Here is a 72089-nt window from a genome sequence, read left to right as displayed (position 1 = left end):
GCCCTGGGCCTACACAAAGTGCGTTCCCTCAAGACTTCACGCCCCCCACACCGACAGTAGTGAGACACATCACAAAATCAACACACATGTGACGATTTAAACCTAACCTGGGTTCCCCAGTGTGCCGTAGACGTTGTACTCATGTGTGTCAGCTACTGTGATCACTTGTTATGGGTTTGTGAACTGTTGGCTTTGACAGCTCTGATGTTTTTTTTTCATTTCTTCTGTTAAATGCACTTTCTGCCGTAATTGGGACATATACATTGTGACGGGCGGCCTCGGCCATTACCCAGTCGGGACGCCAATAGAATAGAAGGACCAGAGGAGAGAGCATTGCTGAGGAAATACCTCAGCTGGGATGCTACCACAGATTCCCACAGGGCACGCTAGGAATTGGAGTTTGGTGCAGCCTTGCTGGGTCCCTTGGGGGCCACCAGGGGGAGTTGCAAAGCCCTACAGAGGATTTCCACCACACCTGGGAGTGGTTCCAGCTAATCATGGTAAGCCACCTGGAGCACTCCCAAGTGCTGAATAAAAGGAGCCGGCTCCCACCATTCGAGGGCCAGAGTCAGAAGGAAGAGGACAAAGCCTAAGGAGGAGTGGAGGCGAAAGCACTGGAAGCAAAAAGGGACTGTGTTCGGCTCTGTGAGCATTGTGTGCTGGATTGGACTGTAAATAAACTGTGTGTTGTGTGCTAAACCTGTGTCCTGCCAGTCTGTTTCGAGGAGAGGGTGGCTGTACACACCCTTGGGCATCACAACGTATAGATATATATGCAGTGGTGTAATCGCAGCACTGCTGTCTGCCATTAAAAAGTTCATGGGTTCACATCCCATGTGGGGCACAAAGTGCTTTAAGTACAGTCGACTTCATTTAAGTGCACGGCCTCTAGACAAGATCACCACATGCGCTTAAGCCGAGCGTACAATTAATAGGAGTGCAACATGTCAATCTGGGCTGTGGAGTCGGTAGATAAATGCTCCGACTCCGACTCCTCAGTTTCTAAATCTTACGACTCCGACTCCTCTGTATGTATATACTATGCTAATGTATTTTCTACATCCATTGAAGGAAAGGAAGGCAACATACAAGTCATTTCACCACAGAACTACTGGCTAGGAAGCCAACACTCTACTATAATGCCAGATTAAAGACAAACACAATTGATTGGCGGCCGCAGATTGCGGGTGTCCACATGGACGGGCAGATCCAGCTTGCCGAAAATCTCGACCACCGCCCCCATCCAAAGTAATGTGATGCCTCTGTCTGCTGCAGTGGCTGTCTCCTCTGTCAGCCAGCCGGAAGTTTAGTGCATTGTGTCACTCACCGGCCAGCTGATCAGCAGAACGAGCCTCTGCTGGAGACAGGTAGGGAGATCTGTGTTCTCGGCTCCTTCGGCCCCCTTCACTAGCGCATAGCGAAGGGGAGCCGACGGAGCTGAGAACACACCAGACGATTTTTCAGGCGTTTGACGCGTGATGACTTGTTGAACGGCTGAAAAATCGGCAGTGCATCTGTAAATGTATGGGGGGCTTTAGGCTAGGTTCACAGTTCCCTGTAACAGTGGAACACGACACAATGGAAAGCGGTGCCGCACCTTACCTGTGCATTACATCCCATATAGTGACGCATACAGTCAATGAAAAGCATGCTTCATAGTTACTTGACATGTTCGTTTTGTGGTAACATTATGCACTGCATGCATTGGGCGTTATTCTTACAGCAGAGAAGTAGTTCATTATGACTGTTTGTGAATTGGGACATTTCAACTTACTTTTTTAATTCCCATTTAAATTTAGTAGGAGTCGGAGTCGGTTAACTTTTTGCCGACTCCGACTCCAGGTACCCAAAATTGTCTCCGACTCCGACTCCTCGACTCCGACTCCACAGCCCTGATGTCAATCCTGAAAGTTGACTATTCAGTTACCCTACCTACTAGCCTAGTCAAACATAATAAACTATTCATTAAAATAGACTACGGTGAAGAATATAGTGGATACATGTATAGTACATACATACACATTACTGTACCTGTATTGTACTGGCAATTCATAATCCATGTAGTTGCACGTGTCCAAGTGTCAATCAATCGGGCCTACAATTTACGAAAATAATCAGTCATTGTTTTATGCACGCTGTTCACACGATTCAGGCTGTTTATCTGATTACTGAGGTCGTAAAACCATCCAACCGTCCATAGTCCTGACAGCCATTTATCACCAGATAACAACACAGCATGTGTAGGGACTTCAGCACCTCCGTGAAGGAAACAGTCTCTGCAGGTGGTTCATTGATCCCGTTGGCAGCAGCAGTAGCTTCGTCTCCGTCGGAGTCTCGGTTTTTGGCAGTGTCCTTAATGACTGTAGAGATCTTGGCATCAGTACTTTCATCTGAATGGTCCACCTCCAGCCGGTCACAAGAGCTGGGCTACTTATGTCGTCACACGCCGATTATGTCATTTGAGCATGTCAATCAATATTGTTGTTTGAGTAGTGCATGTGAAGAGGCTGTGCAGTTAACCGGAGTGAATTTGGCTGGAGGGAATCGCAATGGGATCAATAATGTACAAGCACTTAAGCGAATTATGGGCGTATCGCTAGCGAGCTTAACCGAAGTTATTGGCCGTTTACTTGACTTTATACAAATAGGAACCGTACAAGTCACATGCAGCTAAGCGGAACGTGTGCTTAACCGGCGTGCACTTAAGTGGAGTCGACTGTAGAGAGAAAAATGGCATGTAAATATAAAGAATTTCTATTATTATATGACAAAACTATTTATTTTATTTCAAACGGAAAACAAGTATTATTGCTAATACTGCTCACTTTTTGATTTTCTGCACTTTGAGATGTGTCTGTATGGGTCAGATATGACCAAAATGTTTTGTTTTTTTTTTTATTTCAAATGCGGAAAAAAGGTATTACTATTACCTGTTCAGTTAGAGCTTTTTCATTGTTTTTATGTACTTTTTGACATGCCCGTGTCAGATGTGACCAAATTTAAAAGGGAAACAATGCCTAAACTTTACTTTTTTTCCGAATCATTTGTGTTGGTTTAAAATTTAGCATTACCTGCCATTTACCGGCCACTGGAAATGTCTGGCCCGACTAAATTTCTTGGTTTGAAAATCCGGCCCCAGTGAATTTGCAATTGAATAGCCCTTCTCTACACGATTATCACAAACAGTGCTTCAAATCGAGAGTTAGGCCAGCTTACATGCCACATCCATGATTCGATTATTTAACAAGCCATCCAGTTTATTAATGTGGGATTAAAGTTCTAATCATGAGACCCTAGGAAACCAAGAAATACAAAGAAGCAGCGTTTATGGTGCCAGCCTAGCAAGAAGTTACTGCAAATATGGCAACCAATTGGACACAAAAAGAGAACATTCTCAACTCATGAGAACAGAGGAATTGATAGGGGGTGGTGGAGATGACAAATGGGATAGCCAGCAAAGACAAAAGGGTCAACATTTGGGATCACATAAATAATTTGCTTTCTTACCTCAACCCATTACACAAATACTAGCTGTGCTACCTGTCTAAGGCAGGTTAAAATGTAAGTAATCAACGCAGACCTCAGCGTACTCAGTGTTAATGTTTGCAGTGCACAATTTAGTGGAATGTGTTTTGTAATGCAAGCACTAATTAAAACGCATTGCGTTTACAATTCCAACAGATGGTCCTTCAGAAACATTTGCAGTAATAAAATGCATTACTACAAATGTTTGCAAACCTGCCTCTTCTTTTCCTTTTCACTTAATCTTTCTTTTTAGGTTTTTCTGTCTCTGTCCCATTTCTCTTATCTCAGGCTCCTTTATAACTTCAGCGGGCACGGGGGGCCTTCATTATGAGCCCCAGGGCGCTACTGAAGAAACCGGCTAAACTGACCACATCCGCACTTGAACGTATGCTTCAGCCACTTCTCTCAACACTACCACATGCACTTACACCTGCCCCGAGTGCACTGTTTTAAATAAAAACACACACACAGCCACCAACCGCTAAACACTCCCCAGCAGTTTTACTTTAGTTGTGAACTTGGAGAGGTGTCTGCAAACTCTTAAGAATTACCACCCAGGGCAGAGAAGGTGGACCCACCTGTGCTTGCTGCCCCACTGGCTTTCATAAGAAGACACTGGTGATGCCATATCTTATCTTATCTTATACCATATCACGTTTAAGTTCTCCCGTGGATAAGTCGGGGCTTGATTTTACCATATAATTTCTAGTATTTTATAATGTTGGTCGTATAAGTCGAATGTGGAAAACTCACGCTATTGGTCCAAGAGATTATGATATGTGTGATGGGCAGCTGGGGCCGACGCCCAGCCGGGACGCCCCTGCTGCATATGTTCCGGTAGAGCAACCAAGGGCAGCTCAATACCTCCCCCGGGACACTTGGTGGCAGCGTCCCTGGCCGATGGTGATTCCCCAACCTCCCGCAAAGCCTGGTTGGGAGCCGAGGTGGCCGCTAGGGGGTGCTGCCTGGAATCAACAGCCCGGCTGGATGAGTATTCAGCCCCAATCAGAAGGGCAATTGGGACCAGGTGGTCAAGCACCTGGAACACTTCTGGGTGGACTATAAAAGGGGCCAGCCACCACCACTCGTGAGCCAGAGTCAGGAGGAGGAGGACTAAGCTTGAGGAGGAGTGGTGAAAAAAAAGAGAGAACTGTTGTGGGTCTTGTTGTGCTTTGGGACTGTGTATTACCTGTGGGGTTCAAGGGGAAGACGTGCCCCTGTACAGTAATCCCTCGCTATATCGCGCTTCGGCTTTCGCGGCTTCACTCTATCGCGGATTTTAAATGTAAGCACATCTAAATATATATCATGGATTTTTGCTGGTTCGCTTTCTGGACAATGGGTCTTTTAATTTAGGTTACATGCTTCCTCAGTTTGATTGCCCAGTTGATTTCATACAAGGGACGCTATTGGCGGATGGCTTAGAAGCTACCCAATCAGAGCATGTATTACATATTAACTAAAACTCCTCAATGATATAAGATATGCTTCCCGCGCTGTGCTTGTTTGCTTCTCTCTATCTTTCTCACTCTCTCTGCCTGACGGAGGGGCTGTGAGCAGAGGGGCTGTTTGCACAGAGGACACGGAGGCTCCTCTACAAAATGCAGGTTTATCGCGGTGCTTCTGCATACTTAAAAGCACGTATTGATTTTTTGATTGTTTGCTTTTCTTAGTGAGCGCTCTCTCTGACATTCTCTGCTCCTGACGGCGCTCTTTTGAAGATAAGATATGTTTGCATTCTTTTAATTGTGAGAAAGAACTGTCATCTCTGTCTTGTCATGGAGCACAGTTTAAACATTTGGCTAAAGGGTGTTATGTCATGTCTAGAGGGCTCTAATAATGTTAACAGGGTGGAAGAGTTTATAAGGGCTTAAAATATATAAAAATAACAATTACAAACATATGGTTTCTACTTCGCGGATTTTTACCTATCGCGGGGGGGTCTGGAACGCAACCCCCGCGATCGAGGAGGGATTACTGTATATGTCTAATGGTGACTCTAGAAATCATATGCAAGAAAAAAATATAACATACATACAGAAGTACTGCACCATAGTGTTTCTGGAGTAACATGAGACCAAAATTAGTGTGAGGTAAAACAACGGACCATTCTTTTACAATTGAATGTCAGCATTTTCCTTTGAAAAAATTTTTTTTCATATGCAAGATAGCCCATATTTATTTATATGACATTTCACATGCTGTAGCATTTAAACTACTGCACTAAAAGTATTGAACGTGGCATCACTGTGTAGCCCGAGGATGGGAGTTAACGATGTGCTGGACAGGGCAAACCCTGCTGTGCTCGAATACAGAATGGAAGCAAATCGATTGTCACTAAAGCAGCGCGTACGTTGTGTGCATTTATACTCGGCAAAAAACAACTATGTGGTGGTGAAATGGAGGATAGCAGTTGAGTCTGGAGGCAGTGGCCCTAGTGTGCTAACCATCATAAGAATGAACACAAATTTCGATATCAGCTGTACTGTTTTGTAAGCGAAGGGAGCAAGTAAGCTCAATCATATACATAAATATGGGCCACCCTGTAGATTCAAATTATAAATAATTTTATAATTATAAAGACCATAAACTCGAGTGCAAAAGACTTTCAAATTCAACGATTCAGATCTTTATAAATTCACTGCGTTAAAGGAGATCGGAATTTCTTAAACTATGTGTCGCCACCACTGGGTCACACGTCAGCATTGTATTTAAATGGAATGGGTTGCGGATGGTTTGCAAAGCGGGCCACGGTGATTGCCTCGAGTTTATTAAGGAATTACCATTAATGTGACAGTCATTCTTGATTTCACCCACCTTCCATTCCGATTATCACCCTCTGAAACACGGCAGAGATTCTTCAAGGGGTCCTCTGATGACATCAGTTTTCTAAAGGGGATGTTCACGTGTGGGCATTCAACAACAGGAATGAGTCTCAAAAAACACTAAGAAGGGAAAAACTGGGGCGCGTCAATAAAAGGTAGTAAAATCCCTAATCGACTTATTTCCATACGTGGTAATGTCCAAATAATTGCTAAGAAACAGTTTCATGTCAGCCTTTATTTACTATATCAGGTTTTTCAGCTGGTCACAGGTTTCCAAACTCCAAGCTGAATGTCTATTTAAAGAGCCTGGAAGATCCCAGAAATTGACGTCATGACTTTTAGAAGCTTCTGATTGGCTGACTGTCCTAACTGAGATCACTGGGAGAGCACCGTATTTTAAGGGACTACTTTTATAGGCAGTATCTCGTTGCCTTTGGGAAAATCCAGGCAACTCAACCAAGACATCAAAAAGAAAGCTCTGGACCTTCACAAGTCGGGTTCCTTCTTAGGAGCAATTTCCAAAAAATTGCCAGGACCATAAGCTTGTGTACAAACAACTGTACGTAAACACAATATCTACGGGCCACAAAGACATTACTCTGTTCAGAAAATTAACTCCCAGGGATGAATGAACTTTGTTTGCAAAAGGTTCAACTGAAATCCAAGACAACAACAAGGAGTTGGTGACATCAGAATGTGCCTATGTAACTACAGCTGCCATTAAGCTCCTACTCCAAGACAAATAACTGGCCTGATGGGGTGTTCTGAGTTCAGATGAAATTTGAATTATATGGCCATAATGACCACCGCTACGTATGGAGGAAGAGTCCTAACTGTGACGCATGGGGGTGGCCGCATGATGCTGTTGGGGTAATGAAATTGGAGCACTTCAGAAAATATAAGACATCATGAAAAAGGAAGATGACCTAAAAAGTATGAAGCAACATCTCAAGACATCAGTCAGAAAGTTAAAAACTTGGTCAAAAATGTGTCTTCTAGCAGGATAGGACAGTGAGCCTATGCATACCTCCAAAGTTTTAACAAAACCACCAAGATCCGAATCACATAGATAATTTGTAGGCTGAACTGAAAATGTGTGTCTGAATCCGGTGACCCACAAGGCTGACTTACACCCAATCTGCCAAAAGGAATGGGCAAAAATTCCTGCCACGTAATGTGACAAGCTTGTGGAAGGTGACCCTAGACGTTTGATTAGGTTAACAAAGGCTGGAAATAAACTTGTGCTTAGCTATTATTTTGACACTACAACTTATTGAAATTACGAAAATATCACAACTGACTTTACAGAGGAACTGTTTGTAGACACAGCAAGCTGGACCTGCTGTGTCAGATGTTAATGCCTTTAAATGTTAAACCTATACAGTATATTACATTCTTAATTCTGAATCGCAATCTGATTTTTTAGGTGGTTATCTACCAGGTAGCGCTTGTGGTTGGTCGGCCATTCGGCATACATCCGCCATGTTCTCTCAGTTGCGAGAAACGGCTCATAGATATATGATACAGTATCTGCCAAACAATACAAAGAGCAACCGACATGTGTTTTGCCCCAATTGGGGCTCGGCAGGCATACACACATATGATGATCGAACCTCAGACATCTGCACCTGAGGCTGAGTCTCCGACATTGTGCAATGGTGGCTGCTTCGTTTATTCGACGGGGTGAAGATCGGAGTACAGCAGTACAGTCTTAGTTCTGAATCACAATTGGTTATTTACATACACACACACTCATATATATATATATATATATATATATATATATATATATATATATACACACACTAGGGGGGCCAAACCCTCTGGTGGTGCCTTCAGCGTCCAACCCCCAGTTGCGGTTAAAATCACGAAATTCTATAAATATGTAAAAGAAAAATTCATTATTATTTAACGGAGCAAAAATCATGAAATGAGAAAACAAAATATTTACTCTCTTACCGATTGGATTATTCCCGTCCACTATGCTCGATGAGTATTTATAAGAGACTAAATAAATTATCCATTTGTTTTAACTGACATTCTTATAGATAAAAAAAACTTAAAAAAAAAAAAATGACTCATTTAAATAACAGGAAAAATCACATGAAAACTAAAGTGGTATGCAATGGGTCAACTCGACCGTCAGCTAACTAAATCACCTAAATACAAACGACTTTCTTGACATTTTAGTTTATAATTTAAAAGCAGAAAAAAAATCTGAAAATCAGATCAAAAACATCAAATTAAAGTTAGATAAATTGTGAAAAGAATGATACCAAACATATCTATTTAGGTTTTAAAATAAGCCCAATTTAAAACGTGACACAAAAGTCACATAAAATCATTTCACTTTTTAGGCTTAGGATTTTATATATATATATATATACACACTCAAACTGAATGTCAGAATGGCAAAGAAAGGTGATTTAAGCAATTTGGAGCGTGGCATGGTTGTTGGTGCCAGACGGGCCGGTCTGAGTATTTCACAATCTGCTCAGTTACTGGGATTTTCACGCACAATCATTTCTAGGGTTTACAAAGAATGGTGTGAAAAGGGAAAAACATCCAGTATGCGGCAGTCCTGTGGGCGAAAATGCCTTGTTGATGCTAGAGGTCAGAGGAGAATGAATGGGCCGACTGATTCAAGCTGATAGAAGAGCAACTTTGACTGAAATAACCACTCGTTACAACCGAGGTATGCAGCAAAGCATTTGTGAAGCCACAACACGCACAACCTTGAGGCGGATGGGCTACAACAGCAGAAGACCCCACCGGGTACCACTCATCTCCACTACAAATAGGAAGAAGAGGCTACAATTTGCACAAGCTCACCAAAATTGGACAGTTGAAGACTGGAAAAATGTTGCCTGGTCTGATGAGTCTCGATTTCTGTTGAGTCATTCAAATGGTGGAGTCAGAATTTGGCGTAAACAGAATGAGAACATGGATCCATCATGCCTTGTTACCACTGTGCAGGCTGGTGGTGGTGGTGTAATGGTGTGGGGGATGTTTTCTTGGCACACATTAGGCCCCTTAGTGCCAATTGGGCATCGTTTAAATGCCACGGGCTACCTGAGCATTGTTTCTGACCATGTCCATCCCTTCATGACGACCATGTACCCATCCTCTGATGGCTACTTCCAGCAGGATAATGCACCATGTCACAAAGCTCGAATCATTTCAAATTGGTTTCTTGAACATGACAATGAGTTCACTGTACTAAAATGGCCCCACAGTCACCAGATCTCAACCCAATAGAGCATCTTTGGGATGTGGTGGAACGGGAGCTTCATGCCCTGGATGTGCATCCCACAAATCTCCATCAACTGCAAGATGCTATCCTATCAATATGGGCCAACATTTCTAAGCTTTCAGCACCTTGTTGAATCAATGCCACGTAGAATTAAGGCAGTTCTGAAGGCGAAAGGGGGTCAAACACCGTATTAGTATGGTGGTCCTAATAATCCTTTAGGTGAGTGTGTATATATATATATATATATATATATATATATATACACACACACACAGAGAGAGATAGAGAGAGAGAGTATATATATCTATGTATAGAGAGAGATTATATATATATTTCTATGTATAGAGTATAAATATATATATATATTTATATAAAGATAACAGAATATATATATATATATATATATATATATATATATACATAAATATGAACACACAGAGAAACAAAGATTAGACGCTACATGTAAAATAAACATATAAAAAACACAATTTGTATACTATTATATTTAAAGTATGGGCATACAAATACATATTAAGCATATAAACATACATCTGCATAAAAACAAAAATGTATATTCATCAACAAATATGTAAAACATCTATAAAGTATACACATTGCACTGTACACATTTAAATATAAACATATATAGGGCCAAACATACATACTGCACAGATACAGCACTTGTAAAGTTCAACCACATATGTTACAAATATAATACATGTAAAATTTTAAACAAGCATACAAACTTATTCTTTTATTTGTAAAATATGCAAATTATATACTGTACATGTAAAGTATAGAAACATATTATGTGAGTGCTCTTTTTTATCTTTAGCCAAGTCAGAATTTTTTTTCTTTTTATTTTTCTTTTCTTTTAGTCAGCCTAGTGGGTATTTGACAGAGGGGTTGTTGTTTATTATAATATGGCATTTCTTTATAAATGTATTTATTTATTGAGCTTCTGTAACAAGCCAAATATCCCCTGGTGCTGTCTATTCATTATATAGTGCTTTTCATAGCCACTACCGATCTATCTATGCAGCTACGTATAAAATGTATATACTGTACAGTACATACAAATCCACAATTTCCCTTCACATACACATATCAGGCACACAAAGACACGCTGTATATTGATGCATGGAAGATGTGCGCGTAAATTCCTCAACACTGCTACTCCAAACACAAGCATATGCAAGTACTGAAGCACAAACATACAGCTACATGTAAGCTGTACACACACTGTGAACTTCACATGTAAAATATGAACATAACGCTCCATACAAAACATTAAACACATACTAAAAATGTTTTTATTACGTATACAGTTAGTTAATTCACAGATATATGTAGTCAAATTTTCCAAGCGTACAGTATATAAATGTAGTTAAGTACATGGACAGTATATGGAGGCACACTTTCATGAAGTGAAAGTCCACACAAACCCTCCGATCCACACTGCGTGCCCTTATTTGTGTTCAGCTGCGTCTGCCTGCTCGTCCGCGCCTTTGCTTTTGTATCAGGCGGACAGAAGGACTGGCTGACACTCGGAGCCGGGGCGCCTGATGAGGCCAGCTCTGGTGCCGCTCCAGCTCGTTCCTTGGCAGCCCCGCGCACGCTGCTGTGGAATTTCACGCAAGGCGGCTGGCGCCACGCTGTTTTCGTGTTGTTGTTGTTTTCTCTTTCTGCCTCTCGCTTTTCTCTTTTCGTTTCTGACTGATTGCCCGCGACGCAATCCCGTCCTCCGCTATTCATGGGACGCACGAAGCTCGTGTCATTTCTCTTGGCACGTGTGACGTAATATTTATTGGGGTTCCGCGCGTGCGTGACGTCACATGCCTCAGCGGCTCCCCAGTTTCTGCCCGAGCGGCCAAACGGACTCGTGTCCTCATCTTTCTTAATTTTATTTTGTCCTCCGTGTTCTGTACAGACTAAAGGCCCCGCTGCTGAGCCCAGGCGAACCCCAGAACGGCGCGCCTCCGCTCCACTCACCGTTAGCTCGGGGTCAATCTCCACCTTGAAGGTCTGCTGCTGCAGAGTTTTCAGGGTGATGGTCAGCATTGTGGGGCCGAACGAGCCAAGCCAAGCCGAGCCGAGCCAAGCCGCGCCGAACTCCGGTGCTGTCAGGACGGGCCGCTCTGTGACTCAGCTCTCGCTCTCTTTCTCTCTCTCTCTCTTGCTAGCTCTACCTCTAACTACCAGCAGACGGGCGCCACCTACCGTCTCGTCGACTTCACACGGCCTGAAAAAAATGCAAATTCGAAGCCTTAATCCCCGCCCCAAATTTCAAGCCCGGCACGCCCGACAATAAACTTGGCGGTGGGCTTTCTGCACCCCTGCGACATAAAACTTAAAATATAACGAGCATTCGGGCTTCAGTCCGGTTACCTTTCCCCCCATATATCTTTGTTATATAGCTCCTTTCACATTTTTAATCTAGCCCTTATATCTCTATTCATTTAGATATTTCACCTTTCACATCTATCTTGAGCATGGGAAAGGTGCTATATAAATAAAAAGTATTATTATTATTATTATTATTATTATTATTATTATTATTATCTGTCTCTTTTATATAGTGTCTTTCATATCTTACTATATGAAATAGAATCTTATATGTACTGTATATCTACTGTTTATATAAAAATATATATATATATACACAATATATATGTATGTATATACTCACTGGCCACTTTATTAGGTACACCTTGCTAGAGCCGGGTTGGGCCCCCTTTCGCCTTCAGAACTGCCATAATTCTTCGTAGCATCAATTGAACAAGGTGCTGAAAACATTCCTCATATTGACATGACAGCATCACACAGTTGCTGCAGATTTGTTTGCTGCACATCCATGATGCGAATCTCCCATTCCACCACATTCCAAAGGTGCTCTACTGGACTGGGATCTGGGGGACTATGGGGGCCATCTGAGTACAATGAGCTCATTGTCATGTTCAAGGAACCAGTTTTAGATGATTTGAGCTTTGTGACATGGTGTGTTATCATGCTGGAAGTGGCCATTGGAAGATCATAAAGGGATGGACATGGTCAGCAGCAATACTCAGGTAGGCTATGGCATTTAAATTGATGCTCAGTTGGTACTAAGGGGCCCAAAGTGTGGCATGAACATATCACATATGCTATTACACCACCACCAGTACCAGCCGTTGATACAAGGCAGGATGGATCCCTGCTTTCATGTTGTTGACCCCAAATTCTGACCTCATCGTCCGAATATCAGAGCAGAAATTGAGACTCATCACACCGGGCAATTTTCTCCAGTCTTCTGTTGTTCAATATTGGTGAGCCATTTGAATTGTACGTGCTTCAAGGTTTGACGTGTTGTGTGTTCAGAGATGTTCTTCTGCATACCTCAGTTGTAACGAGTGCTTATTTGAGTTACTGTTGCCTTTCTATCAGCTTCAACCAGTCTGGCCATTCTCTTTTGACTTCTGGCATCAACAAGACCTTTTTGCCCAGAGGACTGTTGTTCACTGGATATTTTCCCTTTTTTGGACCGTTCTCTATAAACCCTAGAAATGGTTGCATGTGAAAATCTCAGTAGATCAGCAGTTTAGTCAGACCTGCTCACCTGGCACCAACAACCATGCCACGTTCAAAGTCACTTCAGTCACCTTTCTTCCCCATTCTGATGCTCGGTTTGAACTTCAGCAGGTCATCTTGACAAGTTCTACAGGCCAAAATGCATTGAATTGCTGCCATGTGATTGGCTGATTAGATATTTATGTTAACAAGCAGTTGTACCTAATAAAGTGGCCAGTGAGTGTATATGGACAAAAGTATTGAGACGCCTGACCATTACACCAATAGTGACTTCAATAACATTGCATTCAAATACATAGACTTTAATGTGAAGTTGGTCCCCACTTTGCAGCCTTAACAGCTTCCACTCTTTTTGAAAGGCTTTCCACAAGATTATGTGTTTCTGTGGGATTCTGTAGAGCATTTATAAGGTCAGGCATTGATGTTGGACAAGAAGGCCAGGTTCGCCATCTCTGTTCCAGCTCATACCAATAGTGTTTGATGGGGTTGAGGTCAGGGTCCTGTGCGGGCCAGTCAAACTCTTCCACATCAAACTCATCCCACCATGTCTTTATGGATCTTGTTTTGTGCACTGGAGGACAGTCATGCTGGAATAGAAAAGGGCCTTTCTCAAACTGTTTCCATAGCTTTGTCCCAAATATTTTGGGATGTTGAAGTATTAAGATTGCTCTTCACTGGAAGTAAGGGGCTGAGCCCAAACCCTGAAAAACAGCCCCACACCATTATCTCTCCTCCACCAAACTTCACAGTTGGCACAATGCAGTCAGGCAGGTAACGTTGTCCTGGCAAATGGCAAACCTAGACTAGTATACTAACCCCTACTTTCTCTGCTGTTTTTTTTCAGTTTTTCTGGGGCGGTGATCTGCGCCCCCCACCACCTGATCAGGGCACCATGCAGTCCCTATATTGATGGATTGGAGGCAAGATGTCCACATGACCATGTGAAAGCCATGAGGACTGATTGAGATCATTTGTTAGGTAGAATGCGCAGTGGGGCTTGGGTGGTCTTGTGCCCTCGGAACCCCTGCAGATTTTTTTTTTTCTCCAACCTTCTGGAATAATTTTTTTTTGTTTTCCTGGCCATTACTTTATTCTTTGTTATTTAGTATTACCTAATCTTATTTTTTTTTATATTTTATAAACTTTTCTTTCTTCATCTTATAAAGCTAAGTTGTTTGTATGAAAATGGGCTATAGAAACGCTTGCCTTTACACAGACATAAACTTTAATGACATCCATCCATCCATTTTCCAACCCGGTGAATCCGAACACAGGGTCACGGGGGTCTGCTGGAGCCAATCGCAGCCAGCACAGGAACCAATCCCAGGCAGGGTGCCAACCCATCGCAGGACACACACAAACACACACTAAGGGCTCGCCAGTCCACCTAACCTGCATGTCTTTGGACTGGGGGAGGAAACCTACGCAGACACGGGGAGAACATGCAAACTCCACGCAGGGAGGACCCAGGAAGTGAACCCGGGTCTCCTAACTGCGAGGCAGCAGCGCTACCACTGCGCCACCCACTTTAATGACATCCCATTCTTAATACAGAGGCTATAATATGGAGTTGTCCCACCCTTTGCAGCCATAACAGCTTCAACTCTTCTGGGGAGGCTTTCCTCAAGGTGTAGGAGTGTGTGTGTTTATGGGAATTTTGGATCTGGAGAGCATTTGTGAGCTCAGGCACTAATGTTGGACGAGAAGGCCTGGCTCATTCGCAGTCTCCGCTGTAATTCATCCCAAAGGTGTTCTGTCAGGTTGAGGTCAAAGCTTTGTGCAGGCCAGTCAAGTTCTTCCACACCAAACTCGCTGCTCCATTTCTTTATAGACCTTGCTTTGTGCACTGGTGCGTGCGCAGTCATGTTGCCATCCCCAAACTGTTCCCACAAAGTTGGGAGCATGAAATTGTCCAAAATGGCTTCGTATGCTGAAGCATTAAAAGTTCCTTTCACTGGAACTAAGGGGCCAAGCCCAACCCCAAAAAAACAACCCCACACTGTAATGCCCCCTTCACCAAAATTTACACTTGGCACAATGCAGTCAGGGAAGTACTGTTCTCCTGGCAATTGTCAAACCGGACTCGTCCATCGGATTGCGTGATTCATCACTCCAGAGGACACGTCTCCACTGCTGTACAGTCCAGTGGCGGTGGGCTTTACACCACCGGCTCAGAAGCTTTGCATTGCACTTGGTGATGCGGCTGCTCAGCCATGGAAACCCATTCCATGAAGCTCTCTCTCTACGCTGCACTGTTGTTGAGCTTTTGGGGGTCTGTAGCTATTGACTCTGCAGAAAGTTGGTGACTTCTGCACACCTCAGCTCTGTGATTTTACGTGGCCTACCACTTCGTGGCTGAGTTGCAGTTGTTCCCAATTGCTTCCACTTTGTTATAATACCACTCACAGGTAACCGTGGAATATTTAGTAGTGAGAAAAAATTTCACCCTCTGCCGGGGTTAAATGGGGTTTTAACCAAAGGCATCTGCTGTAAATATACATAGTTGTGGAAAGACACTATCCATAGATAGAAAAACACATGTATAAATATGAGGAAGGTGCTATGTAACCTTTCAGCAGCATCATGAACCACTCCTTGCTTATCTCTTCCCTTAATTAACTCTTAATCTGTGGTTCTGCTCCAAGTCCAGCCTTTCCAATCAATTCTTTTTGTGTCTCCTGGTCTAACTCCTTGTCTTCTCCACATAACTCTTCAAAAGTGTGCCTCAAGGATCAGCGTGGGGTCCAACGTGGGGTCCACTTCTACATTTGCTCCTTAGGCAATGTTATTTCTTCTCATGGCTTCTCCTACCACCTCCATGCTGATGATGCACAGATCTTCCTCTCATTTCCTACTTACAGCCCACAGGTTTCATCCCACACTTCCAGCTGTCTCTCAGTCACATCTTTATGGATGTGATGTCCCAGGTGCTTACAGATTTGGGCTCATATTCCATGTCCCTGGACATCGCTAGTCATAACCGAGGTGGACTAAGACAATGAGGACACAAACAATAAGTTATGGTGGGCTCCTGTCCAAAAGTCTGGTGTAGTTCAATAAAATCTTCAATAAATAGTCCATACAGTATTGAGGTGTAGAAAGTAACATCAATAAATAGGTTCAATAATTAGGTAAAAACCAGGAACGAAAACTACAGTCAGGGTCATCTTAGCTCAGCGTGTCTCCAGGGCTTCACTCTGTTGTCTCCCCTGCTCACCCACATGGATCCTCTCAGCAGGGCTGAGGCGCCAACACATGCAGTTAACCTGTTGTTCCGCTTGAAAGTTCCCAAGTATTTAACTCTCCAACAGTCTGAAAAATATCCACTAGAGGGAGAAAATCCCATCAAAAACCCTGGCTAGACACCCAGAGGGGCAAGCAGAATATTAATTAATTAAGAAACAGGTATTACTAGCTAAGCCGAGGCAAGGTTTACTATTTACTATTTAAATTAAATTTACTATCTTACTCTTCTTCATTTATTCATATGGTTTAGTACAATGCTATATACTGTATACCCTGCCATTCTTTCTGAAACTCTGTGAAGTGCCTTGAGCATGGAAAAGGCGCTATATAAATAAAATGTATTATTATTATTATTATTATTTTTGTTAAGGTATGCTCCAAAACATGGCTGGAGGTAGAGCGATTCAAACAGAGGCTGGCATGTGAGTGAGTAGGGTACTGCCCGGCTTCCCACTCCAGATGTCCCAGTTCCCCCTACCCTCGGCCTGCAGCCTCTCCCTCGGATTTGCGCGGAATAAATCGCTCCTGCAAGCGGACTATGATATGTAGTGCAACGAAAAAAGTCGCAAAATCAACCTGAATGTTCAAGCAAATTATAGAAAAAAATATTTGAAAAGCGACCAGACAGACAGCGATTGGATTTCTTATATATAGAGATTATTATTGGGTCACTGGAGCTTCTTACTCTTGAACACGCTCTACACAATTGTCCAGGAGAAAAACAATCCTGCATTAGATCAATTCCTGCTTTTCGTAGTGACTTGATTTTTCTTGACAGAATCATAATCTTACAGGAAAGTGTATTCTTATGGATTGAAATGGGTAATCAGTTATGTACACTCCTGAGCACCTTGTTTCCGAGTGCCTTGCCGAACTCTTGCGCTGCCCCCTGCCACGCACCTGTCAGTCACTCCTCTCCCGCCCCCTGCTGTGCAGCTGTCATCTCCTGCGGTGGCCCAGAAGTGTGAAGAGGCTGTGCTCTTGTGTTTTGCTCCATTCACCTCAGAAGTTGGATGTCAGAGCTCAGAATGACATCACACCCGAGTTGTCTACATTCCAGTAAAACATTCGGAAAATCAATATGGATGCGTCCGGAAAACATTTGTGGTGCTTGCTCCATCAGAATAAATAGCAGTTTATAAAAAATACAGTACCCGATATTTTGTGCATCCTAGCTCTGTAGCAACATGTCCGCAGATACAAGCTGGAGAGCCCAGTGTGTGTGGCTGACTTACTGAGACACAGACAGACAGACGTGCTAATAAACAAGTGTAACTCTACACCTCTCACTAAAGTTTGCAGTGTACGTCGCCATTTTGGATCGACATCATGGTCTGAAGTGTGACAAACTTGGACTTGACAGACCAGCTCTGAATTTTCAACTTGGAAATTCGACTTAGGCGGGTATTCCAGTTGAAAATTCCAAGTAGGAACTTGGAACTTCCGACTTCTCACTTTAAATAGAATGCAGCATGACTGCAGCCTGTATTCCCTATGAGGTCAGTCACGTATAGAGATATCTGTGAACCCAAAGGTGGACACCGAAGGTCATAAAGGAGGACAAAGGAGAACGCGTCCCGTTCTGTTCACGAAACATTATAAATTGTGTGTTATAATGAAAACTTTAAAAACAACTAATCTGACAGGTGACAAAACGAGTCATCAAAATTAAACGTTATTGTGTAACTATCCGTCTGTCCATCCATTATCCAACCCGCTATATCCTAACTACAGGGTCACGGGGGTCTGCTGGAGCCAATCCCAGCCAACACAGGACGCAAGGCAGGAAACAAACCCCGGGCGCCAGCCCACCGCAGGGCACATTGTGTAACTATGCAGTTTTTCATATTTTTTTAGTTGAGGCGACTTTTCGCAGAAGTTCATCATTCCCGGCAAAACAGGCCTGGAATTCCAGATGAGAAACTGTTCTTAAAATTGCACTTTGTAAGAAGAATTCCTCAGACAGAGTCGACGGACAGTCTGATTTCGTTCTTTTGTCCACTGTGCGTTGATCAAGGAAAATCCTCTTTCAACGCTGGTATTGTTGCCCAGGAATGGAAAAGAAAAATTTGCAGATTTTAAGCAACCCTGAGTAACTGGCTTCATTTGTACAACTTGCGTGTTTCTGTGTTTTTCACTGGTAACGTGTTCTAAATCAGTCGTAAGTTTGCAGATGATACCAAGAGAGGTGGATTAGCAGATATTTTGGAATCCGTTATATCATCACAGAAGGACTTGGACAGCAGACAGGCTTGGGCAGATGACATTTAATGTCAGTAAATGTAAAGAATTACACATAGGAAGTAAAAATGTTAGGTTTTAATACACAATGGACGGTTGGAAAATCGAGAGTTCACCTTATGAGAAGGATTTAGGAGTCGTAGTGGACTCTAAGCTATCGACTTCCAGACAGTGTTCAGACACCATTAAGAAGGCTAACAGAATGTCAGGTTATATAGCGCCTTGACGTGTGGAGTACAAGTCACAGGAGGTTCTGCTCAAGCTTTACAACACACTGGTGAGGCCTCATCTGGAGTCCTGTGTGCAGTTTGGGTCTCCAGGCGACAAAAAGGACATAACAGCACTTGAGAAGGTCCAGAGAAGAGCAACAGGGCTGATTCAGGGCTACAGGGGATGAGTTATGAGGAACGAATTAAAGAGCTGAGCCTTTACAGTTTATAAGAGGAGACCTTACTAAAATATTTAAAATTATAAAGGGAATTAGTCCAGTGGATCGAGATGGTTATTTTAAAATGAGTTCATCATGAACATGGGGACACAGTTGAAAACTTGTTAACATTAGGAAGTTTTCTTTACACAAAGAACGATAGACACTTGGAATAAGCGACCAAGTAGTGTGGTAGACAGTAAGACTTTAGGGACTTTCAAAACTTGACTTGATGTTTTTTTTGGAAGAAATAAGTGGATAGGACTGGCGAGCTTTGTTGGGCTGAATGGCCTGTTCTCGTCTAGAGGGTTCTAATGTTCCACCCTCGTTTGCAACGGACATGTAAGAATCACAAACCAAACACTTTGATTCGTTTTCGGTGCGTCCTTCACCAATCACGGATACTTTGTTGTCATGTGGTCCGAGAATTTGCCTTTCCTCTTGTTAGTGTTACTGCTAGACGACATTTTTCGATAAAAGACTACTGCATATTCGTGTAACAAGTAATGACAACACAAAATGGCGCATAGCCGTATTTTGTTTTCGATAAAACATAGATGGTTTATGTAAAACGTAGAGATGATAGAGTGCGATTTCAGCCAATAACACGGTCAAGTTAGCCAGATCACAACGCCGAAGAGGAGAACATGTCCTCTCTTTGACGGAAGTCTGGTAATCCTAGTCACGTAACACTCCGACATCACAGATCACCCACAACGTCAGTCACGAAACGGCCATCGAATGCCCGACTACACTATGGTTAAGATTAGGGTTGTGAAAGAAATAGCCGGACACACAATGAAGGTTTGGGGCAGCCACCCATATGGTTTTCCTGGCTACAAAAACCTTAAATTTGCATACAGCGTGTACAGGTTAGGGTCCAAAACAGAAGTGTTTAAGTATGGAGGGATGAGGGGTTTTTATAGGTTGCCGGGACAGGAAGGATTTCTCATGGTTGGTATGCAGAGACAAAAGAGAGAGGCCTGGCACGGAATTGGCGTTTCCTGGTCCCTTTGGTAGACTCCCAAGTGCACTTGTGTGACAGGGTTTAAATATCGTTAATGGTGTTTGTTTCCTTATTCATGACAATGACTTCTTTAAAAGACGGTTAGACGTCCTACAGCCATCCTATTGAGAGTCGTGGGCTGAATTGGAGCCGACATTACTGAGACCCATTGCCCAGAAATCACGAGATCTCCGTTCCATTACTGCTTTAGAACAACCGGGTTTAGAAGACGGATAATGGACGGACCTCAGAATGTCGCTGAAATACGCAATCACACGAGATTTTCTGTTTACTCTCCCGCCACCTGGAGTCACTAAAATGGCAACACCAAGCAAGTCTGCATAGGATTTACAAATGGACAAAACTCTCCCTAACGATAAGCCAATTTCCACGTCAGGTTCATATTTTACAAATCCCGACTTTTGCGTCTTGCGCACGTTTCTGGGCATAAGCAAGTCTCATACGTGAGGCCCCTGGGGTTGGAGTTTTCTTTCACGTTTTTCTCAATTGGATTTGTCAGTCAGTCATTTTCCAACCCGCTATATTCTAACACAGGGTCATGGGGGTCTGCTGGAGCCAGTCCCAGCCAGCCCAGGGCGCAAGGCAGGAGCAAATCCCAGGCAGTGCACCGCAGGACACACACACCAAGCACATACCAGGGACAATTTAGGATCACCAATGCACCTAACCTGCATGTCTTTGGACTGTGGGAGGAAACCCACGCAGACACGGAGAGAACATGCAAACTCCACTCCTTAGGTCTCCTTACTGCGAGGCAGCAGTGCTACCACTGCGCCACGGTTCTGCCCATTCGATTAGATTTGGTTTAGTGAATTTGATCTCTTTTCACTATTCCTCCATTACTTTAATCTGTTTTGGCTCCTATGGTTAAGTTTATCCCAAACCTAATTCACCTTCCAATCACAAGGCTGGCTTTGTCTCATCCGTAAACACATAAACGCCAGCGGCTTCATTTATAAAGCATGCGTATGCACAAAAAGAGACTTGAAATGTGCGCATACGACTTCCACCGCCAACATAAAAGCAATTTTGATTGAGAAACACGTTTATATTTATGACAACATGCGTATGCAGCATTTCAGAGAAACTGGGAAACGACAAGACCCTCAATCAAGTGCTGAAATGCAGCCAAATCATCTAAATGACGACTCACAATCATATTTCAGAGCGCCGAGTTATTATAATGGGTGCCGATGTGACTTCAAAAGTGATGAAGATGATGCACAACCTTTATTTTAGTTACCTTTTAAGCAGGCCAAAGCTGCAGATTTGCACTGTTTTTTGGTCGGGGAACTGGCCGACAGCTCAGGAATACGTCAGCCAAGCTCCACTCTGTCCTGGAAGCCATTAACCCACCGGCGAGGTGCCATATCCAGTTTTTGTATGGTCTGGGCATACGTCCATAAAACACAACGGGTATCAGAAGTCAATTGGCAGCCTTGTCTGGTTCTCCTAACATAATCGTGGCAATTTACTGCACTTGTACTGTAGTAAGGTCATGTAGAGAGAATGAAACTGCTTCTGTTAGCCAGGCTCAGGGACACTCCATTAATGCACAAGTCACCTGTGATGCGGCCAACTAAACGTTGTGGATCAGCGGCCTGGGTCGGCCTCGGACTCATTCATTTTATTTTGAGGGAAAGTAGCTCTGACACCTTACACTCTTCCTGGACCCCCAGAGTGCCACACATGATCTTGCGATCTCCGTTCAGATACTCTTGAAAGCAGGGGGTGAGGTCATAATGCAAAATATGGGAATATCTGCATATAACATTGCATATTTATGAGGTTGATTAGCATGCACCAAATATGGATGGGGCAGGGGCAACCAGTGCTATGATTTCTCAGGGAAGGGTACAGGCTTTACAAACTAGTAGTCTGCACCCTGAAATAGGGTGGGGAGAACTTCTCACGTATATGAAAAAAAAAACCAAAGACTAAGCTCAAGAGCACATGTAAGGTGGGTGTCCAACTCAAAAACGTTTTCTAAAAAGCACCCAAAGCAATGGTTTCACACATAGAACATAAAACGTCTGTTGCTGTGGCTGCTATTGACACATGTTCAGCAGCGCTGCTGCAGTGACCAGATGGGGGAGTCTCGATAGTCCGCAACAATGCACTGTGAGCTGGCTGCCTGCCCACCTTCACACAGCAGGTGGCAGTCGCAGTGTGAAGAAATATGGTTTGTACCTCTTATCATAAGTAGTGGTCTTCACAGGTGCACAATGCTGTAGGCACAGCAGCCTAAAGAACTTAATCTTGGGTGGTTATAGGGTAGGAGTAACTTGACCCAGACTTGTGGGTATTAGCTACAGCTTACAATCAAAGGATTAAACTTTGAAACCAAGAGTGGTATTACCCACCATTCTAACCTGGAAAACCACTGTACTCATTCTCTTAATTCACATTCTACTAAAGAGGGAGGTGTTGTTGGAGCCTATGCCAGCAAGTATTAGGGGGAGGCTGCAACCTCTGGCCTGGTGAAGACACACCAGGTGCCAATTTAGCAACATTAATCCATCGAACTTGTGGAAGGGATCATCAAAGGGGGACAACACACAAAGTCCATGCATGGAGAACCCCCACACATGAACCCTGCCCTCAAACTATGAACATACAGAAGCTGTCAAAGGGCCTCTTACCACTGCCCTCCAATGCCCAGGTTGTTGCCAAGTGCAGGTCTCTCATTGCTGTTTTCCTGGATGCAATCAATTATTTTCCTTTCACCGCACCTGCCCTTTAAGTCCCATCCCCATTGTTTACAAGCTCAGCTTTAATTTCTAATTACGTATATGGTCTAGTCAGACTTCTTCAGTATGCCATCTGTCTGCAAGGTTCACTCTCCCTATTGCTCTTAAGCACATCACCTCCCCACTCTCCAGTTTCATTGCCCTTTCGTAGCCACCATTGCTGTAGTTGCATCTGTTGTTTAGAAGTGTTTGTCTAAAGTAGACAAAATAGATGCCATGCTCTATTCCCATCCATTACATGATCCAAAAGGCACAGCCCAAAGCCATGACCCTTTTCAGGATTAAAAAAAAAAAAAAACCCACCACCCCCACAAAACAGGACTAAAGCATATGTAAGTACATATTTTCAGACAAAACTGGATTAGGTTATAGGATTTTGCCCAAACTGCACAGAGACTAGCTTAGCTTCTCAGGTACATGGGTAGAAATCCCCTACGGAAAAAGCATCAGTGCATTATGTTGACAACTTCATGTAAAATACCACCCTAATCATTAAAGCAAATCCCCACACACTACTCAGAAAGGGGATTTAAAAAGAAAGCAGAGATTTGAATATGTGAAGTCTAGAATTAAAGGCATCTAACTGACTGGTTACTTTACAAGGGGTACACACACGGTGTGCCATCTTATCATAAGTAGTGGTCTTCACAGGTGCACAATGCTGTAGGCACAGCAGCCTAAAGAACTTAATCTTGGGTGGTTATAGGGTAGGAGTAACTTGACCCAGACTTGTGGGTATTAGCTACAGCTTACAATCAAAGGATTAAACTTTGAAACCAAGAGTGGTATTACCCACCATTCTAACCTGGAAAACCACTGTACTCATTCTCTTAATTCACATTCTACTAAAGAAACACACTGTTTAAGGATAAAGAGCAGGCACTGGCCAGGAAAATCCTAGTTTATCATCACATGCCCAAAGTTTTTGCCTTTACATATTATCTTAGTTATTTCCATTTATGTATGCACAAATTTTCATACTTGCTCAGGGTCTGGGCGATTACACACCTTGAATTTGCACACAGTTGGCTTTTTAGATTGTATACTAGGTGCAGGCCAGTGAATAACTTCACACAACCATTGTTCAAATAAGCCCATATTTTCTTGTCTAGCACATGTGTAGTCAAACAGGACCACCTGGTCACAATTCTAGATACACATGTTTGCTAACGGGGGGTACACAAGCCAGAACAATGGATGATTATGTCCCTAATACCTCAGCAGATGCTCAAAGTATAAAGGCAGCCTTAGACTTGTCTAGGGCACTCCACTTCAGCCTTTCCCTGCACCATCAGGGGCAAGTAACTGCACAACAGTCAAACTATCCTAACCCACCACTTTAGGATGGAAAACTCTGGCCTGTAAATTAAAGACAGCAGTACTAAATATGGCACCATTGTGCTTCCCAGTTCATAGGCTGCACAACCTACAAAAACGTTAAGAAAATGGACACTGCTACTTACCGATTATGGAAGGAGCCACACTATTTATAGCCTGTACATTGACAAATGCCAACTACAGCACCTTTTCAAAATGTAAAGTTAATGCATCAAAAGATTTTTCATCAACAGTACCCTCCTTGTTGTCCAACTCCAATATTTTGACACTTGAAGCAAACAGTTTAGTCAAGCATCTTTTAATTGCCATTATAAAACAGCTTTAAATGGGGCAGATGGCATTCTGTACAATTCCTACAATTTTTATGCAAAAAAACCAAACCAGAAATACAACTGTTGACTCTACTAAAGATTGTCCTTCTGGATTTGCTCCTTCCAGTTCAAAAGGGACAGATTTGGGGGAGCCCCCATTGCACGTGGGATGCTTAACTCTAGACCTACCTTCCTCCTCTCCTGAAGGACTGCCACAAATGGGCTCCACCAATAATTCAATGGAATTTTTAAAAAGGGAACCTTACATTCAACTTGCCCAATTCCCTCTCCCTCCCTCAAATATAATTTAAAAAACAAAGAAAAGGTCTGTTTGCTCTCCACCTTAAAAAAAAAAAAAAACTGAAGCACAGGCTCAGAGAAACAGAGGTGGCACAAGGGCCCAGATGCCCTGCGGAAAAATCGCAGGAGTACAGCAGCTGGTGCTCACTGTCCCACAAAGGACAGCTCAAAGTTCATCTTTTTCTGGAATGTCAGTTTCTGTTGTCTCTTCCACCTCATCGTCATCATCACCAGTGTCATCATCGTCATCATCCTCCTCCTCCTCCTTTTCTTCATCTTTTTTCTTTTTCTCCTCTTCTTCCCTCTGCTTACGCTCCTCTTCCTCCTGCTTCTCTCTCATCTTTTTCTCGGGTCCCTAAAACAAAGATTCAACCTCAAGTTAAGCCAATTAAGTCAGTCAAGTCCATTATGAAGGCACTATGTAAAATTTGCCTACAAAGAATGTACACCACTCAACAACCAATTAAAACAGCAAGAATTGTGCTCTTTAACAGTCATACATCAGTTATTACCTTTGTTACTCCCCAAGTTTCTTTTCCAACCTCCTCTGCAAATTTCTCATCATCAGTGATCAGGAAATTGTCAAAAATTGTGCCAGACTTGACCTGTTAAGAGAATGAAAAAAATTAAATCCAAGATGTACAATCTTGCCCACAGAAAATAACCCCAAAATATCTTAATTATCAATTTATTCTCAGATTGAGGCTTGCCATATTAACACCTTCAGACAAAATCCAACTTGCCTGCCACAGGTCCAGTCCTATCACACCAACATTGTCAAATTTGTAAATTGTTGTATCGGGTGTATATTCTGGGTTGTCAATTTCAGGGTGAATCCATGGTCCTTTGTAATCGGGATTGTCAATCTGTTTTGGCTTCCATTCACCCTTGAGGAGAAAATTTTTAAATTTTACCAACTGATAAATTTGTAAACATCTCAAGCAATGAGTTTTCTCCAAAGGTTTTCATGTAAGCTGCTTTGATGTACATTGAGGCTGAAGCTTTAAGAATGTAGAACCATCAGTAAATTACTTGCTGGTCAACTATCCATCAGTTACGTTCCTTACCTTATATTCTGGGTTTGGAATCATTGGTGGTTCCCACTCCCCATCCATATCCTCATCCCAGTCTTCAGGTTTTTTGGCTTCTGGGTCTGGGACATTTTCAGGTTTATCCCAGTCCTAAGACAAATATAGAAAGCATTTTATAATATTTAAATACTTTTACATTTCACACTTAAAACCCAGTGAATTTAAAAAATCCTTCTGCATTTACCCAAGAAACAGTTTAGGTTAATTTAGAGTAGACACCAGCAGACCATGGTGCACCTTGTACACTGACCTCTGGCTTAGTATCTGCAGGGTCATCAATCTTTGCCTTGTCATCCCAGTCCTCTGGCTTTTTTGCACTTGGGTCCTTTATCTTCTTGGGAGGCAAAAAATCCCAGTCTTCCTCCAGGCTACCAGACTCTACTTTCTCATTGTCAATCTTCACCTCATAGGTCTGGTCTGGTCTCAAGATAAGTGTGTAAAGATGAGTAAGTTCATCATCCTATAGAGAGAGAATTATAGAATTACAGAATGAAACTTATTAGGTCATCAGTTGACAAGGATTAATGTTGCATTCAACTAAAACTCTGAAATCAATTTCACTCCCTCTATATAAAAAAAACACACACCAAAACAAAAACTGCGTTCTGAATTCCTACTCTCAAACTCTGGCCTGATCTCTGAAGTCCCATGAAGGTATTGTACACTGCAAAAAGATTAACAATTTATAGGTTTGATTTGCTTTAGAATACTTTAAATGAAGGGTGGCACGGTGGCAGCGCTGCTGCCTCGCAGTTAGGAGACCTGGGTTTGCTTCCCAGGTCCTGCCTGGAGTTTGCATGTTCTTCCCATGTCTACGTGGGTTTCCTCTGAGCGCTCTGGTTTCCTCCCACAGTGCAAAGACATGCAGGTTAGGTGGATTGGCGATTCTAAATTGGCCCTAGTGTGTGCGTGCGCGCGTGTGTTTGTGTGTCCTGTGGTGGGTTGGCACCCTGCCCAGGATTGGTTCCTGCCTTGTGCCCTGTGTTGGCTCCAGCAGAACCCCCCCGTGACCCTGTGTTCAGATTCAGCTGGTTGGAAAATGGATGGATGGATACTTTAAATGAATCACCTCAGTCCATACTACTGAATGTTGAGAAGTTAAACAGATTAATTGATGCGAAGTTGATATTTGCTACTATTTATACATTGCACTCAATGGTTACTTTGTGCAGTTTAATTGCAGTTTCCACACAAATAGTACTATTATTGACAAGAGCATACAAATCTTTAGACATGACATGCTTGTTGAACTGGTTTTATTAGGCTGAAACACCAGCTTTCACAGTGGAGACCCATGTTTACTTCCTCACTTGCGTAACACAAATGCAGAGGTTGCAAATGACACAATGGGAACTTCAATCAACCCTGTCAGCTTCACTGTATGATGAATGCAGCATAACGAGTTAAATTAGTTTGTCAACCCCCCTCCCACCCCACTTTGCTCCTAGTTACCCTGAAGTGACCAGTTCATCACTAACAGGATCCTGTCAAGGCCTGAACTTCCAACACAAACGACCAACATGTAGTCTGAACCTCTATAAATTACTGCCAGCAAGGAAAGGACTAACTCTTGGTGTATTACAAAGTTGTACATCGCAAAATTAGTTCAGAGGTTGGTAACACTTGCCTTGCACTTTATTTCCTTCTTGATGAGCTCATTCTTGCCCTTGTAGTTGAAAATGACATGTACCTTCTTAGTGCTGTACCCACAGATGTCAGGACCTTTTAATATGAAAAAAAAAAAAAATTTTTTTAAACAAATGTGGATTTCAAAAACCATTACTGCCATTTGAGAATTTTACCAGAAAAACTTTTTTCAAAAATTCAAACTCTGGGTTCATACTTGCACAAGATATACATAGTTTTGCATCCATATGGTTACACAGAAGAATTAGAACTTGACCCATCAGCATTACCAAACGCAAATCTTCACATTTCTATGTAAACAGTGCTACAAGAGTTCATACTGAACTTCTCTAGACAGCTGCTACTGCACACATATATGCAAAACCACCCAGAGTAGTTTACAGTTTGGGTTCTGAATTCTAAAATGACCACTAACTAGGTGTTAGTCATTTGACAAGGGAGAGTGAAGGAATACATTGATACAGTATGTGCTAAAGCGGAAAAAAAAAAAAAAGACAAAATATTCTTACCAAACATTATATAGTACTGAGAATCCCCATGCATTTCCTTTTGGTTCAGGTCAGCTGGGAAGATCTTGACATACCCACCACCACAGTCAATCTTCTGTTCGTGCTTCACTGTGAACTGAATTACAAGGGTTTTGCCCTCATTACTAAAAGGCTCAAAACTGCTGGAGATGGCATAGAAGCGGGCATCCTGACTGGTCTGTACCCCTGTAAAGCACAAAAAGCAGCTATTAGATACAGCCTTAATATTTAATGTCCTAAAAAAAGCATATGTTTAAAAAAAGGTTTGAAATATTGCACAAGGGTGTCCATTTAGAGTGACAATTGTCATATTGCTTTGCAGCTGCATGTATATTTTCTGCTCCAAAATCAAAAATGCTATGTACACCCTACCCGTTGAACAAAGGAGCAATACTTTTTGGTCATTATCGGAGACAATGTCAAACGTGTCCGAAGAAATCTTGATGGAAATTCAAAGCACCTTATTGCAGGACATCGTCAGTTATACAAACAATTTGCCATATTTCATATTCCTAGGCTTACCTTTGTCTTTCTCAGCATCTCCGTAGAATTTGCCAGCTGTCAGCTTAAACTTTCCATAATCCGATTTATGCGTGGATTCCACCCAGCGGCTTTCCCAAGCATCTAAAAAAGTGAAGAAAAAAAGTTACGCGCTTTCTGAAAGTATTTCCATTTACATATAGTGACAGTACTATGAACCTGGCAGGAACACACACTACACAGTACATCAAGATACCAGCATACTTGCATTGTGTCACTATGACTAATCTTAAAACCTGCCAACTGTATTAACCAAGGGAAAGAACCCAAACAAGAAAGATTCAATCTTCATTCAAATGCACTCCACCAACTACTCAGAACTACATACAGCGAGATGACAAGACTGCATTATGTTAACACGGTGCCAAGAAACCTTTATTACTAATAAGTTCAAATTCCTGTTCCTCTAGGGCCTTACTTTCCATGCACTTGGATGAAAAAATGACATTAAATTTAAAAAAACTAGTAAAGTTCTGAGAGAGAAAACAAGGCACTGATCTAGTAACTAAAAGCATACAAGAAAGTAAGAAGTTCAGTCTCACAGCAACTCAGGCAAAGTCACTTAAGCAGTCAATGAATTCAAAATTAAAACTCGAAAGACATATCAATTCAAACCATACTATAGAGGATTTACATCCTTTTTTTAAATAAAAAAGCTCTAATTATCTACAGGGTAAACTAGCATCACTGTAATGGAGGGGTGAACTAAGGGTGATAAGCCTAAAACTCATTGTGCATTGCTAGACAGGTCAAGTTGACAAATGAGGGCCACAAAAGATTAGATAGTTTGGAATAAACCCCCCTTAAGGCATATCTGATATTGTCAACAGTGCAAATGCAATTATTAACTTTACAAATATTAGTTCATAATACAACCACCTATCCACAAAGCTTATTTGGTGAGCTAGCTTTTTATTCAAGATGTCCCTATCCTCTATAATAGTAATTTTTATGCCACTAATCTTTGCTTTACTGGCAAAATACTTGGTTAATGCTTTAGTTTCAAACTGGCACCAAGGTATCTGAATCAAGAGGATTGCACTCATTTATGTATGGATTTCCTTATTGGGTCAAATTCACTTCCTTAAACCTAAATAGCAAAACCATGACATGCTAATATGTCTCACCTACCATGTTACTTGAGTGCGCTGCAGGACATACTATAGAAAATTACGAATTTAATTTGGGTTAAACCAGTTTAAACATTGAGGCATACCCATTATTTCAACTAGGTTTAGGTGTAAAGAAGAACGATTTTTGATTCTTTACAGAATCTGTCGGCTGAAACTGGGTACTAAACGGAATATGGAAATTGACCAAGAAAAATGCATGCTCCACTTAAAGTATTTTTGAAAATTTACAAGTATATTCCATGTCGTTTGATAAATGTAAACTTTGAACCGCGCTTCGATTCGAATTGATGTCATACTTATACACGTAGTAACCCATCCACAACAGAAGATGGCAGTACTAATTAGGTATGAATTGACAATATGTAAGGAGTCCTACCGTCGTCCATGACCCACAATGCAACCAAATACTACAGACCTTGTACCCGGCTTATTAAATTTCCTTACTACAGAATACACGGATTCAGCAAAAGTGGACTGCAACTCGAAAGTGTGAATCCATACTTAAAATATGAACTCAAGACTCGGTAGGATCAGCATATCTGGGCACCGTGTTAACTTACAAAGGCAGAAGCAAATCAACTTTCGTTATCGTTTTCTAGTAGGAAACGTACAGAAAAAAAAAATCTGTTCCTGCAGAAAACCGTGAACAAACAGGCTGTTTCGCATAGCAAGAACCGAGGCGGAAACGCAAAGTGTCTAAGTCCACCTAATCATTTTATTTTGCCTTTGCCGGATTTCAAGTGTGGTGAACGAGGTGACGCCACGACCGGGCGAAAAAAATGTAACGTCAAACTTTCGGATGGCATTCTCAGGAAAGTGAATAGCTACGAATCGATCGACTGCTAGCGACAACTAACCGAAACGTACGACAAAAAGACGCACAATTTGCACGGTGACAATTTCATAGTTAAAAACTTTGACAGCTTCTCTTCAGCGACGAAAGCAATCACACAGCAAGCATTCGATTTCATGATCTTGCCTTTTATTACCGTTCAAGAGTATCATATTCGCTTCCCGTAACTCGATCTTTCAAGTCGACGCCGAGAGGCCGCTATAACTAAATGGTCACCAGCTCCATCTTTTCTAGAAGTTTGCTTGCAGAAAGTGGGGGCTGGGGGGGCTCGCCTAGTTCACCGTTTACACCATCCAAAACAAAAAGCGACTAGTCTTGCCAGTTGACACCCTACACAGGGTTAATATTTATTATTTAAAGGATTAGGACGTTTCAAGTATACAGACTACTTCCAAATACACCCGGACTGACATTGTCCTCCGTGGCACAAGACTACCTCCAGAATGTTTAATAATGCAATTACTTTAAAAAAAAAACCAAAACAGATCTACAAAATCTTACAGAGATGACTAGTATTAAAACTGCAACCACGTCCATGCTTAAATAAGCTGTAGATAGCGAGGCACACGACGGCATTACTCCCCCCCAATAAATGTCCCTGCATTTACACTAACAAAGCAGATACACTGTCCTGTGCATAATGTTCAAAAATTTACCTCCATCTAAAAAATCCTCTCTGAAATGCACAGTTGGGTCAGCAATGACCACCGCGGCGAAAAGCACCAGCAGCAAACCGCTCAACAGCATCTTTGTCCCTGATCTCCGCGCGTAGTGAGGGTGGCGCCGCACGACCCGCGCCTTTTAACGCTGGAACGCCGGAGATTCCTGACGGCAAGGCTTGCACAGATGGCCACCGCCGATTGGTTCAACCAAGCGTCCAATCAACAGAGACCACGAGTTTAATCTCGGAAGTTAAGGCTTGCAGGTTCGTGCAGGCGCAGTTCAATAAGCGGTAGTCGTAACGAGGAAGTGCATTCTGTTAAGGGCGTTGCTTAGCAGGTTGTGTTTAATCCTGATACAGTATATTGCTTTAACATTTTACGTCACTAAATGTATAAAAGTATAATTTGTCTGGTAGTTAATATTAATATTCATTGATGGGTAGAACTGGTAAAGTTTGTCTTTTTTTACACGAGGAAGTTTTCCAGGCTTTAACAAGGTGATCAAATATTTAGCAAAGTCATGACTATTAAAACTGTCAAACTGAAAGCAGTTTAAAGCCTTCAATTCATGAAATATTCCAGGGTGTATCAGACCGGTAATCATTCTAATCATTCTTTCCTTTAATATATATATATATATATATATATATATATGTATGTATGTGTGTGTGCGCTCGCGTCTTTTTTTAGACTTTTTATAAAAGCAAGTCCGTTTCCATATACCGTAAAATAAGCAATGCTTTAATATAACAGCAGAACACAAGTAAGAGGGGCATATTAAATGGCACACATATTTAAAAAAAAAAAACCCTCTGCTTCCCATCTCAGGAGTGGTGGGGGGTCTGGGTTGTGTGAAGAACAGAGGCAGTCAGAGTGGGCTTCTGATTTTTCAGAACAGTATGTTGTTTAAATGAAGATGTAATGATAGTAATGTGTCATTAGAAAAAGTATGGAGGATGGCAAATTTGGTTTGTTATTTTGGATGTTCATGTTTTGTTAAGTGGTTTGGCTTATAAATTTAATGGAAGAAAGATGTCAGTTTTTGGTGGTGTGAACTGCAATGTTATGTGATACCATTGAGGAGAGACGAATGGTGAATTTGATTAAAAGTAAAAATTCTCTCCTGTTTCATTGTAGCAGCAAATGTGGTGGCAATGGCAGTCGTGTACACAGTTTTAGTTTGTACCATGAGTTAGATATTAAGAGAGCGGGACATTACAAGCTACAGTTGAAACAGCTTTATATACAGCCGAAGTATATATTTAGACAGATAGAACTTTATTTATCCCCAGGAGAAAATCTGACATTTCACAAAAGCTAAATAAAAAAACAATATTTCCAATATGGCAAACAACAAACCTCTCTCAGACATACACGAGAATGACTAAAAAGAAAGAAAACATCTGACTTGGCAGTTACAGTCCCAGTAAGGTGCTATACAGGTGTATTGTTATTTATATAAAGAAGCCCCAAGAGTTTCTTGACTTGCTTGTGATGAATAATTTGTTAGCCAAAAGTCCTCAATATTGGTGTTTCAGAGAGAGGATATGCAGCATTGTTCATAACTGACGTCAGTTTTGTTTTCATTCTGTCCTTTGCTACTACCTCCAGAAGGTCAAATTATGTCCCACAACTGTGTCTGCTTTTTTAATCAGCATGTTGATTTAGTGGGCCTTTCTTGATGTGATACAGTGCATCTGGAAAGTATTCACGGCGCATCACTTTTTCCACATTTTGTTATGTTACAGCCAAAATTGATTAAACTCGATTTTTTCCTCAGAATTCTACACACAACACCCCATAATGACAACGTGAAAAAAGTTTACTTGAGGTTTTTGCAAATTTATTAAAAATAAAAAAACTGAGAAAGCACATGTACATAAGCATTCACAGCCTTTGCCATGAAGCTCAAAATTGAGCTCAGGTGCGTCCTGTTTCCCCTGATCATCCTTGAGATGTTTAATTGGAATCCACCTGTGGTAAGTTCAGTTGATTGGACCTGATTTGGAAAGGCACACACCTGTCTATAGAAGGTCCCACAGTTGACAGTTCATGTCAGAGCACAAACCAAGCATGAAGTGAAAGGAATTGTCTGTAGACCTCAGAGACAGGATTGTCTTGAAACACAAATTTGGGGAAGGTTACAGAAAAATTTCTGCTGCTTTGAAGGTCCCAATGAGCACAGTGGTCTCCATCATCCATAAGTGGAAGAAGTTTGAAACCACCAGGACTCTTCCTAGAGCTGGCCGGCCATCTAAACTGAGCGATCGGGGGAGAAGGGCCTTAGTCAGGGAGGTGACCAAGAACCCGATGGTCACTCTGTCAGAACTCCAGAGGTCCTCTGTGGAGAGAGGAGAACCTTCCAGAAGGACAACCATCTCTGCAGCAATCCACCAATCAGGCCTGTATGGTAGAGTGGCCAGACGGAAGCCACTCCTTAGTAAAAGGCACATGGCAGCCCACCTGGAGTTTGCCAAAAGGCACCTGAAGGACTCTCAGACCATGAGAAACAAAATTCTCTGGTCTGATGACACAAAGATTGAACTCTTTGGTGTGAATGCCAGGCGTCACGTTTGGAGGAAACCAGGCACCGCTCATCACCAGGCCAATACCATCCCTACAGTGAAGCATGGTGGTGGCAGCATCATGCTGTGGGGATGCTTTTCAGCAGCAGGAACTGGGAGACAAGTCAGGATAAAGGGAAAGATGACTGCAGCAATGGACAGAGACATCCTGGATGAAAACCTGCTCCAGAGCGCTCTTGACCTCAGACTGGGGCGACGGTTCATCTTTCAGCAGGACAACGACCCTAAGCACACAGCCAAGATATGAAAGGAGTGGCTTCAGGACGACTCTGTGAATGTCCTTGAGTGGCCCAGACTTGAATCCGATTGAACATCTCTGGAGAGATCTTAAAATGGCTGTGCACCGACGCTTCCCATCCAACCAGATGGAGCTTGAGAGGTGCTGCTAAGAGGAATGGGCAAAACTGGCCAAGGATAGGTGTGCCAAGCTTGTGGCATCATATTCAAAAAGACTTGAGGCTGTAATTGCTGCCAAAGGTGCATCGACAAAGTATTGAGCAAAGGCTGTGAATACTTATGTACATGGGATTTCTCAGTTTTTTTATTTTTAACAAATGTGCAAAAACCTCAAGTAAACTTTTTTTCACATTGTCATTATGGGGTGTTGTGTGTAGAATTCTGAGGAAAAAAATGAATTTAATCCATTTTGGAATAAGGCTGTAACATAACAAAATGTGGAAAAAGTGATGTGCTGTGAATACTTTCCGGATGCACTGTATTACCAGCCCAGCACACAATAACGTAGAAAATCACAATTCCACAATCAGGGGTTGTGGAATATGTCACAAATGTTTTACAACTCCCATTAAAGGAACACAGTCTCCTTTGCTTCTTCTTCTATAGTTCCTCTGTATTCTGAGACCAGTCCAGCCCTGCCTTTGATGTAGTCCCCCAAGTATGCATAGGAATGCACCACCTTAATATCCACTACCTGAATTGTGACCGGACATAGAGGCTCTTTGGTTGCAGCAAATGTCAATAAGCAGTTCCTTGGTTTTACTGATGTTAAGGTGCAGACAATTCTTTTTGCACCAGGAAGCAAAGTTCTACACCTGACTCCTCCTCTCTGTCTTATCCCCTTTATCAAGATATGCTGTTAGTGCTGAATCATCTGAAATTTACTGCAAATCACATGACCTGGTGGTATATTCATAGTCTGAGGTGTACCGAGTTAGAGGACTGTCCCTAGTGGTGCTGTAGTGTTGGGTACTTCCACTTCAGAGACACAGTCCTCGAGTCTCACAAAGTGCGGTCTGCCTGACAGATAGTCCATTATCAAGGATGCCACAGGCTCGTCCACCCACATATCTCTGAGTTTACCACTTAACAGGTATGGCTGGATGGTACTGAAGACACTGGAGAAATAAAAAAAAAATCCTTGCCGAGCTGCTAGCGTTATAAAGGGGAGAGTAAGCTTTGTGGTGCAGATAATGTGATCTAAATGACCTATTTATATACAGTATGTATTTATATGAAGAGTTTATGTAAAAAGCCAAATTTCCCCCTTGGGACAAATTAAGTTCTATCTATCCATCTATTATATAATGCCTTTCACATATCCATCTATCTATCTACTGTATCTAACTATCTATATATTATATAATGCCTTTCACATATCTATCTATCTATCTATCTATCTATCTATCTATCTATCTATCTATCTATCTATCTATCTATCCATAATATAATGCCTTTCACATATATATCTATCTATCTATCTATCTATCTATCTATCTATCTATTTATCTATCTATCTATCTATCTGTCATATAGTGCCTTTCGCATCTATCGTTTTGTCTGCGTATTTATCTGTAAGCCCAATTCTGATGAAATCAAATGTTAAGAACGTTTTGCACAAAGTGCACAACTCATGTTAATTTGGAAATAGTTTCCTTTTTTTCTATTAGACACCTTAAAACGTTAAAACCATTAAATGTGATCCAAGTGGATATTTCCACTTAATAAAGCTTAAAGCTATGGAATGTGTTAACTTTTTAATTTTGACTGTTGTACCTTTATGAGTATTCCAGTTTATTTTATGGCGTTAAGTCTGCCTAACCCACTAATGAAAATTCTGTAGTCAGTTCTGCTGGGAATGAAAGAGATTTTCTGTATCCTGCATAGTAATTAATCACCTTAATTTTTGCACAATTTATACATATGGAAAAATGGGAGAGTTAGTATTGTTGTCTCACAGATCTGGTGTCCTGGGTTCAAATTCTGCATCTTGTTGTTATCCATGTGGCATTCTTCTTGTGTCTGTGTGGGGTTTCCTCCAGACATTCTGGTTTTGTTTCCACATCCTCAAAGACATGCAAGTTAATTTGTGATTCTAAATTGACCCCTTTGTGAGTGGGCTTGTTTGCGTACAGATGCCCTGCTTTAGATTGGCACCTGGTCGAGGGATAATTCCTGCCTTGCATCGAGTGATGTTGTTACTGTACTATGTGTCTCAGAATTTCATTAAGTGGTCTTGAGAATGTTATATTTTTAAATGGAGAAAGCAGGCATTGTATAGTGCAGTCCTGTGGGTTCTAAAAGCTGGGTCAATGTCAAAGATAACAGAAGCAACTGGCACAAAGCAGGAACAGGCACTGGATGGGGCACCTGTCAATTCCTGGGCACTCATCAACATGCACTCACATAGACGCAATATACAAGCATTAATTAACCTAATAATCATGATAATAATAATTGTTTACATTTAATATAGCATTTTTCTCTCTACTCAAAGTGCTTTCCATAGTGAGTGGGGAGTCACGTCAACCACCACTAATGTATAGCATCCACCTGGATGATGTGATGGCAGCCATTTTGTGCCATTACGCTCACCACCATTTTTACAGCACTGTGTCCCCGTCACTGCACTGGGGCATTGGGATCCACATTCAGACCACAAGGTAAGCGCCCCCTGCTGGCTTCACCAACACCTCTTCTAGCAGCAACCCAAGCTTTTCCTGGTTGGTCTCCCACCCAAGTGCTGGCTGAGCTGGAATGTGGGAGGACAACGTGAATACCATAAAGTATATCCATGTAGTCATAAGAAGAATATGCAAACTCCAATTAATCAGAAAAAACGTCTTCAGAAATGATTGGTAAGTACATCTGAGTGTTGTCTATACATGAGAGAAAGTGAGTATTACATTTTTAACTGTTTCTCCTAATGGTTTAATAAAATTATCAGATGTGTAGGAAAAGTCTGCCCCTTTTGGGGAAGGATTTTAAGATAACACATCATCTTACTTGCCTTCCATTTTTGCTTATAGCCCAGAAATTTGCTGGAAGAAGAAGAATCCCAAATTCACCTTCTGCGCCTTCCCTTCTGCCTCTTCCTTTATAAATTTAAAATCATACAGGAAGTAATCATCATTTTATGGACAACCAAACAACCGCTTATTAACTTCCATCCTTTTAGCCAACTTGATGGTAATGAATGGCACTGCCAAGTGGGAACTTAAGCTTTTGATGCATTCTAATGAGTACTTATATTTTAAAACAGAGAGAAGATTTGGAGTTATAGGAGTGAGAGTTGAAGTGCACGCTATGAACTTAAGAACATAATAATTCTTTACGTTTACAGTATATAGTGCTTTTCTTACTACTCAAAGTGCTTCAGTGAGGGTCTCCGTCACTGCACTGGGGCATTGGGATCCACATTCAGACCACAGAGTAAGTGCCCCCTACTGGCCTGACCAGCACCTCTTCCAGCAGCAACCCAAGCTTTTTCTAGTTGGCCTCCCATCCAAGTATTGGCATGGGCTCCGAACATACTTAGCTTCAGATGGGTGACCTGTTCTGAATGAACTCTTCCAACTTGAAGCAGTGCAATGTGATGCCAGCTTTAAGCTGCAACAGAAATGGTAGAAAGGGAAAGTCCTGAAAGTGAAGAAAGAGCCCAGGTGAAGGAGATGAACTAGAGGGGAGAAAGGAATGAAGTGCATGTGGTATGGCTGCTGTACTAAAAATTAGACATACAGTATAATATACCTGTGTGTGTGTATGGAGCAGTCTGCTCTGTTCATGCTCAGACACAGCCACTAGATGGCGCATGCATGCACTTTTGAATTTTTTCAGGGCTTACATGCCTCCTCACTACGGAAGACCAGTGTGTAGGAAATGCCGCGGCTCAATGTCGTGCAAGTGAAACACCTCAGCAATGGAGGTCAAGGCTTAGAAGTTTTCACTAAAAACATTGTCTATGTGGAGGTATTTCCTCAAGACAAAGATTTATAGGACTCACATGCCAGCGGTACAGCTAAGGTATAGTATCGCCAGTGTCTTTTTATGAAAGCTAATTGGGCAGCAAACACAGGTGGGTCCATGCCCTTTGCACTGTGTGGTAATTCTTAAGAGTTAGCTGATGCCTCCAAGTTCACGAATATAGTAAAACCCCTAGGGAGTCTTTTTGTCCCAAACACAACTCGCAGCTGGCACTTGATAAGTATAAACTAAAAAGCAAATAAGAACACTGCCTGACAGCCAGGCAGAATCTGTGAGTCTGTAATAGAATTTTATGGTTAATGCTAGTAGTTGTAGCATTGTCACATGTACACAGTAAGTGAAATTAGCACTTGCATGACTTCTTGTTCTTCTTTCGGCTGCTCCCATTAAGGGTTGTCACAGCAGATCATCTTGTTCCATATCTTTCTGTCCTTGTCATCTTGCTCTGTCACACCTGTCACCTGCATGTCCCCTCTCACCACATCCATAAACCTTCTCTTAGGCCTTCCTCTCTTCCCCTTCCCTGGCAGCTCTATCCTTAGCCTCCTTCTCCCAATATACCCAGCATCTCTCCTCTACACATGTCCAAGACTACGCAATCTCGCCTCTCTGACATTGTTTCCCAATCGTCCCACCTGAGCGGACCCTCGAATGTCCTCATTTCTAATTCTGTCCATCCTTGTCACACCCAATGCACATCTTAGCATCTTTAACTCTGCCACCTCCAGCTCTGTCTTCTGCTTTCTGGTCAGTGCCACCATCTCCATCCCATATAACAAGCCATCTGTAAAGGCCATAATGGATGGACTGGCATCCCAACTGTGACAGAGAGTGATTCCTTGCTCAACCAGTAGGTCATAATAGATGGATGGAGATGGACAGGCGTTATGTACCTTTACCAGTTGGGATGCCATACCAGAAGGACAAAATGAATCTGCTTTTTTGGTGCTGTATATTCTCCCTGTACACAGGATGGCAGCACCCCTGTGGTGGAACTGTCATTTGTACACCCGCAAGGTATATTGGGAAGTGTAGTCCTGATGGCCAGGCCTGTTGGGTGCCTGCAGGGGAACATGACTGCTACTTTGTGGGACTTCCATGTGGCCCAGAATGCAGTGCTGTGGTATTAGACTTACTCCCTGGTCTGGCATAAACGAGGTCACCTCTTCTGCATGTAGGAGTGAGAGTCAGGAGCAGGAGGGTAACGTTCAGTAAGAAGGACTGGAGGGAGGTGGGATAGTATTATGTACTGTGTATTGTGTTGGACTGAGGTATTGCTAGCGTATAAAATAATATTATTTTTACCCTGGAACCGTGTCTGATGTAGTTGTGTCTGGAATTTGAGGCTCTGTGCTGTCTCCTAGTGGTCACGCAGCATATCGCTCAGTGCCCTGAGAAGTATTCGGCAGGAGTGTGTCATGTAAGGCTACTAGGGGACTCCTTCAGGCCTACAGCAATGCGGCTTTATAGTGGATCAGTTAGACAATTCTCTTACCATTAGCCAAGCCAGAAATTTTTAATTCTTTTTTTTAATTCTTGTGTGTGTTTAAAGGAGCTTGTTGTTGTTGTTTGTTATATTTTGTGAGCTTCTTTAAAAGCTAAATTAACCCTTGGGATAAATAAGGTCCTATCTCTCTGACTTTTGTAGCCACTTGGGGGCATTGCAGACCCTCAACACACAATTGTTCAGATTTTGGTCCGAGTTCAAACAGATTTATTTATTTATTTACCTTCATCCTTTTGCAGAGATATCAGGAGCACCACACACCCCTTTCCCATGACCTCATAACCCCCCTTACCCATCCAATCTGTCTATTGACTTCATAGAAGAGTCACCAGAGACATGAATGTCACTGCCGAGGTCAGTAAACCTCTCGACGAGGACGACACTCTCTAGTCAGACAGACACACTGCTAATGGCCGTGCCCAGGAGGTCATTAAAGGCCTGGATGTTGGTTTTTATCAGGATACTCGCAAGCCCAGACACTCAGACTCTTCACTCAGAGCCCCGATCAGAGCCTTCATTGACTCCACGAAGATCACAGCATTGTAAGCAAAGTCAAGATCCGTGAATCTTTCTTCACCAACAGATGCCCCACAGCCGCTGGACCCCATGACCTGCCCAACACCCAGTCCATACAAGCATTGAAGAGAGTAGGAGCAGAACAGACCCCTGACAAACCCCAGAATCAATTGGGAAAAACACAGAGGGTCTGCCTCCACTCTGCACAGCGCTCACAGTAGCAGTGTACAGGCCGCCAAGATATCCAGCAGCTTCGAGGGGATCCCGCAAACCCTCAGGATGTCCCACAGGGCAGCTCGATCAACTGAGTCAAACGCTTTCATTCTAATGTAACACTGATATTTTGTATATGCATTGAACAATCATTTCTTTCATGGTTCCACAATCCGTAGTAAGCCCCATTTTCTCTGTTGTTCTCTTTCTGGTTTTCTGTGGTGGTGATCTGCGCCCCCACCATCTGATCAGGGCACCGTGCTGTCCCTACAGTGAAGGATGAAGGCCAGAGGTTCCATGAGCATCATTATCTAATTCTTCCACGTGAGGCTTGAAAACCATGAGGACTGTTTGAGATCATTTATGTTAGGTAGAATGTTCAGTGGGTTGGCTGGGTGGTCTCAGATAAATAACACCCGGGATCCCTTTGCTGCGAGGCAGCAGTGCAACCACCACGCCACCGTGCCCCCATATGCTTTTAATACATTTCATCATGAAAATGATATTAAGTATTTATCTTAGCATTCAAAATGTTCAGAGAGCAGGAATATCATTAAGTGAATGTATTCTGTGCAGCGATCGCTGCCTGCGCCTCCTCTTAGTGTAAGAGGAAATCAGTTTAAGAAGCGTGTACCGATTAACATGGGTCGGGGAACAGTTAACACAAAGCATTTAATGTGCTACATCATTTATGACAGGGTTTGAGAAAATCTAGTAAATGAAACATTCATTTTAAGATGAAGTTTAGTTTGCGACATTCTACTGACAAAATAAACTACGAGAATAAAGTGGAAATGTTGAGAGTAAAGTCAACATGTCGACTTTAATCTCGACATTAGTTTTTATTCTTCACTGTGTCCATATTTTTTTTTCACCGTGGCCTCTTATTTATTTCTTTTTCTGGTTTAGTACAATGCTATATACTGTATACTCTGCCGTTCTTTCTTAAACTCTGTGAAGTGCCTTGAGCATTGGGAAGGCGCTATATAAATACAATGTATTATTATCTATATATATAATTCACTAAGGCAAGACACCCATGGAAAGCACGCCGTAAGGGGCGCGGATTCACTAAGCCACCGACAAGTAAGACACCTATGGTGCACGCAGGAAGGAGTCACGCCCACCAACTCCAAGACCATTGGATACGACGACAACTCGCAGAGCCACACCCACCAACTCGGACGCGACGACACAGAAAAAACGGCGTCATTTATATTCGTCTGTCATAGAGGCCACATGCACCTCCGAGCCACGTTGACTGTTCATAGAGGCGTGTTTCTCGTGGAGGTGAATCGCCATATGCAGCGCGTAAAACGGTTTGTGAGGGGTATCCCATGGGATCCTTAAAACAATCCTTTACAACTGAGGTTAAAACACAATGAAGTAAGCAGTCTTTAAAAACCGAGTTTTCAGTTACGACGCACGACCGCGTGCACCATAGCAAACTGTTTTACACGCTACATACAGCAATTCGCATCCGCAACAAATATGCGTCTTCTTAGATGCTCCAGCAGGAGCACGGAAGACGGTTCCCTGCCCACCAACACTCCTTTTTCACCGGCCCGCGTCTGCCGTCGCTCTATATAGAAAAGCAGCCAAAACCGCACAGAGCAATGAAAAGTCTACGTGAGTCACAGGTGCATCTGGACTGTACAAAGACGACAACGACTCGAGTGACGAGTTGGAGGTGGGCACATGAGCAAGCAGTGTATACTGAATGAGAAATCAGCAGACTAGCATGACGGAGGGAGCAGAGTGGATGTCCTTCTCCTCTCCTCCCGTTCCACCCTCCGCGCCTGAGCGCCGTCCACCCCCATCCCTCCGTCTAGGAGGAGAAGGCGCGATGGCGGTCCGCCAGTTTTCAGTCACGGACGATTGTGTGTTGGTTCGTTCCGTGCATTGTTACAATGTTGCTGATTTATTACATTACTGATTTTTCAAATGTTAATTTTCTCCCTGTGCTTAAAAATCATTAAAAACCGGCCTGATTATGCGGCGTATGGTACGCCGCGGGTTGGCTAGTTATTATTATTATTATTATTAACCATTCCTGCTGGGATGTCCCCACAGTGTCCATCCACTACATTGGTCTCACTGCCCACTAAAGAATTCCCAAATATTTATAGTGGAATGCCAGTCATGCTGAATTTTCTGTTACTCTGACTGAAACCATCCATTATGTTCTCCTTCAGTCCAGGCAAGGGAATGGGGGGGTCCATCTTGTAGAATATGTGAGCCTCACTCTTCGTTTAGCTGAGAGAATGCCAAGTCTTTTCAATTATAAAAATACAGGGCAAGTCAAAATTATGTTAACATTTGAATGGCGGAAACAATTTATTCACAAAGCATACTTCATTTGTGCAAGGTGATTTACTGGAATGCCTCAACCTGTTTGCCATCATGTTCAACACATGTACCATATGTGGCAAACAAATTGTCCAGAAAAATTGTATATAAGTATATACGTAGTCTGCGGTGGGCTGGCACCCTGCCCGGAATTTGTTCCTGCCTTGCGCTCTGTGCTGGCTGGGATTGCCTCCAGCGGACCCCCATGACCCTGTGTTAGGATATAGCAGGTTGGGTAATGACTGACTGACTATATACATAGTGGTACCATTAGTGTTGATATAATTTTGACTCACCCTGTAATAAATCAAGCCATTGGGGGATTCACATTCTATGAGCATATGAATCCCATTTTATGAATGTCATGGGATGCTTTGTATAACACAGATCAAGCTGGTATACATGTGTCCTGCACATCGACCCCCTGAGGCAAAATGCAGTGTAACACTTGGATCAACTGAATTACAAAACAAGTCCCATATTAGTTAAAGGTGAGTTTTTATTTGAGCTTACAGAGCGCATCTTTGAACCAAATCAATAAAATAGCATTAAGGCTCGTGCCCAAGTGTCACGCGTCACCCGTTGCATGGCTGCACTCGGGTCCTAATCTTGGATCTTGAGGTGGTTTGTCATATGGTGGGTGTGGCAACTACAAGTGTCACAAAGTGCAACCAGACTTGCTTTACAGACTGTGGAATGGCAGTTCTAACTGCTCTCGTGCACGTAAACGAGCAATCAGCCAGCCCCTCCATTCAGCACTTCACGGCCGTATGGCTTTTCTCCTGGACAACTACGCTCACGAGGTCTGAGGCTCCTGCACCTGTTCACGAACTCCAGACACACTTCCACATGTTACTTTTCTGGTCTACTTTGTGTCACCTCTTATATTCTGGATGTCATCTTCCTCGTCTCGTCTATGTTTTTAAATTACAGGATGTTGTCATAAATAATCGAGCACATAAAGAGGTTTGGGGCAGCCTCCCGTATTCTTGGAAAATGGCTGCTACAGTGAAAAGGTTGCGAAAAACAAACAGTCCAAAACAGTACGTATATGGTGGGTTTTAAAGATGGAAGGAGGAAGTGACTTCTTCAGGGGTGGAACCGGAAGTGACGTTCAAGGGCCCAGGCAGAATTTCTCGCATTTGGTCTACGGAGAGAAAAAAAAGAGAAAGGGACAGTGTACTCTGCCACCCCCTGGTCCGACCGGGAATTACCTTCTTCTGAGCCCTTTCGCTGCCTCCCATGCACACATGTGTGACAATACATTGTGAAAGATGCCCGGACACAGACAGACACGAGACAGCCAGATGTCCAATACACACAGGTTTATTACTTTTTGGCACACACAACACCAATACACAAACCCCAATAAACTCAGTCCTTTCTTCTTCCACCTCCACTCCTCATTCGCAAGCTCCGTCCTCTTCCACCTGACTCCAGCTCCCCAAGTGGAGTGAGGTGGCCTACTTTATACTGCACCCGGAAGTGCAACATGTGAGTTCAGCTCCTCTTCTGGCAGCACTTCTGGGTGTGGTGGAAGTGCTGCATGCCAAGGCTCCGGAGCTGTCCAGGTGCCCCCTGGTGGTAGCCACGGACCCCCACAGGGCTGGCCCTGATGCAAAACAGGAGTGCTGCCCTCTTGCACTCCAGGGAAGATATTGCCCCTCTCCTGATCCTTCCCTTCTCCATGCGTCCCAGTCGGGCAACCTATTCTGTTTCTTTTCTTGGTACCCAAATGTGGCAATTGGTGCCACGGCCCACCTGCCAAGTTGTTTGCCTGCCTATGGTAAAGTCATCCCTGATGGAGGATCACAGGAATCATGGGAAAGAGGGTCCTTTCATCGGAGCAACGTTTCAGCCGTGGCATGGCCAAATGGGGAGGCAGCTAGATGGATGAGGTCTCCAGGACTCTAAAAATATCCAAACCTAATTATGTCATATCATCTACTGTTAAACCGTACTTCTAAAATTTTTATTATTATGCTGTCTTAAGGAATTGTTCTGTTCTGTATATTGTATTGTATTGACCCCCTACTTTTGACACCCACTGCACGCCCAGCCTACCTGGAAAGGGGTCTCTCTTTGAACTGCCTTTCGAGGTTTCTTCCATTTTTCCCTACAAGGTTTTTATTGGGAGTTTTTCCTTGTCTTCTCAGAGAGTCAAGGCTGGGGGGCTGTCAAGAGGCAGGGCCTGTTAAAGCCCATTGCGGCACTTCCTGTGTGATTTTGGGCTATACAAAAATAAACTGTATTGTATTTTATTGTATTGTAAGGTCCATGGTCATCTGCCACAACATATAAACTTATCATAATGGTGCTAGTGGCTCGTATATCCAGAAACCTCGGTTTAAGTTCCTGCACCCATTTTCTGCGTATAGTTAGCACGTTATCCCCATGTCCACATGGGATTTCCTCCCAGGCTACCTAAAGATGTGCAGGTTAGGCTGACTAGAAATCCCAAACTGATCTTGTGGGAGTCTGTGTGAAGGTTTGTGCCTGAGTGGGCCTGGAGGTGGACTAGCGTCAAGTCCTCAGCTGTTTCCTGCTTTGGTTAAGTGCTGATGTGGTTAGGCTCTGACCCTAAGTGGCCATCAATTTTATTAAGCAGATTTGAGATTGGTGTGCTCCATTATTTGTACATCTAATTTCCTTCTGTCCCTCATTTGAATAGATTGTTTTTGTTCTGAGTATGACTGCTGCCACATTTCCTTTGGTTAACAGGTGGGATGCGGCCCTTAATGTGGAAAGCAAATATTTACAGAGCCACAGCAAATCCCATTACTGTCTGGGATAAGAGTGCTGGTGTGGTCAGAGCCTGAGGGTTATCCTTCTGTGCCGTGTAAACATAACACCTTGCTGATGCTGGAGGTTAATGGGGAGCGCTCTTTGTTAAACATTACCTCAAGCCTCTCTCTGCCCTGCCTTGTTTAGTTAGATAGATAGATAGATAGATAGATAGATAGATAGATAGATAGATAGATAGATAGATAGATAGATAGATACTTTATTAATCCCAAGGGGAAATTCACATAATCCAGCAGCAGTATACTGATAAAAAGATAAAGTCGTATACGGAGCTGCTGGAAAGGCTGCCACTCAGATGCGGCGCCGGAAATGAATATGTTTTTGCTTCATTTCAGTCTTTTTTCTGCACCCAAGGCAGTTTACTATCTCAGTTGGTCTATTATGTTATATGATTCATTTTCTCATTAAATAGAGTACCCAAATGAGAGGGGTCTTGTTTTTTTTTTTTTGTTGTAATTTGTCTTTGTTGCTCCTTATTGGCTTATTTACATTTGAAACTAGGGGGCTTTGCCCCCCACTCGCTTCGCTCGCCAACCCCCAGGCCTGCGCTACGTGCTGGCCTCTTTGCGGTTCTGTTGCTCTCGTATGGAGATGCGGATGTACAATTTAAACAGATTATAATTTTCATGGGAATTGTTACATATGCATGATAGAACTATTTTATATTACAGTAAGTAATTAACCATATTAAAAAGAGTAAAATGTAATAATTTGAAAGTAAATTATGTTTGATGTTGCGTTAGGCCAGGTTTATACTTTACGCGATTTGACTCATGCCCCAGTGGATGCTACTGCTACATAAGCGTTTTACTTGCGCGCATACTTTATGTAAATCTGGAAGATTCCACCAGGTGGCAGTGTGAGATATCATCACACTGAGAAAATGTTTGGCTTCTCTGTGTTGTGAATTGCTTGCAACATCCATTAAATTCCGAGGACACCTTTAATGATTAAATCCATCAATCCAGGGATGTGCCTATTCCAGCAAGCATTGGGCACAAGGCAGAAACAATCCAGGGCATCAGCTCAAGGTGAATACAAGCACACACATACACACTAGCCTCATTAGAGTGTCACGAAATCCACAAATCCGCATATCTTTGGAAGGAAACCGGAGCACAGTGTGGAAACCCAGCAGGAAAACATTCAAATGCCAGGCAGGGAACACCAGGTGTGTGACTCTCTGCGAGAAAGCAGTGCTACCCCCCTGCCACCATGTCACCCCCATGTGTGTAATTATTAACAGTATTCATCATTTAAATGGTATTAACGATTTCTCTGTAAAATGTAACATCCATCCATTACTATATCCTAACTACAGGGTCATGGGGGTCTGCTGGAGCCAATCCCAGCCAACACAGGGTGCAAGGCAGGAAACAAACCCCAGGCAGGGTGACAGCCCACTGCAGGGTACACACACCAAGCACAATTTAGGATCACCAATGCACCTAACCTGCATGTCTTTAGACTGTCGGAGAAAACCGGAATCCCTGCAGACATGGAGAGAACATGCAAACTCCACACAGGGAGGACCTGGGAAGCGAACCCAGATCTCCTAACTGTGAGGCAGCAGCGCTACCACTGAGCCACCGTGCCGCCCTAAAATGTAACATACATACTTTAATGCATTTCATCATGAAAGTGATATCAAGTATAAATCTAAGGATTCTTAATGTGCACAGAGTTGGAATATCATAAATGTGATGCGTTCCGTGTGGTGATTACTGTCTGCCGCTGCTGTCAGGTCAGGAGGAAGCCCCAGAAGCAGGTAGCGATTAACAATGGGGTTTACAATGGGCTGCTTTAATGATAAAGTAAACTACAAGATTAAAGTGGACATTTTGAGATTTAAGCTGAAATTTCCACTTTAATCACAAAATACACCTTTTCACCATGTCCTTAATATTTTTTCTCTGTGGCTCAAATACAGCGCTGTACATTATGTTTCTGTTGTGAAGGAGCAAAAAAAAGAAACACGGCACAGTAAGACTTTAAAAAATTGTGTCGTGTCATTACGATCGGGAATATGCGATGCTTGAATATAAAAGCACCACAAATGCATTTGTATGTCGGCATTTTGCTTCACCACATCGAACCGTTCATCACACATCAAAGTGCGTACATCGATCCTGTAGGATCCTCAAAGTGGCTTTCTGTCACATGTCTTATCGTAAACAGAGACTCTGACGTCACACTCCAACTTTTATCACACTCGCCCGGGACTGCAACTCGTGCACGCGTCACGTTAATTTCTGAGGACCTGCTCAGTGGACGCATCAAATGAACGCTGGGAACGCGTGGCAGCCATGATGCGTGTGCTTACGCGTTCTGAGCATGAAGTATAAATGAGCCCTTAAAGTTATCTGTTGCATAGTACAATTTCATTCTGTTTGGCTTTGAAATTAACACACAAATACTTTTAAACGTACACTTTTACTGTAAAACTTAAGTAAAAACAATTTTTTGAATTTTCGTCAATATCGCATTGAATTTTGATTCTGTGCTTGGATTTTCATCGTGACAATGAAATATTGCCCTTGTCTGAATTTTGTTTCTTTCTCTCTATTAAATAAAATGACTTTTTCAAATGTTTGTCTGTGTGGTTTGTTAATTGTCTTTGCAAAAGCTATTCTAACGGGAAACTGTAAACGTTTTAATACAAATGGCATATCAAGATCTCCTTTGGTGTCTAATGTTATCCCCTGAAGATTTACTACATGACCTTTCTTGGGTACGTCCTTCTTTCTACAGTAATTCGTGTGGTGGAAGACCAGACATTGTTACCAGTTAGTTGTAGATATTCTTCATGATATTCTAAGTTGATGTTTTCATCTCCCGCACCATCACCACCAACTGTTTCAGCAAAGTCTACTGATACGCATTTAACCATTTTGCCGTGTCGACAATTTTCGCGTTAATTCATTTGACTTCATTGTGGAAAACATTAAAATTTATAAGAGCTGAAAGTCTGTATCTGTCAAAATCATTCACATGAATGAGAGGTGACAGGACCGTGGGCGTGGTTGAAAATGGTTGAGAGGCGGGCGTGACTTGAAAAAAATCTCACGGCCAAAGTCTCATCTTGTGCGACATGAAAAAATCTCTTCCAAAAGGATTTTTTTTATGTACAGTAATAGAGAGATAATTTCCAGGGCAGCCCATATGAAGAACTTGCATATATACTTTCTTTTTATACTCTCAATCCATGCTGTTTAGCCATCCTATAATTTAGCTGTTGCCTGTCTCATTAAGTTTGTTTTGGGAGGAGTTATGACATATAAGGTCCATTTTAGAGATGAATTCTAGATTTATATCAGATTAAAAATATGCAGTGCAGCTTGAACAGGATCAATCTGCATGCTTCAATGTTTGATGAATGGATTGATGCGGTGCAGCAAATCTTCAAACTTAAATGCTGACATGCGAATGTATTTGTGGTGCTTTTCTCCATCTATTTCTCGCATAGGCAATACAAGCATCGCATATTTTCCATCATAATGATGCAATACTTTTAAAGGTCTCACATGCAGATTCTCTTACGCTCTGTCAGGGTGGACGGCTGTTTTCAGGTCTCTCATAAAATGTTTGATTGGTTTCACGTCCAGTCTCTAGCTGTCTGACTGAGGACATTTACAGGGTTGTCTCTAAGCCACTTTGCTGTTATCTATACTTTGTTCTTAGGGTCATTGGCCTGTTGGAAGGTGAACCTCCAGACCAGTCTGAGGACCAGAGCACTGCAGGGATGTTTTTGTAGCCTTAATCAGACCTGTGCCTCAACACAATCCTGTTCTGAAGCTTTGCAAGCAATTTCTTTGACCTGATGGCTTTGTTTTTTCTTAGCTGTGGGACCTTCCATAGACACTAACTATTTACTTGGAGTCAACTGAATTAACCACAGATGAACTCCAAACAAGGTGTAGAAACATCTCAGTGATGATCAATAAAAGGGGATGCACCTGTGAGCCAAAGCAAAGGACCTGAAAACGTCTTGTTTTATCTTTAAAACCTAAAGTGCTGTTTCCGCTTTTGTCATTCTGGGGTACCGAGTGTTGCTTGATGAGGAGAAAAAGATGAATTGCAATGATTTTATCATGAGACTGCAGCAGAACAAAATGTGAAAAAGTGTCAGGGTCTGAATACTTTCTGAAGGAGCTGCGGGTATGAAAGAGAAAGGTCACAGGTTTGTATCTAGTAATGCGCTTTAAGGTACGCAGATACCATAACGTGATACAAATTCTTGTAATGACTGGACACTTGCAGAAATGATAAGATGTAGTAGATCACAGGTGTCGAACTCTGGTCCTGGTGGGCCGCAGTGGCTGCAGCTTTTCATTCCAACCATCTTCTTCATTAGTGACCAGTTTTTGCAGCTACCATATATACTTGCGGATAAGTCAGGACTTGATTTTATTGTATAATTTCTTGTGTTTTATAATGTCGGTCGTATAAGACGAATACAGAAAACCCATCCTATTGGTCCACGAGATCATGATATGCTAACACCCGCCTGAGAGAGTAACCATGGAGCACACAGCCTTTTTCTTCTATGTGGGTGTGGCAATGCGCTGTACCAGCGTGTGCTCCTAACCTCTCTCTCTCTATTGTGCCTACGTGACCACACGGTAATACCCAAACTATTCCGAAGCAACGTTTTCACTGATTTGTGTTTTTTGTATCTCACACCCTCATACACCTTTATCGTAAGAGCATCCCTTATCTACAATGGAGTGTTCGATCAGAAGAAAATATGAAGCTGGTTTGAAATTAAAAGTCGTTGAGGTAGCGCAAGAAATTGGTAACTGCGCTGCTGCAACAAAATTCAATGTGTCTGAGAAACTGGTGCGAGATTGGAGGAGGCAAGAAGATGTAAAAAAAAAAATTTAAGTCGCATTTTTGAATGGGTATATAAATCGGGGTCTGATTTTATGATCGATTTTTCGGGTTTCAAGACCTGACCTATACGCGAGTATATGCGGTATAACAGGGAAAATCAAGCACAAAGTCGGACACAGTCAGAGTGGTGAAATAAATTGGTAACTGCGCTGCTGCAACAAAATTCAAAGAGTCTGAGAAAATGATGAGAGATTGGAGAAGGCAAGAAGATGTAAAAAAAATGTAAGTGTCGCATTTTTGAATGGGCGTATAAGTCAGGGTCTGATTTTATGATCGATTTTTTGGGTTTCAAGACCTGACTTATACGTGAGTATAAGTATAATGACAACGTGAAAAAAGTTTACTTGAGGTTTTTGCTAATTTATTAAAAGTAAAAAAAACTGAGAAATCCCATGTACATAAGTATTCACAGCCTTTGCTCAATACTTTGTTGATGCACCTTTGGCAGCAATTACAGCCTCAAGTCTTTTTGAATATGATGCTACAAGCTTGGCACACCTATCCTTGGCCAGTTTCGCCCATTCCTCTTAGCAGCACCTCTCAAGCTCCATCAGGTTGGATGGGAAGCGTCGGTGCACAGCCATTTTAAGATCTCTCCAGAGATGTTCAATCGGATTCAAGTCTGGGCCTCTGGCTGGGCCACTCAAGGACATTCACAGAGTTGTTCTGAAGCCACTCCTTTGATATCTTGGCTCTGTGATTAGGGTTGTTGTCCTGCTGAAAGATGAACCGTCGCCCCAGTCTGAGGTCAAGAGCGCTCTGGAGCAGGTTTTCATCCAGGATGTCTCTGTACGTTGCTGCAGTCATCTTTTCCTTTATCCTGACTAGTCTCCCAGTTCCTGCCGCTGAAAAGCATCCCCACAGCATGATGCTGCCACCACCCTACTTCACTGTAGGGATTTCATTGGCCTGGTGATGAGCGGTGCCTGGTTTCCTCCAAACGTGACGCCTGGCAATCACACCAAAGAGTTCAATCTTTGTCTCATCAGACCAGAGAATTTTGTTTCTCATGGTCTGAGAGTCCTTCAGGTGCCTTTTGGCAAACTCCATGTGGGCTGCCATGTGCCTTTTACTAAGGAGTGTCTTCCGTCTGGCCACTCTACCATACAGGCCTGATTGGTGGATTGCTGCAGAGATGGTTGTCCTTCTGGAAGGTTCTCCTCTCTCCACAGAGGACCTCTGGAGCTCTGACAGAGTGACCATCGGGTTCTTGGTCACCTCCCTGACTAAGGCCCTTCTCCCCTGATCGCTCAGTTTAGATGGCCGGCTAGCTCTAGGAAGAGTCCTGGTGGTTTCGAACTTCTTCCACTTACGGATGATGGAGGCCACTGTGCTCATTAGGACCTTCAAAGCAGCAGAAATTTTTCTGTAACCTTCCCCAGATTTGTGCCTCGAGACAATCCTGTCTCGGAGGTCTACAGACAATTCCTTTGACTTCATGCTTGGTTTGTGCTCTGACTTGAACTGTCAACTGTGGGACCTTCTATAGACAGGTGTGTGCCTTTCCAAATCAGGTCCAGTCAACTGAATTGACCACAGGTGGACTCCAATGAAGCTGCAGAAACATCTCAAGGATGATCAGGGGAAACAGGATGCACCTGAGTTCAATGTTGAGCTTCATGGCAAAGGCTGTGAATACTTATGTACATGTGCTTTCTCAGTTTTTTTATTTTTAATAAATTTGCTAAAACCTCAAGTAAACTTTTTTCACATTGTCATTATGGGGTGTTGTGTGTAGAATTCTGAGGAAAAAAATGAATTTAATCCATTAAGGAATAAGGCTGTAACATAACAAAAAGTGATGCGCTGTGAATACTTTACGGATGCACTGTAACTTCTTATTATTTTTTAATAAAAATCTACCAAACTTAGTCTGTAATGTCTACATTGAGTCCAAACCACAGAAACTGGGAAATGACGACTCACTTAATTAGACTAAGAGTCCAATGGAAAATGGAAAATTGGTTGGAACAAAAACCTGCAACCACAGAGGGACCCCAGGACCGAGTTTGGGAAGCACTGCTCTAAACAATGATCGGGAAGTTTGTTATTACATTATATCAGAAGTGCTTCTAGTTGAATTGCGTTCTTTTACCCTTATAGAAAATCATAAATCCTGATTGCAACCAAAGTTTAGTCGTCACAGTAAGCACCTACTGTATATGCAATTTGAAATTACGCTCCTTACTCCTCCCGTCTTCTAATTTGCACCTTCACCATCTTCAGTATGTTGACTTTGTTAAGTTAAGTGCAATGCTGACCAAACAGAAACCCTCTTAGAGATCAGAAAGACGTGGGAAACACCTTCACCATACACAGTGGGCAGCCAAAGGCTCGTCATGATGTGTCTTCAGGTGACAACTGGCTTAGCTAAAGCTTAGTGAGGTGTGGCTGTAGCTGTCTGGTTGCTTACAGAATTAGTCTTTTTTGGTAATTTTAAAAGGTTTGTATGGATCAGTTTTCATATCCAGTGGAAGAGAAGCAAGGGTTTGTGAAGGGGAGTGGGGCTTAGGAATATATTGTGCTGTCCATAGTGTGTGGGACAAAGACACATCTTGCCTTGATTACTCCTCCACAGTTTAAAATTACAAATCAAACAATTCCGACACGGTGGCACGGTGGGTAGCGCTGCTGCCTCGCAGTAAGGAGACCCAGGTTCGCTTCCCGGGTCCTCCCAGTGTGGAGTTTGCATGTTCTCCCTGTGTCTGCGTGGGTTTCCTCCCACAGTCCAAAGACATGCAGGTTAGGTGCATTGGTGATCTTGGTGTGTGGGTCTTGCAGTGGGCTGCTGCCCTGCCTGAGATTTGTTCCTGCCTTGCTGGCTGTGATTAACTCCAGCAGACCCCCGTGACCCTATGTTAGGATATGGTGGGTTGGACACTGACTGACAATTCAGACATTGCGATTAAAGTTCACATTGCAGACTTTCATTTGATGGGATGTTTAGACTTTTCAGTCACACAACACTTTTTCTAAATGCCCCCATTTCAGGGCACCATAATGTTTGGGACACAGTAATGGCAGGTCTATTAAAGCCATCATATTTAGTTCTTTGTCACATATCCCTTGCATGCAGTGACTGCTTGAGGTCTGCGATTCACAGACATTGCCAGGTGCTGATGGTCTTCTCTGGTGATGCTTTGTCAAGCCTCTAATGCAGCCATCTTCAGCTCCTGCTTCTTTCGGGGCTTGTCCCCTTCAGTTTCCTCTTCAGCCTATGGAAGGCCTGCTCAATTGGATTGACTGGGTCGTTGGCTTGGCCGTTCAACAATTGTCCATTTATGAGCTTAGATAATCTCCTCAATGGTCTGTTTGGCTCTTTATCTTGTTGTTGGATGAAGTGCCGTCCACTGAGTTTGGAGGCCTTTACTGGAACTTGAGCAGATCAGGTGTTTCTGTACACCTTTAGAATTCTTTGTGCCACTGCAGTCAGCAGTTCCATCACCAATGAAGAGATGTGTGCCAGAACCTGTGGCATCCAAGCCATAACAGCCCCAGCACCGCCATGTTTAACAGATGAGGTGGTCTGCTTTGGATCTCAGGCAGTCTCTCTTCATTTCCACACTTTGCTCTTTGCCATCACTCTGATCAGGGTCATCTTTGTCGCGTTTGTCCACAAGACCTTTCCCCAGAATTCTTTGAAGTCCTTTTTCACAAACTATAATCTGCTCTCCTGTTTTTGTGGTCTCCATCTTGCAGTGTGGTCTCTGTGTTTCTGTTCATGAAGTCTTCTGCTGATAGTCGTCTCTGACACACACACATCGGCCCCCTGAAGACTGTGTATGATCTGTCAGACAGGCGTTTGGGGGCTTTTTCTTGACCATAGTGAGGATTCTTCTGTCACCGGCAGTGGAGGTCTTCCTTGGCCTAGCAGTCCCTTTGTGATTACTGAGCCCACCAGTGTGTTCTTTCTTCTTGCTGATATTTCAGATTGATTTTGGTCACTCTAAGGTTTTGCCAATGTCTCCTATTGTTTTATTTTTTTTTTTACCCTCCTGACGGCTTCTTTGACTTCCATTGGCACAGCTCTTATCTTCATGTTGAACAATGGCAGCTACAGACTCCAAAGAATAGAAGCAGGAAGAGGTATCTTCAAAGAAACCCACCTGAGGAATCACGAATATCTGTGACGCACATTGTGGTGTCCTGAAATGGGGGGCCGTGTAGAGAAAGTATTGTCATGTCTACGTGGTGTGAACAAAATGTCTGCAAATTTCATCCATCCATCCATCCTCTTCTGTTCATACGAGGTCGGGTCGCGGGGGCAGCAGCTTATGCAGAGAAGCCCAGACTTCCCTCTCCCCGGCCACTTCTTCCAGCTCTTCCGGTAGAATCCCAAGGCGTTCCCAGGCCAGCCGGGAGACATAGTCCCTCCAGCGTGTCCTGGGTCTTCCCCGGGGCCTCCTCCCGGTTGGACGTGCCCAGAACACCTCACCAGGGAGGCGTCCAGGAGGCATCCTGATCAGATGCCCGAGCCACCTCATCTAACTCCTCTCAATGCGGATGTCTGCAAATTCCCTTAAATGAAAGTCTATCATGTGCACTTTAATCACAATGTCTGTATTGTCAGTCAGTGTCCAACCCGCCATATCCTAACACAGGGTCACAGGTGTATGCTGGAGTCAATCCCAGCCAACACAGGGCGCAAGGCAGGAAACAAACCTCGGGCAGGGTGCCAGCCCACCGCAGGGCACACACACACACCCAAACACTAGGGACAATTTAGGATTGCCAATGCACCTAACCTGCATGTCTTTGGACTGAGGGAGGAAACCCACGCAGACATGGGGAGAACATGCAAACTCCACGCAGGGAGGACCCGGGAAGCGAACCCGGGTCTCCTAAGAGGCAGCAGCGCTACCCACTGCGCCACTGTGCCACCCTGTCTGAATTTTTTGATTTGTAATTTTAATTTTCTGTGGAGCACAGGGGGAATCGTGGAAAAATGTGTCTTTGTTCCAAACATTATGGAGGGCACCGTATAGGATGTGATTTTTTCCTGTAATGAAATAAGCAATTGGCTGTGCCACACCACCCGTTACATCGACGCATGCACAGATGAGACGACATTTTAGAGCAACAACAGGCCTGTTAAGAGAACAGATTTAGATTTTAAAGGGTGTGGAGGACTGCCGGCTTCATACTCTGGTCCTCACCCCCAGGCCGCCAGGAGGAGCTCTCCCGACAGCGGGATCGTGCCCCGACTTCCAGCAGGGCATCACGGACCTTGTAGTGTTTATACACAGCCCTGCTGGATACTTTGGGGGCCGCTGGGAGTCGCTGTAGGGGGGCTCGTGGGCTCATATGTGCCCTATAACCCGGGAGTACGTCACGGTCACGTGACAGGAAGAAACGACGTGCTCCCGGGTTGAAGAAAAAGGACTGTTTACCCTGACCCGGAACGAATAAGGAACTGTGGTCTGGTTGGGCAGGAACACCTCCGGGTCAGGGGCTATAAAAGGACTCTGGGAAAGTCCAGACACAGAGCTGAGCTGGGAGGTAGGAGGGCGAAGTGTCTGGGCGAGGAGGAGAGAGGATATTATTGTTATTGTTGATTCATGATTAGTGTGGAGGGTGCTTTGTGCACATTATTGTTAATCAAATAAAAGTCTTGAACTTTTATCCAGTGTCTGGAGCCGTACCTGAGGGTTCAAGGGAGCGCTAACTCCCCCAACTGCCACTAGGGATGCATCTGCTGTGAATGGCTGACACTTTGGTCATACAATTTATGTTTGTACAGCCCAAAATCACACAAGAAGTGCCGCATTGGTCTTTAAAAAGACCCTGCCTCTTGACAGCCCCCCAGCCTTGACTCTCTAAGGAGACAAGGAAAAACTCCCAAAAAAACCCTAGTAGAGAAAAAAAATGGAAGAAACCTCAGGAAAGGCATTTCAAAGAGAGACCCCTTACCAGGTAGGTTGAGTGTGCAGTTGGTGTCTAAAAGAAGGGGGTCAATACAACACAATACAATACAATACACAGAACAGAACACAAGTAATCCTCAATACAACATACTAGTGCAATAGAAATATTACAAGTATGGAGCAGAATTCAACAGTAGATGATATCCCATAATATGATTTGGATTTTTTTTCGAGTCCTGGAGACCTCAGCCATCAAGCTGCCTTCCCCTATTGGCCATTCCACAGCTGAGTCAGCGCTGGGCCAGCCAATCCGATGAAAGGACCCCTCTACCTGACGATTCCTGCAATCCTCCATCAAAGACAGTGATTCTCAACCTGTGGGGTGGGCCCCCCTAGCGGGGCGGGAAGATGTGAAAAAAAGAAAACAAGAATCAAAAATATGAAAAAAACATCTATTGAAACCAAAACAAATGAACTTAAACTACATTCTGATACTAGAACAATAAATATAGAGTTAGATAAATGTCGATAAAAGTTGAGTAGGTATAATAAAATATGCATCTACATTTCAAAAAAAATTTTAGGGGGGGCGCGATTAAAACTGTTATGAAAACTCAGGTCGCAAATACTTAAAGGTTAAGAAACGCTGATCAAAGATGATTTTACCTTTGGCAGGCAAAACAACTTGGCAGGTGGGCCGTGGCACCAAGTGTCCCATTTGAGTACCGAGAAGAGACACAGAACAGGTGAGGGTCAGTAACAAATTACAACTATCACATTACTTATGTTTTAGTGCTAATGACTAACATCAGAGCTGCAGTCTGCACAGTTAATCAGCAGCTCTAGTCAGGGTGTGATAAACTGAAGTCGTGAGTCTTCAGCCTTTGAAAGATGAGACCGAAGGGGCATCTCTTATAGTAGAAGGCAGACCAGTCCACAGTTTAGGGGTCCTGTAGCTAAAAGCTTGACCTCCCACTGTAATGTAATTAATCCTTGGAATCAGAAGAAGGCTGGCATCTTGAGATCTTAATATACGTTCAGGTTTGTAAGTCATGATAAGTTCAGAGAAGTAAGCTGGACCTTGTAAATCTGAGTTGAGTGGTCACCACTGCAGAGATCTCCATCCATCCATTTTCCAACCCGCTGAATCCAAACACAGGGTCACGAGGGTCTGCTGGAGCCAGTCCCAGCCAGCACAGGGCACGATGCCAACCCACCACAGGACACACACAAACACACAATAGGGCCAATTTAGAATCGCCAATCCACCTAACCAGCATGTCTTTGGACTGTGGGAGGAAACCGGAGGGCCCGGAGGAAACCCACGCAGACACGGGGAGAACATGCAAACTCCATGCAGGGAGGACCCGGGAAGCGAACCCGGTCTCCTAACTGCGAGGCAGCAGCGCTACCACTGCGCCACTGTGCCACCCTGCAGAGATCTCTTCAGACAAAAGGCTGCCCAAAAGGACATTAATTTAAGGCTTTTAACCACTAACTGAACTCTGGCTGGATGTGATGTACAAAATAAGGCACCTATAAGCAGATACTGGATCTGTGATTGGAAATGATTTTGACCCAAACACCAGAGGTTACACCTTCCCTCCAAACTAGGCGCAGTCATCTCTTCTATCTCTTTAGCTGATGACCTACTCTCTATGGAGAAAGAAGCCACCCATTCTCTGCAGAGCGAAAAGCTCAAAAACTTTTTATTGGTCTGGAAGCTACCCACCTTAGAGCCTTGGAGCTGGGCACCATGAACTAGCTCTGAAATCCAGCCTGTTAAGCCAGGCTCTGTGCCAGTGACCGGCAGAGAGAGAGAGAAGTGTGAATATTTCTGTAATAAAATTAAATACCCTACTTTATGCATTAGAACAGGGGGTCTCAAATTCAGTCCTGGGGGTCTATTGTGGCTGCAAGTTTTTGTTCCAACCAGATTCATAATCAGTGACAGCACGTGATAGCACTGAGCTCATTTAATTAGCTGGCTTTTTTTTCCTCTTCTCTTATTCTACAGTACATTCAGAAAAGCACAGCGGCTTGATTTTTACATCTGTAAGACATACTGTATTTAGAGTATTCCTTGTTTTGCTTTTGATTTAAATGCTTAACTCTCTTTTGTTGGTTTCATTTTATTTTGCCCTTTCTCTATGCAGTTTGCCACCTTCATTGTATCTTAATGATAATTAAAAATGAGCAGAGCAGACACCCAGGCAAACAACACTGAATCATAAAAGGCGCCAACTACTTTAGTGTCAGACCCACTCATTAGTAAATAATGGATTCATTAAACAATTAGAGCACCTGGAAAAGTAGAATGAAAATCAAGATGAAAATACAGTAAACCCTCATTTATCGTGCTAAATCCGTTCCAGACTCTACCGCGATAAATGAATTTCCGCGAAGTAAGATTCTTTATTTAAAAATCGAATATTTTTGCAGTTAGAGCATAGAAAACCTGTTTACGACCTTCTAAATACGTTTTTTTAACATTATTAGAGCAATCTAGACATGAAATAACACCCTTTAGTCAAAAGTTTAAACTGTGCTCCATGACAAGACAGAGATGACAGTTCCGTCTCACAATTAAAAGAATGCAAACATATCTTCCTCTTCAAAGGAGTGCGCGTCAGGAGCAGAGAATGTCAGAGAGCGAGACAGAAAGAGAAAAGCAAACAATCAAAAATCAATAGGGCTGTTCGGGCTTTTGAGTATGCGAAGCACCACCGGAGAAAGCAGCTGCAAGGAAGGCAGCAATGTGATGGTAGTCTTTCAGCATTTTTGAGAGGAGTGTCCGTATCCTCTAGGCCAGTGTGCGAACAGCCCCTCTGTCAGGAGCTGAGAACGTCAGAGAGAGAGAGAGAGAGAGAGAGAAAAGCAAACAATCAAAAATCAATATGTGCTGTTTGGGCTTTCAAGTATGTGAAGCGCCGCACGGGAAGCATATCGTATATCATTGAGTTTTATTTAATACGTGCTCTGATTGGATAGCTTCTCAGCCATCCGCCAATAGCGTCGCTTGTATAAAATCAACTCGACAAACCAACTGAAGAAGCATGTACCATAAATTAAAAGACCCATTGTCAGCAGAAATCCACGAACCAGCGAAAAATCTGTGATATATATTTAGATATGCTTACATTTAAAATCTGCGATAGAGTGAAAAAATACATTATTCCCATTGTGAACGCTAGGGGTCGCTGTTGCCCCTTTAACCCCAACAGCCAGACGCTCAGGACACAAAGTAAAAGCACCAAGAAGTATTTTAATACTTTTTCTTCTTGAAAACTGTGCCCAAAGCACCACAGCCACAATAAACAGGCAATTAAATACAATAAACAAGACAATTCTCTCTCTTTCTATCTTCTCCACACCTCCCAGCAAGCGTTGTCCACCTCCTCCCGACTCCGGCTCGCTTACTGGGTTCCCATCATTCCTTTATATAGTCTTTGACCCAGAAGTGCTTCTGTCCTTTCGACCACGTGGCTGTCTAGCATTTCTGGGCCTAATGAAGAACTGCCATTTTTCTTCAGCCCAGAAGTACTTCGGGGCTTCCGTCCTTGTGACTACCTCGTACTTCTGGGTTATAGGGAAAGGATGAGTCCCTAGGTCCTACAACAGCTCCCCCTGGTGGCACCCACAGCACCTGACAGGGCTGAGAATCCGAACTCCAAATCCCAGGATGACCTCCGGGAATCCAGGGCACCGCTACATTCCAGGGGAGATGCAATCTAGCGTTTTGGGCAAGGCAGTGCCCCAAAATACCTGCCTTCCCCCATCCTTCCCTCCATTGGGCATCCTGGCCGTCCCTCGATCCATATAACTGCTTAGTACATCCATCCATCCATCCATTATCCAACCTGCTTTATCCTAACTACAGGGTCACAGGGGTCTGCTGGAGCCAATCCCAGCCAACACAGGACGCAAGGCAGGAAACAAACCTCGGGCAGGGCGCCAGTCCACCACAGGGCACACACACACATACACCAAGCACACACCAGGGACAATTTAGAATCACCAATGCACCTAACCTGCATGTCTTTGGATTGTGGGAGGAAACCAGAGCACCAGGAGGAAACACACACAGACACGGGGAGAACATGCAAACTCCAGGCAGGGAGAGCCCGGGAAGTGAACCCAAGTCTCCTAACTGCGAGGCAGCAGCGCTACCCACTGCGCCACTGTGCCACCCTGCTTGGTACATTTTAATAGAAAACTTTTTTCCAAATTTTGTTTTCTAATTTCTATATTGTTCCAAAAATACAGAACATGGGAAACAACAGTTCACTTCATTAGCCCTGGAGTCCAAATGAAAACAGAAGCTAGTTGGAACAAAAACCTGTAGACAATGGGGGTCCCCAGGACCGAGACTGAGAACCCCCTGCATTAGAACAATCTAGACGAGAACTGGCTATTCAGCCCAGCAAGTTCCTCCTTCCTGTTCGGCCCTATTGTCTAAAATAACATCAAGTCGAGATGTGAAGGGTCCTGAAGTCCTACTGTCCACCACACTACTTGCTAATTTATTCAACGATTTTTCAGCCCTGTGATAGGTGGCAGGGATGGGTTGGCATCCATTCCTTCCATTCCCTGAACTGGGAGGATGATGTAATGGATTGTAGAAACAGAGGCAAGGCATTCCCTGACACAGCCAGTAGGCTGCCATGGGATGACTATTTGGAAGGAGAAAGGGATGGACTGGCATCCCAGCAGCGTTAGATAGAACATCCTTATCTAGGACAGCCTTCCAAGATTGTATGCTCCCTTGGTACACTAGGTGGCAGCATTCCCAGGCCATTATACCAATACACACTTGTGGGGCATACTGAGAACTATTTCCTGCTGGGTCCTGTGTGTGTAATCTGGGGGAGCTGCAGGGAACGACTGACTCATCCTACCCTCTGGAGCTTCTGCCTGAATCGCAAGTGTTTCCTCTGTGCAATGTCCTGACACCGGATGTACACCCGGGTCCTGCGTGAAAGGGGCCACCTCATCTCATTCAGGGAGTCAGAGGAGGAGTGCAGGAAGGAAATAAGGAAAAGAAAAGGAAAAGAAAGAAGAAAGAGTCATTTATTGTGAAACCTGCATGAAGGAATTTTGTTTAATAAAAACGGATTATTAGATGTTGACACTGTTGTTGGGCAATTATGTCTGAGATTTGAGGGTCTGCAGCACCCCCTAGGGGCCATGCTATCCATCCTTCCATTTTCTACTGCTTATCTGGTTCGGGTCACAGGGCAGAAGTCTAAGCAAAGATGCCCAGACATTTCTGATCTCCACTGCCTCCTCCAAAGAGTGACTGAGTGGCTGGACCAGGCCAAGGGGACACCGACGTAACACTTGGCTGTGGCAGATAGATGGTCATTTCCAAAGGGTGGGACTGGACCGCGTGTCTGCCTGGGTTTTGCCAACCAGGATCCTGAGCTGTTTTGTCGTGTGGTGGGTGGGGCAACGTGCTGTACCAATGCAGCCTCCCCAACTTGATCTGACCTGACCTGCTACTGAGATGTTCCCAGGCCAGCAGGGAGATATCATCTTTCCAGCATGATGTACATTAAGTATTAAGTAGTCACTCTTCTCTGGTCCTTTTCTAGTGCAGTTATGTCCTTTTTGTAGCATGGAGACCCAAACTGCACACAGAAATCGAGATTAGGCCTCACCAGTGTGTTATAAAGCTGGAGCAGAACCTCCTGTGACTTGAACTCCACACATCAAGGCGCTATATAACCTGATATGATGTTAGCCTTCTGAACACTCTCTGGAAGTCGATAGCTTAGAGTCCACTACGACTCCTAAATCCTTCTCATAAGGTGTACTCTCAATTTTCCGACCGCCCATTGTATATTCAAACCTCACATTTTTACTTCCTATGTGTAATTCTTTACATTTACTGACATTAAATTTCATCTGCCCAAGCCTGTCTGCTATCCAAGTCCTTCTGTAATGATATAACGGATTCCAAATTATTTGCTACTCCACCTCTCTTGGTATCATCTGCAAACGTAACCAGCTTCTTACTTATATTCCTATCTAAATCATTTATATATATTAAAAACAGCAGTGACCCCAGCACTGACCCCTGCTGGTCAGCCAGTTCTGATGAGGTTCGTCACACCATCACCCTCTGCTTCCTGTATCTGAGCCAGTTCTGCACCCATCTAAAAACATCACCCTGAACTGCCACTTCTTTTAGTTTGATGCCCACCCTCTCATGTGGCACCTCATCAAAAGCTTTCTCACCGCATAAGACTGAGGAGAGGCAGTGGGAGTTGGGGAGGCTCGGCGCAGCCACAGACGGAGCTAAAGATGGCTGCAGGGACCCGAGCCAAGGAGGAATGAGGTTCAGATTGGAAGCCCTGCTGGGAGCCATAGACAACAGAGACCTGAACCTGGTGGAGAAGGTGGGCTGTGTGTGGCTGTTAGGTGTCCCCTAAGCTGCAGGGTCTCATTCGAGGTAAGCAGACGGGAAGTCAGTTTTAGAGGACTGCACCAAGGCTTGTGAATTTTAAAGGACAGATTCCTGCCTGTGTTTTGAACCTTGCTTTTAAGGAATTATTTATGGATTAATTATAAACCTCCATTATTGAACACTGTTTTTATGGATTATTTATTTATGGGTGAATGGATGTACTGCACTTGTAAACACTCGATTTCTTGGATTTTAAATGAACACACTACTCACTTTTTCCACCTACCCCCTTGCTATATGTGTGTGTCCTCATTTGCCCGGCTCATCCCGCTTGTGACTATCGATGACTTGGGCTCAAGAAGCTCCCAAAGGCGAACGGGAGTGAGGAGCAAACCCACACCATCACAACATTGTGAAGGAGGCTCATTTCTGTCATTCCTGTCCATGATCTAGTTTTTTTGGTCACCCCAAAGCTTTTGACCCTAGGTGAGGGTAGGAATGTGGATCATCTGGTAAGTTGACAGCTTTGCCTTTTGGCTCAACTTCCTCTTTACCGCAAATGACTGGTACAACATCTAACCTAACTTCTGATCCTCCTGTATTTCCCCAAAATTCTTTAACTTCTCTTCTTAAGGCAGCACCTCCCTCCCCAACCCTGAGAGGACACTCCACCCTTTTCCATTAGAGAACCCTGACCTTGGACTCGAAGGTCGCTTCTGCTATACACTTAGCTGCAGACTGCCACCATCGTGCACCAGTCTCCACCTGATGAGGCCAGCAGGACCACATCATCTGCAAAAAGCCGAGACGCAACCCTGATGTCACCAAACAGGACACCTTCCACTCTTTGGTTGCACATCAAAATTCAGCAGATTAAAATTATGAACAGACAGAGGGCAGCACTGGCGGAGTCAAACACCCACCAGGAATGAGTCTGACTTACTGCCAGTAATGCAAACCAAATTCTCGCTCTGGTTGTACAGGCCCTGAATAGCTGGCAGCACCAGGTCCGGTACCCCATACTACCAAAGTGCCCCCTCATTACACCCCGAGGGATGTGGTCACATGCCATTCCCATTCTCAACTCTACTGAACACAAAAATACAATGCACATGAATACAATAAATATCAAAAAATTAATACTTTACCATGAGCATGGGAAAGCCGCTATATAAGTAAAATTTAATATTATTATTATTATTATTATAGGACGGCATGGTGGCACAGTGGGTAGCCTCACAGTTAGGAGACCTGGGTTCGCTTCCTGGGTCCTCCCCGTGTCTGCGTGGGTTTCCTCCCACAGTCCAAAGACGTGCAGGTTAGGTGCATTGGCGATTCTAAATTGTTTCTTGGTGTGTGTGTGTATTTGCGTGCCCTGCGGTGGGCTGACACCCTACCCGGGGTTTGTTTCCTGCCTTGCGCCCTGTGTTGGATGGGATTGGCTCCAGCAGACCCCCGTGACCCTGTAGTTAGGATATAGCGGGTTGGATAATGGATGGATGGATGGATTATTATTATAAACAAAGAAGACACAGAAAAGGGTAATAAACATAATGGGGAACAGACGCTGTCTGAAACAGGGCAGTAAGGTGTTGTGCCATGAGAGCTGCTTTCTTTGACAGACTTTTGTCACCGTCCTGCTCCACTGACAGACTGAGGAGATCGTTCCTCCCCCACACCATGCGACGCTTCAATTCCACTCGGGGGAGTAAATGCTAACATTATTTAAAGTTATTGTCTGCTTTTACATGCATTTTTATTACTATTTAATTTAATATTGTTTCTTTGTATCAGTATACTGCTGCTGGAATATGTGAACTTCCCCTTGGGATTAATAAAGTATCTATCTATCTATCTATCCATAGACTTCCCTTTTTAATAATCTCATTTTGTGGCTATCCTTGCACCTCTTGTATCTATTAATATTGCAGAAGTAGGCATGCAGGCCTTAGGAGTGCTAAGCTGGGTTATGCTTGCACAATTTGCTGAGCCTATACCCACCCCTCACTCTTTTTACAGTCATTTTTGAAAATGCCAACCTTGAAATTCAAATGAGTTTGCAGGATGGCGCTCAGCTCCGGCAGTAGAATCTCGATTACTTCTCGGCGTTTCAGCTTTAACTTTTTGTTGGGCACTTCAAAGTTGATTGTTTCCTCATCATCACTGTGGCCAAGAAACACTTTCTGGATACCCGGGCAGCAGTAAGCCATCCATACGAGCTCTGGGACAGCCACTCGCTCATGTTTCTTGTCTGGGATCCACTTGCCTTCCTTGTGGGTAATGGCTCCATGGACCAAATAGCAGCTTTCATTTAACTCCATCTTGATCCCTTTAATGATGTCCGCCCATGCTGTCACAAAGTCGGCGGGGACAGGTGGCGCATTGGTCAGAGTGTAGGTCGCACTTTGGCTGCAGGTGCTCATCTGGTATTCTGAGGGAGTTAAATACACTCTGGTGTACTTTGTGTCGTAATACTTGGTGTTGTCGTACTCAATCTCTACTGGTTGGCTTTCTTTAATTTTTGTGTCCTCTTTCACATTGTCATTGATGTCCAACATGTCACCGTGTTTACTTGGATCATCCAGCTAGGGGAAAAAAATATCAGATCATTAATTACAGTGTACAACCATCATGGCAGGAGATGTGATTCAATCAGGGACACAAAATGACCTGAGCATTTGCAGTGACCGCAGCCCAAGCCCATTTGTCACATTTCTCCTACTCTAATTGTCCTCATTATGATGTGTCATTTGTTTTGAAATCAAAAAAAAAAATTAAAGGGGGCGAAGGGGAGAACATGCTGTTGGTAAAAACATAAAGTGGCATGACAATTTCTTTTACAGCCTAGGGCTATCAACATGTTGTTTGTCCTCACCCTGGTACATCTCTCATCTGCTGTCAACACGGTAAACTACCAGGTCCTGCTTGACGCCCTCTCTGACTTTCGCGTCATGAATGTGCACTCAGGTAGTTTGGGTCAAACAGTACTGTGTGTCCTAGCGAGAAGAGATGCCAATGGTGCACCAAGCAAGTACAGGGGCGCGGGGGGTGCCAAGGACCGATACTGGGACCCTCTTCTTCTGTCTATGCACTTTTTGTCTAAACACTTCCACACTAGGCCCTGTCATCCTGTCCCATGGTTTTTCTTATCAGTGCTATCTCGATGACATGCAGCTGTATCTGTTGTTCACTCCAGAGGACCACACGGTACTGATATTACAGACTGGATGAAGGAGCACCATCTCAAGTGCCATGTGGCAAAGATGGACCTTCCTGTCATCTTAGATCATCAGTCTATTCAGCACCTCATCCCGGTTCGGTTTGCTTCATTATTGCTAACACCCTCCAAGCTTGGGGTGGTGATTGATGATCAGCTGTACGTCATGGACCAAGTTCCTTTAATCTGTTGGTCTTACAGATTTACTCTCCACAGAATCCACAAGATCAGATCATATCTGTGTGTGGAAGTACAACTCCTGGTCCAGGCTTTGGTCTTGTCATGTCTGGACTGCTGCAACTCTCTTCTGGTAGGAGTGCCAGCATGGGGCATGGTAGCTACTCAGCTCCACACTGTTTGAGAAGTCCCCCTCTCTGCTACAGTATATCAACTTTCTGTCATTTTAACTCGTGCCTCACTATATGATGTAACACCAGCAAACAGAGTTAAGATAAGCATTGTGGTCCATGGACATGCAATGTGTTAAAATGCTGTGGCTATTCTGTCATGATATGTTTGCATTTCCAATTATACAGCCATATTAAAATCTCTTTAGTTATTTAGACTTGCAGTCAGACAGTGGATGTCGTACAGCCTCATCTCTTCTTCTCCTGGTGTTGTTAGGCGGATTTGTTCATTTGGGCATTTTGAGTACTGAAAGCTGCATCTCCTGTGATTCTTCATTATCTGCTCTCTTAACGCCAGTGTGACTGACACACCGTTTACTTCAAACACATAGTTTGTAGTTCATATTTTCATGAATATGGCTGCCAGTTCTTTCAAGCTAACACCACACTGTCGTCTTAACTTTGGACAATGGAGATCACACACAGCACCTGTGAAATCGTATTGTTCACGTTTAACATTTGTCCAGTAATACCGTTCAATGCCAGTGTGTAATCCGATGCTACAGTTTCCAGCTGTGTCCCCGTGTTCTTGATGAACTCATTTTAAAGTCACCGTCTCAATCCACTGCACTAATTCCCTTCATAATTCATCAAGGCGCCATACATTTAGGTCCATAAACATTTGGACAGAGACAACTTTTTTCTCATTTTGGTTCTGCACATTACCACAATGAATATTAAATGAAACAACTCAGATGCAGTTGAAGTGCAGACTTTCAGCTTTAATTCAGTGGGATGAACAAAAAGATTGCATAAAAATGTTAGACAACTAAAGTATTTTTTAACACAATCCCTTCATTTCAGGGGCTCAAAAGTAATTGGACTAATGAAATAACTGGAAATAAAATGTTCATTTCTAATACTTGGTTGAAAACCCTTTGCTGGCAATGCCAGCCTGAAGTCTTGAACTCCTGGACATCACCAGATGCTGGGTTTCCTCCTTTTTAATGCTCTGCCAGGCCTTTACTTTCAGTTGCTGTTTGTTTGTGGGCCTTTCTGTCCGAAGTTTAGTCTTCAACAAGTGAAATGCCTGCTCAATTGGGTTAAGATCAGGTGACTGACTTGGCCATTCAAGAATTTTCCACTTCTTTGCTTTAATAAACTCCTGGGTTGCTTTGGCTGTATGTTTTGGGTCATTGTCCATCTGTATCATGAAACGCCCGCCCAATCAATTTGACGTCATTTAGCTGGATTTGAGCAGACAGTATGTCTCTGAACACCTCAGAATTCATTTGGCTGCTTCTGTCCTGTGTCACATCATCAATAAACACTAGTGTCCCAGTGCCACTGGCAGCCATGCACGCCCAAGCCATCACACTGCCGGACTCCACCGTGTTTTACAGATGATGTGCTATGCTTTGGATAATGAGCTGTTCCACACCTTCTCCATACTTTTTTCTTGCCATCATTCTGGTAGAGGTTGATCTTGGTTTCATCTGTCCAAAGAATGTTTTTCCAGAACTGTGCTGGCTTTTTTAGATGTTCTTTAGCAAAGTCCAATCTAGCCTTTCTATTCTTGAGGCTTATGAGTGGCTGGCACCTTGCAGTGCACCCTCTGTATTTACTTTCATGCAGTCTTCTCTTTATGGTGGACTTGGATATCAATACACCGACCAAGCCCTGGAGAGTGTTGTTCACTTGGTTGGCTGTTGTGAAGGGGTTTATCTTCACCATTGAAATGATTCTGCGATCATCCACCACTGTTGTCTTCCATGGACGTCCAGGTCTTTTTGCATGCTAAGTTCACCAGTGCTTGCTTTCTTTCTCAGGATGTACCAAACTGTAGATTTTGCCACTCGTAATATTGTAGCAATTTCTCGGATGGGTTTTTTCTGTTTTCGCAGCTTAAGGATGGCTTCTTTCACCTGCATGGAGAGCTCCTTTGACCGCATGTTGTCTGTTCACAGCAAAGTCTTCCACATGCAAGCACCACACCTCAAATCAACTCCAGGCCTTTTATCTGTTTAATTGATAAGACATAACGACGGACTTGAACACACCTGCCCATCAAATAGCCTTTGAGTCAATTGTCCAATTACTTTTGAGCCCCTGAAATGAAGGGATTGTGTTAAAAAAATACTTTAGTTGCCTCACATTTTATGCAATCTTTTAGTTCAACCCACTGAATTAAAGCTGAAAGTCTGCACTTCAACTGCATCTGAGTTGTTTCATTTAAAATTCATTGTGGTAATGTACAGAACCAAAATTAGAAAAAAGTTGTCTCTGTCCAAATATTTATGGACCTAACTGTATGACGTGACATTCTGTTAGCCTTCTTAATGGCGTCTGAACACTGTCTGGAAGTCGCTAGCTTAGAGTCCACTGTGACTCCTAAACCTTCTCATAAGGTGGACTCTCGATTTTCTGACCCTCATTGTGTATTCAAACCTCACATTTTTACTTCCTATGTGTAATTCTTTACATTTGCTGACATTACATTTCAAGTCCTTCTTTCTTGATAGAGTGGTAATAATCCCACCGTGTTACTGGGGGGGCACACTCAGTTACTGACATGCTCTCTCACGCTGGAGGTTTACATAGGCACCCTTCTATTATGTGCCCCCCATGTATACAGTCACATGTTCAGAGTTGAGGGAAATTCTAACTTGTGCTAATCAACAGGCAGCACGAGAGATGACGAGATTAAGTCCAGAGATCTGTATGTTGTAAGGGAATGAAAAACCTGTCCTACCAGTAGACACTGTAAGGGTGAAGACGGATGGATGGTTCAGGAGCTCTCCTATACTTGCGGGAAAGCCGTGAATCCACAATCAGTCCTCAGCACACAGGCAGGCAGACAGACGATCCAGACCCCCAACAACGAATACAATCCAGGACACAGCGACTAAATATGGCTTAATTAACAGAAGGCAGTCCGACAGGTAAACGACACACAAAATACAACAAAAAAAATACTTTCCTCCCCTTGGACACCTGCCCTCCTTTTAAACTCCTCTGACCCCCTTTGACCCCAACAGCCCCTGCAGGGACTGCTGGGAGATGCAGTTCTAACTGATAGTAGCACGGCTACAACGTTGCCACGATTAGTGAGGCTACAACAACAACACCACCATTTCTTTCTAGAGCACGTTCTCATACAAATGGTGTAGCTCAAAGTGCTTTACAAGATGAAAAATATAAAAGTATACAAATAAAATTAGGCAATGGTAAGTAACAAAAAATAAAGTAAGGTCCGTTGCCCAGGAGGACAGAAAAAACAAACACCAGATGGCTGGAGAAAAAAAAAAAATCTGCAGGGGTCCGAGGCCACGAGACCACCAAGCCTCCCTAACATCAATGTTCTCAATCAGTCCTCATGGCTTTCAAGCTTCATGTGGAAGAACTTGAAGATGATGATGGTCATGTGGACATCTGGCCTTCAATCCATCAATGTAAGGTCTGCAGGGTGCCCTGATCAGGTGGTGGTGGCGCAGATCACCACCATAGAAAACTGGAAAAAGAACAGCAGGGAGTAGCAGGGGTGAGTACAGAGCCATGAAAAAATGATAATTCAATGCATATACAGAATATCAGGGTTAAACTAAATGAAGCTATGAGGAAGCTATGTTAAACTAATGAGTTTTTAGCAGTTTGTTTTAAAGTGTTCCATCGTATTAGCCTGGCAAATTTCTATCAGTCAGCTATTCCAGATTTTGGGTTCATAACAGCAGAAGGCCGCCCGCCTCACCACTTCTTTAAAGTTTAGCTCTTGGAATTCTAAGCAGACCCTCATTTGAAGATCTGAGGTTACGATTTGGAGTGTAAGGTGTCAGACATTCTGAGATATAAGATGGAGCAGATTATTGAAGGCTTTGTAAACCATAAGCAGGATTTTAACGTCAATTCTAAATGGCACAGGTAACCAGTGTAGTGACATCAAGACTGGGGTGATGTGCTCGGATTTTCTTTTCCTAGTTAAGATTCTGGTCGCTCCATTCTGCACTCGTTGCAATCTATTGATGTCTTTTTCTGGGTGGTCCTGAGAGGAGTGTGTTGCAGTAATCTAGCTGACTAAACTCATTTTTCAGTATCTTGCAAAGTTATAAGGGATCTAACTTTTCCTAAATACCTGAAGTGAAAAAATACTGTCCTACTAATCTGATTAATATCCATCCATTCATTATCCATCCTGCTATATTCTAACTATAGGGTCATAGGGGTCTGCTGCAGCCAATCCCAGCCAACACAGGGTGCAAGGCAGGAAACAAACCCAGGGCAGGGTGCACACACACCAAGCACACACACACACACAGACCAAGCACACACACGGGACAATTTACAATCGCCAATTCACCTGACCGGCATGTCTGTGGACTGTGGGAGGAAACCGCAGCACCAGGATGAACTGTAATGAGGGCCGCTTTGCAACCAGCAATGAGGTCTGGGTAACCACTGCCATCTCCTTCAATTAAGTTATTCATTGACAGATCACCACCAATTGCTATTTAATACATCTCAGATTTTGATTAAAATTGCTGTAGCAGTATATTCGGACAGAACAATCAAGGCAAAAACCCCTACTGGAGAAGTCTAGGCAAAAGTTCATTTTAAAAGATACAGTATTTAAAAGCCTTCATTTTCAATGGATAAATTTGCCATTTTTGCTAATCAAGCAACACTCAATAATCCATAATGACAAGGTGGAAAACCAAAGCCTGAACTTTTTCGTTCACAGACCCTTTGCTGTTGCCCTCCATATTGTGGTCATTCTGTTCGCTTAAATTCTGTCTCGGATGTTTCTAGAAGGTGAGGTGCTGCCTCATAGCTGCAGTGTCCTGGTAGCTGTCATTCTGCCAGTGTCTGTGAGGAATGTCCAATATGCACATGTTAGGTTAAATGGCAACTGTAAATTAGTGCAAAGCTTTCATTTCGACATTAAAGGGTCTTTGTCTGCTGATTAATGTTGAAAAGGCCAAACTGAGCCCACGGTGAGTCAAAGTTACAGAACAAGAAAATGAGAAAACCTCCAATACCTTCATAGGCGCTGCGAGACCTGCTCATCCATCCACAGTCGAGGCTGGCTTGCTTTCTTTCTTTCTCTCGTTCTTTCATCTCTCTGTCCACCTCCCTTCACTGAGTGTTGCCTTCCTTCCTTCTAACTCTGACTTTCTGAAGTGGGCTAGATGGCTTTCTTTTTCTTTCTTTCTTTCTCTTTCTTTCTTTCTCTCGTTCTTTCATCTCTCTGTCCACCTCCCTTCACTGAGTGTTGCCTTTCTTTCTTCTGTGACTTTCTGAAGGAGGCTAGATGACTTTCTTTCTTTCTTTCTTTCTTTCTTTCTTTCTCTCTCTCTACGTTCCGTAATTGTGGTCTCTCTCCACTAATACACATCGCCATCATGTCATCAGGTGTCATTTCAACATTTACTCCCCAAGCCTCAATGCTCGAGTCTTGAGTAACAAGCCATGAACACAAAAGGCAGCACAGCTGAGGTAATGGAGGACAGCTGAATGCCACAAAGTCAACGGAAGTGACAGCAAAGATGAGGCCGATGAGGACATCAGTGATGAAAAGTGTAGAGAAAGAGGAATCTACACCAAGGTTGTGGACGTAATTGTCCTAAACTTTAGGAGTACTTTAGCATAAAGCTGTAGCAAAAAAAAAAAAACCCATGAGAGAACGGGTCTGTCAGCCTTCGGTTTGGGTAACACCAGGGAATGAAGAATCTTCTCGTATATAAACGTCTATGTGCGGAAGTGGGGTGCCTGTGTGACCAGCCGGTGGAGTTTGGGTGAGGGCTCCTCCTCCGAGGAAACAGAAAACTTGCTTAGCCGCTAATAACACAAACGAGGCGAGCACGTCAGCAAAATGAAGAAAGACAAAGTTGCTTAGCCGCTAACAT

The 72089-nt window shown here is 43.3% G+C and overlaps 3 protein-coding genes across 3 annotated transcripts in view; all 3 read right to left on the bottom strand.

Moving 5' to 3' along the window:
- rad23ab (RAD23 homolog A, nucleotide excision repair protein b) overlaps window positions 1-11788 on the bottom strand; it is a 58884-nt gene extending 47096 nt beyond the window's left edge. The window contains exon 1 of the mRNA XM_039767015.1: window positions 11596-11788. Coding sequence (XP_039622949.1) covers window positions 11596-11664 — 69 coding nt within the window. The 5' untranslated portion in view covers window positions 11665-11788. The remainder of the gene's footprint in view (window positions 1-11595) is intronic.
- Window positions 11789-24481: 12693 nt separating this feature from the next.
- Window positions 24482-31395, bottom strand: calr3a (calreticulin 3a). The gene is made up of 9 exons (XM_039767014.1): window positions 31258-31395; window positions 28598-28699; window positions 28058-28261; window positions 27529-27623; window positions 26152-26361; window positions 25878-25991; window positions 25554-25697; window positions 25323-25415; window positions 24482-25165 (listed from the first exon to the last, which is right to left on the bottom strand). Exons 1-9 carry the CDS (start codon window positions 31346-31348, stop codon window positions 24977-24979), a joined length of 1242 nt encoding a protein of 413 aa, XP_039622948.1. The 5' UTR covers window positions 31349-31395; the 3' UTR covers window positions 24482-24976.
- Window positions 31396-43768: 12373 nt separating this feature from the next.
- On the bottom strand, window positions 43769-71659 carry LOC120538273 (endonuclease domain-containing 1 protein-like). The gene is made up of 3 exons (XM_039767735.1): window positions 71223-71659; window positions 64665-65210; window positions 43769-43801 (listed from the first exon to the last, which is right to left on the bottom strand). The coding sequence occupies exons 1-3, from the start codon at window positions 71226-71228 to the stop codon at window positions 43769-43771; spliced, it is 585 nt and encodes a 194-aa protein (XP_039623669.1). The 5' UTR covers window positions 71229-71659.
- Window positions 71660-72089: the final 430 nt, after the last annotated feature.

This window comes from Polypterus senegalus, chromosome 10, assembly GCF_016835505.1.
Source record: "Polypterus senegalus isolate Bchr_013 chromosome 10, ASM1683550v1, whole genome shotgun sequence".
Classification (NCBI taxonomy): Eukaryota; Metazoa; Chordata; class Cladistia; order Polypteriformes; family Polypteridae; genus Polypterus; species Polypterus senegalus.
This window is presented reverse-complemented; position numbering and strand designations above follow the sequence as displayed.

Excerpts from the sequence above, each read along its gene's own strand:
- LOC120538273 (XM_039767735.1), bottom strand. Across the intron at positions 43,802-64,664 it reads AAACTCATTTGAATTTCAAG|ACCAAATGCGAGAAATTCTG; the intron begins GTTGGCATTTTC and ends TTCTCTCCGTAG.
- calr3a (XM_039767014.1), bottom strand. The coding sequence starts at position 31,348 with ATGCTGTTGAGCGGTTTGCTGCTGGTGCTTTTCGCCGCGGTGGTCATT. Across the intron at positions 28,262-28,597 it reads AGATGCTGAGAAAGACAAAG|GGGTACAGACCAGTCAGGAT; the intron begins GTAAGCCTAGGA and ends TGTGCTTTACAG. Across the intron at positions 26,362-27,528 it reads AGAAGGAAATAAAGTGCAAG|GATGATGAACTTACTCATCT; the intron begins GCAAGTGTTACC and ends CTCTCTCTATAG.